The sequence below is a fragment of the Triticum urartu genome, chromosome 3A (genome assembly GCF_056163025.1).
Source record: "Triticum urartu cultivar PI428250 chromosome 3A, HENAU_Tu73, whole genome shotgun sequence".
NCBI classification, from domain to species: Eukaryota; Viridiplantae; Streptophyta; class Magnoliopsida; order Poales; family Poaceae; genus Triticum; species Triticum urartu.
In genome coordinates, this window is record NC_141875.1 from 576,595,114 (window position 1) to 576,665,843 (window position 70,730).

The 70,730-nt window shown below is 44.9% G+C and overlaps 5 protein-coding genes and 1 long non-coding RNA gene across 8 annotated transcripts; 5 read left to right on the forward strand and 1 right to left on the reverse strand.

Annotated features, from left to right (window-relative positions):
• Positions 1-23,663: 23,663 nt before the first annotated feature.
• On the reverse strand, positions 23,664-29,053 carry LOC125545168 (Transmembrane amino acid transporter family protein). Of its 2 annotated transcripts, none has more exons than XM_048709044.2 (5): positions 28,626-29,053; positions 28,394-28,546; positions 24,681-24,884; positions 24,123-24,588; positions 23,664-24,044 (listed from the first exon to the last, which is right to left on the reverse strand). In XM_048709044.2, the coding sequence occupies exons 1-5, from the start codon at positions 29,002-29,004 to the stop codon at positions 23,894-23,896; spliced, it is 1,353 nt and encodes a 450-aa protein (XP_048565001.1). In that variant the 5' UTR covers positions 29,005-29,053; the 3' UTR covers positions 23,664-23,893. The 2 variants fall into 2 exon arrangements, with proteins under 2 accessions (XP_048565001.1, XP_048565000.1); XM_048709043.2 differs by lacking the exons at positions 28,394-28,546; positions 28,626-29,053 and adding exons at positions 25,217-25,366; positions 25,486-25,974.
• Positions 29,054-39,496: 10,443 nt separating this feature from the next.
• Positions 39,497-43,769, forward strand: LOC147980594 (uncharacterized). The gene is made up of 4 exons (XM_087515675.1): positions 39,497-39,641; positions 40,224-40,286; positions 40,382-41,296; positions 41,386-43,769. Exons 1-4 carry the CDS (start codon positions 39,497-39,499, stop codon positions 43,767-43,769), a joined length of 3,507 nt encoding a protein of 1,168 aa, XP_087371801.1.
• A 42-nt stretch (positions 43,770-43,811) lies between these two features.
• Positions 43,812-44,735, forward strand: LOC147980595 (uncharacterized). The gene has a single exon (XM_087516921.1). It carries the CDS (start codon positions 43,812-43,814, stop codon positions 44,733-44,735), a length of 924 nt encoding a protein of 307 aa, XP_087373047.1.
• A 2,412-nt stretch (positions 44,736-47,147) lies between these two features.
• Positions 47,148-49,801, forward strand: LOC147980596 (uncharacterized). Its single transcript, XM_087516922.1, has 11 exons — positions 47,148-47,303; positions 47,383-47,559; positions 47,650-47,775; positions 47,858-47,991; positions 48,224-48,299; positions 48,376-48,680; positions 48,758-48,941; positions 49,013-49,144; positions 49,211-49,452; positions 49,536-49,611; positions 49,688-49,801. Exons 1-11 carry the CDS (start codon positions 47,148-47,150, stop codon positions 49,799-49,801), a joined length of 1,722 nt encoding a protein of 573 aa, XP_087373048.1.
• Positions 49,802-52,996: 3,195 nt separating this feature from the next.
• On the forward strand, positions 52,997-54,448 carry LOC125548769 (replication protein A 70 kDa DNA-binding subunit A-like). Its single transcript, XM_048712314.2, has 7 exons — positions 52,997-53,064; positions 53,139-53,268; positions 53,347-53,614; positions 53,694-53,790; positions 53,899-54,023; positions 54,116-54,187; positions 54,303-54,448. Exons 1-7 carry the CDS (start codon positions 52,997-52,999, stop codon positions 54,446-54,448), a joined length of 906 nt encoding a protein of 301 aa, XP_048568271.1.
• A 1,090-nt stretch (positions 54,449-55,538) lies between these two features.
• On the forward strand, positions 55,539-57,871 carry LOC125545169 (uncharacterized). 2 transcript variants are annotated; one of them, XR_015598557.1, is made up of 5 exons: positions 55,539-55,680; positions 56,030-56,228; positions 56,307-56,404; positions 56,488-56,632; positions 57,392-57,871. It is a non-coding gene; the product is annotated as an uncharacterized LOC125545169 (long non-coding RNA). The 2 variants fall into 2 exon arrangements; XR_007299927.2 differs by lacking the exon at positions 57,392-57,871 and having other exon boundaries at positions 56,488-57,326.
• Positions 57,872-70,730: the final 12,859 nt, after the last annotated feature.

A 70,730-nucleotide genomic window follows, 5' to 3' on the forward strand; every position in this document is an offset into this window, starting at 1 on the left:
GGTCAAAGTCAATAGTCCAGTTAGTAGTTGACTAGGTCAACGTTCACTGGTCAAACTGGCTGGTGGGACCCGGCGGTCATAGAGACAGGGTAAATCAACAATTTAATTAATTTAACAGATTAAGTGGGGGGGCCACATGTCATTGACATAGATATTTTTAAACAGGCTTTTAAATGAAATGGGTCCACATGTCATTTTCAGTTACTCAACTAAACAGTTTTATTAGGTTCTAATTAGGTGGTTAAGGGAATGGTTAATCCGGGCGGGCCCACACGTCAGTGGGTCAACCCACTGCCAGACGTGTGTGCGCGTGTGCGTGCCCGATGGCGAGTTCAGTGAACGGCGGCATCGCGCGGAGCCAGTGGCTCTGGCGACCAAAAGGGGCAGCCCTGGGTGCCAAACGGATAAGCGTGAGGCATCGCGTCGAGGGTGCCTTCGTCTGAAGCTAGGGGCGGCCGAAACAGCGCCGGTGGCAATGGAAGGCGGCGACTACGGCGGAGCTAGCGACAACCGGCACTGGAGGGCACGGGGAGGAGAGGGAAAAGGCCGTGGAGGGCCGGAGGCTCACAGCGGAAGCGGCAGGGTGCTCGATGGAGCCGGAGGATGTTGGGGCCGAGCAGATCGACGACGAGGTTAGCGGCTGCGGCCGACGGTGTCGGAGGAGGGGGCGCCGGTCGACGAGGGGACTCCGGCGAGGGGAGCAAGGCGAGGGAGGCCGGATTCGTGACGGGGCCTCCGGGATCCGTCCCTCTCCGGCGAGGAGGCGGCTTGGGCGAGCGGGACCCGGTGGAGGGGCACCCTGCAGCCACGGCGAACGCCATGGCCACAAGGAGGAGGGCTCTGGTGTGAGCTCCTCTGCTCGTCGCGGGTGCAGGCTTGTTGGCTATTGCGGTCACGCTGGCCGGAAGCTTGACGAGGAGGCTCGGGCGCGCTTGGAGACGAACGGAAGGTGGAGGAGAAGACCAGGGGCGGTGGTTGCCTTGCCGGCGAACAACAGCTGTGACCCGCCAGGGGAGAGGTGCGGGGAAGCGGGGGGGAGAGGAGAGATTGCGAGGGGGGGTATGAGGCGCCTCGCCTCTGGTCTAGGTGTGTGGCGGCGCGAGGGAGATGGAGAGGGATCGAGCGAGAGGAGTGGGGGTCGAGTGGGTAAGGCTGGCTGCGGCTAGGTTAAGGAGGGGAGCCGGGCTGGGCCTAGTTGTTTGTTAGATGGGCCAAGAGCCCAGTAGATTAGTTTAGTTTATTTTTTTTGAAATATATTTACTATTTTCGTTAATCCTATATTGCATTATATTTTAAGTCTAAATGGTCTTTTTTTTAAATGAGAGACTTGTCATAAAAGTACTTTGCAATATTATGGGGTTGTCCGCTAGGCTTGGGGGCAATTGAAAAAAAAATGTCTAGCCTTTTGTTAATTCTCGAAAAAGCCAAAACTAGAGCTATTGGCCCTGTTTTATTTAGGTTAGGAGCATCTACTTACTTCCACAGACTTTTGTTCTTATATGACAATTAGTTAGTGAATTCTTGCAACCATGCGAGCATTTTTGTTTTATCATTTGAAGAAATAATAATTTGACTTCATTTTAAAAATTGAATTTGAATTCGGTTTGGATCAAAGTGAGGTTTAGAAAGTTAATTGCGATGACATGGCACCATTTGTGTGTGGTTACTGTAGCTTAACTACCGGGGTGTTACAACTTCAGTCATTCTGACTGGTTCTGCTGGACCCCACTTAACAGTACGGTGGTTCCTATGACTCAACACAAAAGAAAAAGAACTACGAAAGATCTAAGTCTTCGAGCTCCATAGGCTTCATAACGTGTCTTCTTTTGTCATAGTCTTCAATGTGAATATCTTCATATACCACCTTTGTCTTCAATGTCTTCATACATTTTTAGGGGTCATCTCTGGTAGTAAAACCGAATCAATGAGGGACTTCTACCTGTGTTATCCTGCAATTCCCACAAACACATTAGTCCCTCAACTAGGTTTGTCGTCAATACTCCAAAACCAACTAGGGGTGGCACTAGATGCACTTACAATCTCCCCCTTTTTGGTGATTGATGACAAACTAGTTGAAGTTTTCAACGAGGAATATAGTCTGAAATTGTAAAGGATAAGGAATTGTCTTCATAAGTTGCAAGGGCTCCCCCTGAAGATGTGCATATAAGTTCATTTGCTTTTGGAATGCAAATGCACATGGCAGGTTGTACTTGAGGAGATCCACTTCAGCTTACGATGACAATCCACTATGCATGTGAAAGTATATGAAGATAATGACATGCATAATGGAAAATGGACGTCTGTAGAATGAGATAAGTGCGAAATTTATCTTCGCACATGCGGAATTTATCTTCGCAAACAGGGTGGCAAACAAGTAGCAGACGACCATCGAGTTTTAGTGTTACAACTCAAAGAAACTCAAAGAACCAAATGAAGCAAAAACGAGAGTTGTAAGCACGAAGCAAAATATAGCAAAACATAAAGCACCCGCCCATATGGACCCGTTTGAAGACTATCAACCCATATGCTTCTCCCCCTTTTGTCAGCAAGGATCAAAAAGGTTTGAAGACATAGAGTGTCTACCCGTTCCCAGGAGCAGCAGGGTCGTTGGAGGTGTTTGGCGGTGCAGAGGAGCTTGGAGGTGCTGAAGCAGGTGGCGGTGATGTAGCATCGTCTTCTTCATCAATGATTCTGGCAGTGACTGTGGCAGCAGATGAAGAAAACTCAGAATCTTCAAGTGATGGTGTGTTGCGCATCACAGCCCTTCTAGGAGGTGTGGTGTCAAACTTGAATCGCTCAGTGAAGCCATCCTCTTCAAGTTCAGCTTCAGTACACATCATTGAGAGCCCTTTCCACGTACGACGACAGGTTTCATGAGTGACGAAAGCATTCTTGGTGGCAAGATTTCGAAGACGATTAACATCCACCAAGAGGCTTTTCATCTGACGTTTTAGCCAGTCGTGATGCCTATCTTGTTTTTGATGAAGGGCCACAAGAAGCTCTCGGTCATTGAGAACACGAGCACGCTTCTTGGGTCTTGAAGCAGTTGCACTATCAGTGGCTTCAGTTGAAGCAGGGTGTGGCGCACGTGTAGTGCCAACCAAAGGATACACCCTGGAGATGGCTTCAACACCTTCATCGTTCTGAGTGAAGCTTTGGTGTTCTGCATTCTGAAGACTCAACGGTTGCTTGGCAGGCTCAGGATATATAGCTTCAGCAGAGGTATCCACATCGGGCAAGAAGATCCGATGGTTTCGGGCTGAGGGCTGATACGAGATCGCAGAGTGTAGTTTGATCAGCCTCATCACCCAAGGAGCATAGAACTTCAAACCAAATAAATCTGAGCCTGACGCTGCAAGTTGGTGTATGAAGAAATCTTGTGCGTTGAAGCATTTGCCATGAAGGATATAGAATATGAGAGTCTTCATTGCACTCTCAATCTTGGCATGTGGAGAGTGTCCCTTAATGGGCCAGAGAGTCCGCCGGATGATGTGATATATGGCCCTGGGCAGGTACTCAAGGTCTTCAACGAAGAACTCAGTTGGATAGGGTGCATCATGGGGCAATGGCTTCATCATTGAGAGCATCTGACTCATATTTGGTTTAGGCCTCTGGAATATGCTCTCAATAGCTTCAGCATGTAGTTGACAGCCTTCCTCGAAGAATTCGCCAGGAGTGGGCAGGGCGGTGAGCTCAATGATATCAAATGCATTGGCTTCATGATGGACATTTCCAGTCATCTACTCCAGGACCCAAGTCTTCGGATCTCTGTTGTATCCTTTAATATGGAGGGTGGCATAGAACTGAAGCAGAAACTCTTCATTCTAGTGCTCTTCATCAGTGACAAACTGCAGCAGACCCACTTTCTTAAAGCAATCCAAAGCTTCCTCTAGACAGGGCAGACCAGCAATGGCTTCAACATCAAGGCGCTTGTGCGGGAAGATGCGACCTTGGTTGTATAGGATGCATGAATAGTAGCTGCGCTGAGGATAGCTCCAGAACCTATCTGATGAAATCCTTTCCCTTGAATAGGGGTTCTTGGAGCTGTTGAAGAACGTATTGTCTGCCTTGAAGCTATTGATGTCAAAGGAGCCAGGTGCTGATGCAGGACCTGGGAACCTTGGCAGCCTTGGGACTGGCTTCTGGACATGAGGCCTGTGCTCAACATGGTAATCAAATTGAGGACCTGCAGCAGACTCAGGAACAGAAGTGTCTTGATCAGTAGCTTCGCTGTCTGCTGAAGCTTTTGGTGGGGAGGGCTCCACATTGGCTTCAGTGTTGGTTGTGGCAGCCTCAACATTTGCCGCCACCGCTTGACTAGCTGGAGGGTCAGTCACAAGCACGTTCTCCTGGAGAACTGCTTCTTGGTGGAGCTCTTGTGTTGCTTCTTCTTCGGCTGATGCAGCCGGAATGTCTTCAGTAGAGACTTGAGGCCTTGGACCTCTGCGAAGCCTGTGAAATGCAGACGACGCCTGTGGGGTTGGAGTGGGCTGGGCCTGATTGTCTTCTTCCTCTTGAGGGCGATCCGCCCATGACGCATCTTGTGCAATTGGCGTCAGAGGACGACCAATGCTGATGAGCTCGCTTTGTTCGCACTGAGGAAGGGTTGCATCATCTTGTACATTGTCCTGGTGACCAATGTCTTTAGCAGCGATGGGGTCGGCTGCTGGAATATCTTCAGCTTCAGGAGCCTTTGTGGGAGCAGGCTCATGAACTGTCAGTTGTCGTTCGGCGTTGGGGTGAACCATTGAGATAGGTTCAACTATCAAGGGCTCTGTGGGAGTAGCCCGAGATTTCTTGATCTTGCGCTTGTTCTTGCTGGGGGCAGTAGGAGAGGCTTCAGAGCTTTTTCTCTTCCTGGCTTCAGCCTCAGCAGTTCTTGTCTTCTTGAGCTCTGAAGCTGTTGACCGGCTCTTTGGCTTCGAGCCAGTTGTTGCAGTTGGGAAGACAATTTGAACTGCTTCTTGCCTAGGTGCCTCTGGTTCAGCCATAGCAGGCTTCTTCTTCTTCGCGGCCATCTTGGGGTCGATGCCAGGACGCCCAAGTGACTTGCGCTTCTCGGCCTCATTGTATGCCTGCACACATCGTTCAGCCAAAGACTTCATCCGCTCACGTGAGCCCTGAGCTTCTGCACGCTTTTTCAGAAAATTTTCCTTGAGCTCATGCAACATGGTCTTGAAGCTCTTCACTTCTTGCACGCTGAGCTTGGCCATATTCTTCTTGAACTGAGCATTTTCATGATCAATTTTCTGCTTCAGCTCAACAATGCGCTGAGCAATGGCAAGTTCTGAAGCAATTGCGCCTTGGAAGGCGACGCTGAGGCCAACGGGCAGCTGCAGATCTTCGAAACTTATGTTTGGCGTGGCAAACCATTTGTCAATGAAGTTGTGGATGATGGCAACATCAAAGAGAGGCAAATTGTTGAAGATTTCAGCTTCTTCTTTGCTCTTGATGAGCTGCTCTAGAGCGTCATCTCCAAGATCTTCATCACTTGATAGATCAATGGCTTCGCTGCGTAGAATGGCAGCAGCTGTGAGCTCTTTGTCGGTGTGTGGCTGAGGCACCTTGGTCTTCTGGGGCTTGGAGACGCGGGATACGTCTTCAGACTGCACACTGTCTTCAGGAGGTGCAGTTGCCAATGGCTTCGCCCTTGAGATTTTTGAGGCAGGGGCCGGCTTTGAAGCTTTTGGCTTCTTCGTCTACTTTGGCTTCGGTACAGCAGGAGCTTCATCAGACTCAGAGTCAGCTGGAGGGTCATTCACGGCAGTCCCTTGGACTAAGATGTGGGTGATGAGGCCCTCAAGATTGGCAAACGGACCGATGACATTGGGTTCTGCGTAGCGTGTGCCATCTGCCCTTGGTGCGGAGGGACCAGGGTTGAAGTCTAACCCAAATTTCTTCTTGTTCTGCTTCGCTGATTGTTGGGAAAACTGGAAGTTGCTCTTGAACAGATTGTCGTCATGACACCAGAGTAGTGACAACGGATGTGCATCATCAGGCTGTGGTCCTCGGACCATGCATGGGTAGAAGCCTTGAGCAATGGCTTCATCTCTAGTTCTAGGTACGATATTCTTGTAAAGGACGTCCCCCCATGGTCTCTTGATGGCACTTTTCTCAGCATACTCCTGGGTGACGAAGCGGTATTTGAACCATTGTTCTGCCCAATAGCGTAGAATCCATTGGATTCGGGTCTTGCGCTGCCCATAACTCTCTTCTGGATCTGTTTTATACATTTCTGCCAGGTCTTCAGGCAGATCTTTGGAAGTTCCTTCGCGTCGCTGTCTGCCCCCTTTCCTTGCTGCTGCTTCTGAAGCCATAAACTTTAACTTGAAAGGCTTCAAAGGCTTTCTTTTGCTGGACCAACAGGAACTGGCTTCAGGAGAGTTTATGTGTTGCTGTAGGAATTCTGCAAATGAATGCAGACTATGAGAACCGAAGGATTCTCCCACGGACATGTACCTGTGACAGCATTAAGGTGCGAGGGAAGGGGAAGAGGTCATATGCATTCTCAGAAGGTTTTGAAGATTAATCAGTTTAGAAGACATTGACCTCATCGTGCGAAGACATTCACTCATAGATAAGAAGTTGGTTCCAGATTTGTACGAACCCACAGATCAGTACAAGTGAGGAATCTAACTACTTCATGAAGCACAAGTGAATATACTAGGCATGTTATGAGATGCAGATTGAAAGATCTAACTCGTGTGAAGATAAATTTCTTATGGTAGAAAGTGACAGAACCATGAGATCAAAGGGGCTGTAAAAAGAAGTTTTATCTACCACACTTAGAACTGCTAGACGGAAGTGAGAGATGATACCGAGAAGTTCAGTCCTCTGTGCCCTAACTTGGCGATGGAAGACACCTACGGCGACGGCGGAGAGAACGATGTCCGCGGTCGGTGTGAGGACGGCGTCGGAAAGGTTGCGGCAGCGAAGCGCTTCGTCGCCGGCGTCGTCGAGTGCTAGCGGTGGCGCTAGGGTTCTTGCGAGGGTGGAAGAAGGAGATAATGACCGCGGTAAGTGTGAATTTATAGGCTCAGGGGCGGCACTGTGCTATTACACAGGTGCCCCTGACGATTCGCATCTGAGGAACGCGTGGCCAGTTTGCGGAAGTTTTGGGTCTGTTCCACGTCCCACGCACGCCTGGATTGTCAGGCGGTCGTTCCTGCTTCTCCAGATTTTATGTGGAGGAATGGGCATTTAAAGCGGACTTTATGGTTGTCTCTATATCTTCAGCTGACAAGGACGCAGTGAAGACATTCGACAGTTTCAATAGAATGCATATGACTTGGAGAGATAGACTTTGAGATAGAAAGCATAGAGAGATTAGGGTCCGATCACATTCACTTAGTTCAAAAGATTCAACTAAGAAGACATAGCTATAAGTGAATGCTGTAGAGGACAGAACATTAGCATATATATATATATATATCTGTAGTCAACATAGTGAAGATAATCATGAAAATGTGTTGAGTTTCGAAGCCAAATCAACTGTGAAGACATTGCAAGGTAACGCCATGAGTGAAACACTTTAAAATAGAACGTTTGGTGGTGGCGTTACCCACCGTATAGGAAGTATTAGACCCAGACACGGCGCACAATTATCGTGGCGCTCCGAAGTCAAATTCCACATTAATGTATTCACACTTAGAATGTATGTCTTCATTGATTTGAAGATATACTTCACTTCGTGTGTTGCACATCTAAGTCATCAATATGCATAAGGGTTAGGATGTGTGCCTGATCACAGGACATTTGAGGATTCCAGGATATTTAGCTCACACCGTAACTTGCAAAACCTCTTCTCATCCAAGGGCTTGGTGAAGATATCTGCCAATTGCTCTTCAGTGTTGACGTGTATGATATCAATGTCTTCCTTCACAACATGATCTCTGAGAAAGTGATGACGAATTTCAATGTGCTTTGTCTTCGAGTGCTGAACTGGGTTGTTCGCAATCTTGATGGCGCTTCCGTTGTCGTAGTAAAGTGGCACTTGCTTCAGATGAATACCATAGTCCTTGAGTGTTTGCTTCATCCACAGAAGCTGAGCGCAGCAAGATCCAGCAGCAATGTATTCAGATTCAGCAGTGGAGAGAGATACACAGTTCTGCTTCTTTGAAGACCAACATACAAGTGATCGTCCCAGAAAGTGACATGTGCCTGATGTAGACTTGCGATCAACTTTGTCACCAGCATAATCAGCATCCGAAAATCCAACCAAATCAAACTCTGAGCCCTTTGGATACCATAATCCTAGAGTTGGGGTGTGAGCCAAATATCGAAGAATTCGCTTCACAGCTAAGTGATGCGACTCCTTTGGTGCCGCTTGAAATCGAGCACACATGCAAACACTAAGCATAATATCTGGCCTAGATGCACATAAATAAAGCAAAGAACCAATCATGGAGCGGTATACCTTTTGATCGAACTCTTTACCATTGTCGTCAGGACCTAGATGATGTTTGGCTGGCATTGGTGTTGTGAAGCCTTTGCAGTTTTGCATACCGAACTTCTTCAGGCAATCTTTGAGATACTTCTCTTGAGATATGAAGATGCCATTGCGTTGTTGTCGTATTTGAAGACCAAGGAAGAACTTCAGCTCCCCCATCATGGACATCTGATATTGCTCTTGCATCATATATCCAAACTCTTCACTGTACTTCTGATTGGTGCAGCCGAAGATAATGTCATCCACATATATTTGGCACACAAATAGTTCCCCATCATATGTCTTCGTGAAAAGAGTGGGATCCAGGGAACCAGGTATGAAGCCTTTGCTCTTCAGGAAGTATTTGAGTGTGTCATACCATGCCCTAGGAGCTTGTTTGAGGCCATACAGTGCCTTGTTGAGCTTGTATACCATGTCAGGATGTTTTGGATTTTCAAAGCCAGGCGGTTGTGCAACATACACTTCTTCAATCTTGCCATTGAGAAAGGCACTTTTCACATCCATTTGATATAGAAGTATGTTATGATGATTTGCATAGGCCAGCAGTATGCGTATGGCTTCAAGCCTAGCCACAGGAGAAACTGTTTCATCGAAGTCAATGCCCTCCACTTGAGTATATCCTTTAGCAACGAGACGAGCTTTGTTTCTAACAACTTGACCATGCTCATCTTGCTTGTTGCGGTATATCCATTTGGTGCCTATTATGTTGTGCTTCCGTGGATCAGGACGCTTGACCAGTTCCCATACATTATTCAGTTCAAATTGTTGAAGCTCTTCTTGCATAGCTTGAATCCATTCAGGTTCCATGAAGGCTTCTTCAACTTTCTTGGGTTCTGATATTGATACGAATGCGAAGTGCCCACAGAAATTTGCTAGCTGAGTTGCCCTTGAACGAGTGGGTGGACCAGGTGCATTGATGCTGTCAATTATTCTGTCAATCTGCACTTCATTGACAACACGAGGATGTACAGGGTGAATACTTTGCTCTTGCTGATCTTTGTTGTTGTTGAGAGGAATGTCTTCAGGCTGAGCATTGTCTTCATGTTGATCAGGTGCTGAGATGATAAGTTCTTCTTCAGGATGAGCTTCAGAAGGTATAATCTCTCCAGTTCCCATTAGCTTGATTGATTCACTAGCTGGAATCTCATCTAGCACATTTGGCAGTTGCTCTCTTTGTGAACCATTTGTCTCATCGAACCGCACATCCACTGTTTCAACCACTTTGTAATGAAAGAGATTGAAGACTCTGTAGGAGTGCGAATCCTTTCCATATCCAAGCATAAAGCCCTCATGTGCTTTTGGTGCAAACTTTGAGGTGTGGTGTGGGTCCTTGATCCAGCACCTTGCGCCAAATACTCTGAAGTAACTGACATTTGGCTTCTTGCCAGTTAGGAGTTCATAAGATGTGTTGTTCAGAAGCTTGTGAAGATAGACACGATTGATTGTATGGCATGCAGTGTCAATGGCTTCAGTCCAGAATTTTCTTGGAGTCTTGTATTCATCTAGCATTGTTCTGGCCATCTCAATGAGTGTTCTGTTCTTGCGTTCGACGACGCCATTCTGCTGTGGCGTGTACGGAGCTGAGAATTCATGTGTGATGCCCAAGGTATCAAGATATGTATCAAGGCCAGTGTTCTTGAATTCAGTGCCATTGTCACTTCTGATGTGTTTTATCTTGGCGCCAAAATTGTTCATAGCACGATTGGCGGAGCGTCTGAAGACATCCTGCACTTCAGTCTTGTAAAGGATTATGTGCACCCAAGTATATCTAGAGTAATCATCAACAATGACGAAGCCATAGAGGCAAGTAGTAGTAGTAAAAGTTGAGTAGTGAGTGCGGCCGAAAAGATCCATGTGGAGCAGTTCGAAGGGTTGAGTAGTAGTCATGATTGTCTTCGAAGGATGTTTTGCCCTTGTCATCTTCCCTGCTTCACAGGCACCGCATAAGTGATCTTTCTTGAACTTGACGCCCTTGATGCCTATGACATGCTTCTTCTTCGCAAGGGTGTGGAGGTTCCTCATGCCAGCATGCCCAAGCCTCCGATGCCAAAGCCAGCATTCTGAAGCTTTTGCAAGAAGACATACTGCAAGTTGTGGCCCTGCTAAGAAATCTACCATGTACAGATCATCTTTTCGATACCCTTCAAACACTAGAGACTTGTCAGATTCCATTAGTACTAGGCAACGATATTTTCCAAACATTATGATCATGTTCAAATCGCAAAGCATTGAGACAGACATTAAGTTGAAGCCAAGGGATTCAACAAGCATGACTTTATCCATGTGTTGATCCTTTGAGATTGCAACTCTACCTAGACCCAATACCTTACTTTTACCAGTGTCAGCAAATGTGATGTGGCTCTTGTCGGATGGTCGTAAGGTTGAGTCCATAAGAAGGCTTCTTTTGCCAGTCATGTGATTTGTACACCCACTGTCAATAATCCATTTTGAAGACTTTGAAGACGCTGGTGTCGTACCCTACAGTGCAGTTAGGGGGATAGGCTTCACGAAGAGAATTGTGAAGCAAAAACATTTGACGAACCAGTGGGTTATGAAAACTTAGATCCAGATTAGGACTAATAGGGAGAGTAGCATGCGATTCAGGAACGAAGTACATAATGATGCCATTCGGGCATTTTATCTTGCACCCTACAAGATTTTTAAGGTCCCCAGCAATAGCGTCAGAAGATTTTGTTTTTCTGCTGGAGACCTTTCCCTGCAAAAGAGAGTTAATCTTTCTTAACCACCCACATCTTCAAGGGTGGCTTAGAAGCAATAAGTCTAAGTGCAGCATCTGAGAATTTTGGCTTTGAAGCCTTAGCAAACAGTCTTGCAGGCGGACAATAATACTCATAGGGATAAGCAGAATAATTTTTGGTCATATGAACATGATGGTTCGATGAACCGCTCTCATATTCATATGCCTGAGTATGGTTCCCCTGCAAAACATTTGCGTTAGTGCGACTCAGGTGAGTCCTTTGTCTGTATGAAGCCTTTGGACCGTATGATGCCTTTGGTCTGAGGTTTGTCTTCTTCATGTGAGGTGTCATGAAGACATTCACAGGAAGAATTTCCAGACACGTTTCGGAACCCAGATCTTCTTCATAGGCGGTCCATTCCTGCAGTTAGTACCAATGTACCTAGCAAACACTTCACCATTCTGATTCTTAAACAGTTTATAGTTTGCATCAAAGGATTCATCAATAATAATGGGGTTAGCACATGTGAAGCCAGATAAATTGGATGGATCTGCTGAAGGTTCCTTTGAGGCAACCCATGTGGTTTTGGGGTACTGCTCAGGTTTCCAGTAAGAGCCATCTGCATTTATTTTCCTTACGAACCCAACACCCTCTTTCCTAGGGTTTCGGTTCAGAATCTGCTTCTTGAGGACATCACATAATGTCTGATGTCCTTTAAGACTTTTGTACATCCCTGTTTCAAGCAATGTCTTCAACCTAGCATTCTCATCAGCAATAGCAGTGGTATCCTCAGCAGAGGGGTTAGTTACCACATCAACAGTTGAAGATATTGCAACAGCAGTAGCAGTGGAACATTCAGCAACAGAAGTAGCATTATCACGCTCAATGCATTTAAGACATGGTGGTTCAAACCCTTCCTGAGCGGAACTGATCTGTTCGGCGCGAAGTGACTCGTTTTCCTTTTGAAGATCTTCATGAGCCGCTCTCAATTTCTCAAGTTCTTGCTTCCTTTGAAGATAATCATAGGAAAGCTTTTCATGAGTTGTTGAGAGAGTATCAAGACGATCTTCAAGTTCCTGATACTTAACGTGAAGATTTTTTATGTCTTCAATTAAGGATTCAGATCGAGTCATTTCAGCACCCAACAGATCATCGCTTCTGTCTAACAGTTTTTGAATATGTTCCATAGCTTTCTGTTGTTCAGTTGCAATTTTAGCAAGTGTTTTGTAGCTGGGTTTTGAATCACACTCAGAGTCATCATCACTAGATGTTTGATAGCAAGTAGTGCGTGTGTTTACCTTGGCACCGCGTGCCATGAAGCAGTAGGTAGGAGTGGAGTCGTTCTTGTCATTTGCATCAGTGTTGGTGATGAAGTCATTGTCTTCAGTGTTGAAGATGGACTTGGCGACGTATGCTGTAGCCAGACTCGCAATGCCAGAATCAGACTCCTCCTCAGATTCCACCTCTGCCTCCTCAGAAGCGGACTCCTCCTCTGAATCCATTTCCTTGCCAACAAACGCACGTGCCTTGCCAGATGAGCTCTTCTTGTGTGATGAAGACGTTGGGGAAGACTTGGAAGAAGACTTTGAGTATTTCTTCTTCTTCTTGTCGTCAGAATCATATTCCTTGCTCTTCTTCTTCCTTCTGTTCTCATTGTCCCACTGTGGACACTCAGAGATGAAGTGTCCAGTTTTCTTGCACTTGTGACATGTTTTCTTCTTGTAGTCATGAGCAGAAACTTCATCATTCCTTGAGCTTGATCGTGAAGATTTTCTGAAGCCTTTCTTCTTGGTGAATTTTTGGAACTTCTTCACTAGCATTGCAAGTTCCCTTCCAATGTCTTCAGGATCATCAGAACTGCTGTCAGATTCTTCTTCAGATGAGGAAACAGCTTTTGCCTTCAAGGCACGAGTTCGCCCATAGTTTGGACCGTAGATATCTCTTTTCTCAGAAAGCTGAAACTCATGTGTGTTGAGCCTCTCAAGTATGTCAGACGGATCGAGTGTCTTGAAATCAGGACGTTCTTGAATCATCAGGGCTAGGATGTCAAACGAATTATCAAGTGATCTCAGCAGCGTCTTGACGATTTCATGTTTGGTGATCTCAGTGGCGCCGAGGGCTTGAAGCTCATTTGTGATGTCAGTGAGCCGGTCAAATGTGTGTTGGACATTCTCATTGTCATTTCGCTTGAAGCGGTTGAAGAGGTTGCGAAGAACACTGATTCTCTGATCTCTCTGGGTTGAGATGCCTTCATTGACCTTGGAGAGCCAGTCCCAGACTAGCTTGGATGTCTTCAAGGCACTCACACGGCCATACTATCCTTTTGTCAGATGACCACAGATGATATTTTTGGCAGTAGAGTCCAGTTGAGTGAACTTCTTGACATCAGCAGCAGTGACACCTTCTCCAGCCTTGGGAACGCCGTTCTCGACGACATACCATAGGTCGACGTCAATGGCTTCAAGATGCATGTGCATCTTATTCTTTCAGTAGGGATATTCAGTTCCATCGAAGACGGGGCACGCAGCGGAGACTTTGATTATCCCTGCAGTCGACATAGCTAAAACTCCAGGTGGTTAAACCGAGTCACACAGAATAAGGGAGCACCTTGCTCTGATACCAATTGAAAGTGCGTTATATCGACTAGAGGGGGGGTGAATAGGCAATTTTTATGAAAGTCTTCAAAACGTGGGAGTTATGAAGACAAACAGTAGAGATTTTGCCTATTACTATGCAGCGGAAGTTAGATTACACTAGGCAAGCCAAGGTCAAGTATTCAATAGAGTGAAAGCACAAAGACAGACAGCTGCAGTGTAATAAGGATCAGGTAGGAAGAAGTTATGAAGCCAAACAGATCATACATTCACGTTGTGAAGACAAAAGATAGAGCAAGCATGCAATGGCTTCACAATGAGTAACAGTAAGAAAGAGGAAGTGAAGATGAAACCGGTGACTCGTTGAAGACAATGATGTGTTTGACCAGTTCCAGTTGCTGTGACAACTGTACGTCTCGTTGGAGCGGCTAGGTATTTAAACCTTAGGACACACAGTCCCGGACACCCAGTCCTGAACACGCAGCTCAGGACACCAAGTCCTCACCAAATTCTCCTTGAGCTAAGGTCACATAGTCCTCGCCCAATCACTCTGGTAAGTCTTCAAGGTAGACTCCCAAACCTTCACAGACTTCGTTCACTGGCAATCCACAATGTCTCTTGGATGCTCTGAACGCGACGCCTAACCGTCTGGAGGATTCACGGTCCTCAAGTGTAATAAGTCTTCAGATCACACAGACAAGAAGACTTAAGTGATGCCCAATGTTCTCTGGCTCTGGGTGGTTAGGGCTTTTCTCCTCGCTAGAAATTTTCTCTCAAAGGCTTCGAGGTGGGTTGCTCTCAAACAACAAAAGCCGTGCACTGAAATCTGAGCAGCCAACCGTTTATGGTTGTAGGGGGTGGGCTATTTATAGCCACTTGGCAACCCGACCTGATTTGTCCGAAATGACCCTGGGTCACTAAGGAACTGACACGTGTCTCAACGGTCAGATTTCAAACTCTCATGGCAACTTTACTTGGGCTACAAGCAAAGCTGACTTGTCCGGCTCTGGACAAGATTCGCTCTCATTGTCTTCACTCGAAGACATAGGTTTTTGGTTTAGGCATCACTTCTGTGACGCCCCCATTTTGACCGTACACTAATCATACACGCAAACGTGTACGATCAAGATCAGGGACTCACGGGAAGATATCACAACACAACTCTACAAATAAAATAAGTCATACAAGCATCATATTACAAGCCAGGGGCCTCAAGGGCTCGAATACAAGAACTCGATCCTAGACGAGTCAGCGGAAGCAACAATATCTGAGTACAGACATAAGTTAAACAAGCTTGCCTTAAGAAGGCTAGCACAAACTGGGATACAGATCGAAAGAGGCGCAGGCCTCCTGCCTGGGATCCTTCTAACTACTCCTTGTCGCCGTCAGCGGGCTGCACGTAGAAGTAGGCACCTCCCGAGTAGTAGTAGTCGTCGACGGTGGCGTCTGGCTCCTGGACTCCAGCATCTGGTTGCGACAACCAGAAAGAAAGGAAAGGGGGAAAAAGGGGGAGAAAGCAACCGTGAGTACTCATCCAAAGTACTCGCAAGCAAGGAGCTACACTACATATGCATGGGTATCAAATGGGATAAGGGTATCATATGTGGACTGAACTGCAGAATGCCAGAATAAGAGGGGGATAACTAATCCTGTCGAAGACAACGCTTCTGGCCACCTCCATCTTGCAGCATGTAGAAGAGAGTAGACTGAAGTCCTCCAAGTAGCATCGCATAGCATAACCCTAACCGATGATCCTCCCCTCGTCGCCCTGTGAGAGAGCGATCACCGGTTGTATCTGGCACTTGGAAGGGTGTGTTTTATTAAGTATCCGGTTCTAGTTGTCATAAGGCCAAAGTACAACTCCAAGTCGTCCTGTTACCGAAGATCACGGCTATTCGAATAGATTAACTTCCCTGCAGGGGTGCACCACATACCCCAACACGCTTGATCCCATTTGGCCGGACACACTTTCCTGGGTCATGCCCGGCCTCGGAAGATCAACACGTCGCAGCCCCACCTAGGCACAACAGAGAGGTCAGCACGCCGGTCTAAACCTAAGCGCACAGGGGTCTGGGCCCATCGCCCTTAGCACACCTGCACGTTGCGAACGCGGCCGGAAGCAGAACTAGCCCCCTTAATACAAGAGCAGGCTTACGTTCCAATCCGGCGCGCGCCACTCAGTCGCTGACGTCACGAAGGCTTCGGCTGATACCACGACGCCGGGATACCCATAACTACTCCCGCGTAGATGGTTAGTGCGTATAGACCAAATGGCCAAACTCAGATCAAATACCCAGATCTCGTTAAGCGTGTTAAGTATCCGCGAACGCCGACCAGGGCCAGGCCCACCTCTCTCCTAGGTGGTCGGAACCTGCCCTGTCGCTCCGCCTCAAAGATCCACTCGCGGGTGCTCCTACGAGCCGACCCGTCTTTAATCACCACATGTATCATGTATAAAGTAAATAGTATATACCCGTGATCACCTCCCGAGTGATCACGACCCGATAGTATAGCACAGCAGACGGACAAGAATGTAGGGCCACAGATGGAAATACTAGCATCCTATACTAAGCAAGTAGGATTGCAGGTAAAGGTATCAACAGTAGTAGCAAGGACAGGCTATGCATCAGGATAGGAATAATGAAAGCAGTAACATGTTACACTACTCTAATGCAAGCAGTATAGAGGAGAGTAGGCGATATCTGGTGATCAAGGGGGGGCTTGCCTGGTTGCTCTGGCAAGAGAGAGGTCATCTTCGATGTAGTCGAACACACGGACATCGGCAACGGTCTCAGAGTCTACTGGAAAGGAGTAACGGAGGGGGAACACAATAAATAACAGAGCAATCAAATGCAACACAAAGCAAGACGCGACAATACGTTGTGCTAGGGGTGACCTAACATAGGGATAGGCGATACCGGCGAAGGAGGGAAACATCCGGGAAAGTATTCCCGGTGTTTCGCGTTTTCGGACAGATTAACCGGAGGGGGAAAGTTGCGTGTTTGCTATGCTAGGGATGTGTGGTGGACGAACGGGCTGCGTATCCGGATTCGTCTCGTCGTTCTGAGCAACTTTCATGTACAAAGTTTTTCCATACAAGCTATGATTTATTTTATATTAATTTTCAAAGGTTTATTCAATTTATGGATTTATTTATATTCCAAATTTAACTAGTAATACTTTTGCCACATAATGCAGTGCTAGCCACAGTGTATGACGGGTGGGGTCAGGGTCAAAGTCAATAGTCCAGTTAGCAGTTGACTAGGTCAACGTTGACTGGTCAAACTGGCTGGTGGGACCCGGCGGTCATAGAGACAGGGTAAATCAACAATTTAATTAATTTAACAGATTAAGTGGGGGGGCCACATGTCATTGACATAGATATTTTTTAAACAGGCTTTTAAATGAAATGGGTCCACATGTCATTTTCAGTTACTCAACTAAACAGTTTTATTAGGTTCTAATTAGGTGGTTAAGGGAATGGTTAATCCGGGCGGGCCCACACGTCAGTGGGTCAACCCACTGCCAGACGTGTGTGCGCGTGTGCGTGCCCGACGGCGAGTTCAGTGAACGGCGGCGCCGTGTGAAGCCAGTGGCTCTGGCGACCAAAAGGGGCAGCCCCGGGTGCCAAACGGATAAGCGTGAGGCGTCGCGTCGAGGGTGCCTTCGTCTGAAGCTAGGGGCGGCCGAAACAGCGCCGGTGGCAATGGAAGGCGGCGACTACGGCGGAGCTAGCGACAACCGGCACTGGAGGGCACGGGGAGGAGAGGGAAAAGGCCATGGAGGGCCGGAGGCTCACAGCGGAAGCGGCAGGGTGCTCGATGGAGCCGGAGGATGTTGGGGCCGAGCGGATCGACGACGAGGTTAGCGGCTGCGGCCGACGGTGTCGGAGGAGGGGGCGCCGGTCGACGAGGGGACTCCGGCGAGGGGAGCAAGGCGAGGGAGGCCTGATCCTTGACGGGGCCTCCGGGATCCGTCCCTCTTCGGCGAGGAGGCAGCTTGGGCGAGCGGGACCCGGTGGAGGGGCGCCCTACAGCCACGGCGAACGCCATGGCCACAAGGAGGAGGGCTCTGGTGTGAGCTCCTCTGCTCGTCGCGGGTGCAGGCTTGTTGGCTATTGCGGTCACGCTGGCCGGAAGCTTGACGAGGAGGCTCGGGCGCGCTTGGAGACGAACGGAAGGTGGAGGAGAAGACCAGGGGCGGTGGTTGCCTTGCCGGCGAACAACAGCTGTGACCCGCCAGGGGAGAGGTGCGGGGAAGCGGGGGGGGGGGAGAGGAGAGATTGCGAGGGGGGGTATGAGGCGCCTCGCCTCTGGTCTAGGTGTGTGGCGGCGCGAGGGAGATGGAGAGGGATCGAGCGAGAGGAGTGGGGGTCGAGTGGGTAAGGCTGGCTGCGGCTAGGTTAAGGAGCGGAGCCGGGCTGGGCCTAGTTGTTTGTTAGATGGGCCAAGAGCCCAGTAGATTAGTTTAGTTTAGTTTTTTTTTGAAATATATTTACTATTTTCGTTAATCCTATATTGCATTATATTTTAAGTCTAAATGGTCTTTTTTTTAAATGAGAGACTTGTCATAAAAGTACTTTGCAATATTATGGGGTTGTCCGCTAGGCTTGGGGGCAATTGAAAAAAAAATGTCTAGCCTTTTGTTAATTCTCGAAAAAGCCAAAACTAGAGCTATTGGCCCTGTTTTATTTAGGTTAGGAGCATCTACTTACTTCCACAGACTTTTGTTCTTATATGACAATTAGTTAGTGAATTCTAGCAACCCTGCGAGCATTTTTGTTTTATCATTTGAAGAAATAATAATTTGACTTCATTTTAAAAATTGAATTTGAATTCGGTTTGGATCAAAGTGAGGTTTAGAAAGTTAATCGCGATGACATGGCACCATTTGTGTGTGGTTACTGTAGCTTAACTACCGGGGTGTTACAACTTCAGTCATTCTGACTGGTTCTCCTGGACCCCACTTAACAGTACGGTGGTTCCTATGACTCAACACAAAAGAAAAAGAACTATGAAAGATCTAAGTCTTCGAGCTGCATAGGCTTCATAACGTGTCTTCTTTTATCATAGTCTTCAATGTGAATATCTTCATATACCACCTTTGTCTTCAATGTCTTCATACATTTTTAGGGGTCATCTCTGGTAGTAAAACCGAATCAATGAGGGACTTCTACCTGTGTTATCCTGCAATTCTCACAAACACATTAGTCTCTCAACTAGGTTTGTCGTCAATACTCCAAAACCAACTAGGGGTGGCACTAGATGCACTTACAGCCTTGTATAACAATTCAAGACACCATGCTAAATTGTTTGGATTTTTGACAAGTTTTGGATTTTCTGGAGTTTTCTCCATTTAAAAAGGTTGATAAATGACCGAACATGTCGCAACTTGCATACATGGTCGAAAGTCGTCCAAACCAATCATGGGTGCCTACTATGGGCATTGCCTACCATCTTGCAAAGTTGGGCTCATTTTAAGGATGTCAAAATATAGACAATGGTCAACGAAGGGTGTTTGGTTAGGCCAAAAGGATTTGTTTGAAAGCTCATTGTTTTCCGACATCCGTCAAATGGCCCCAAGGCATCATGCCAAGTAGTTTAGATATTTTTTTACAAGTTTTGCATTTTTTGAAGTTTTCTCGACGATGAAAAATGATAAATAAATGGCCAAACGTGTTGCAACATGTAAACAGTGTCCGAACTCGTTCAAATTTCGCATGGATGCCTCGTATGTCCGTGCCAGACCATTATAGAAGTTTGGGTCATTTATTCATAGTTCAAAAAACACCAGTTAAGAGGAGTGTGCCAGACTATGCCAGACAGGTGCATCTTCGAGCATATAGTTTTTCCTAATTTGAATGCTTCTGTTATTTGCAATTTCCATCATTATATATCAATATGAACACTTTTTTGTCCTAATCATTATTTTTTTCAACAATTCCGGAATTTCAAATTTTGTATGGAAATTATACAAACTTGAACACTTTTTCCAAAGTTAACAAATTGCCAACAATTGATGAAAATATTGAAAAAAACTGCAAACCATGTACCTTTTGAAATTTATCAACCTTTTCTGAAACACAGACATATCTTAAATTTGTGGGCAGAAAAATAAAAAATGGGAACATTTTATGAAATTCCAGAACATTTTTTTCAAATTGTAAACAATAGTTGAAAATAAGAACATTTTCTGGTACTCCAAACATTTTCTCAAATATTTGAACGGGTTTCAAAAAGAATAATAAAGTTTTAAAAGTAGAAACTGAATTGAGTAAAATGAATTATAAGTCCTAAAACTATTGGAGGTGTGTCAGTTTAGTCCTACAACTTCGAAACTGCAGTTTTAGGTCCTAAAACTATTGGAGTTGTGTCATTGTAGTCCTATAACTTCGAAACTGCAGTTTTAGGTTCTAAACCTGTTGGAAGTGTGTCAGTTTAGTCCTATAACTTCGAAACGCGGGCCATTAGAGGCATAATGGCTTGAGCTCCAACAAGGAGAGTAGACCGGTCATCTCAGCCTCACCCCACAGTGGCAGAACGACACATCACACAATGTTCAATTGCTACCCACCTGTGGCTGCTGCTGGGGCTATGTCACTCTCACCGACCTTTGCGCCAGCTTCGCAAATTCTGCACACTCCTCCGCGCCGTCTGATAGCAACGACAATTCCCCACTCGTGGCCATACTCGTGCCTAAACAACAACCTGCACGACAAGTTCTACGACAAGGGTGTCGGGGCAACGAAGATGTCATGAGAGAGAGAGAGAGGAGGGATGGCGTCCTCCATCCCGATTAGCTCGGGGTATCCCCGGTGGACGCGCCGAGAGAGAGGGATGCCGTCCTCCATCCCGATTAGCTCGGCGTCTCCCCGACAAACGTGCTGAGAGAGAGGGATGTCGTCCTCCATGCTGACTGGCTCGGGATCTCCCCGGCGGCCGCGCCAAACCTCTCGGCGAGGCTGTCCTGCACCTCATGGCCACGTAGGTGGTGGTCGTGCAGGTTGCAACACACATTGCGATGTGGAAGCGTATGGAGGGCCATGCAAGCTTAGGACCTTAAAAAATGGCTCATTTGAATTTTTTTTCACCAAAATAGATTTTGGCCATGCAAGCTTAGGACCCGAGATGAACAAACTTACATTGTTTTGGGACCTAAAATTGCAGTTTCGAAGTTATAGGACTAAACTGACACACCTTCAATGGTTTTAGAACTTATGATACATTTTACTGAAAAAAGAAGAAAAACAAAAAAAATAGAAAAGGAAAAAAAATACTAAAGCCCTAATAAATAATAATGTTTATAAATTTGACAAAAATGTTTTGTTTTCAAATAATGCTCGCAAATTTGAAAAAGTGTTTGTATTTTCAAAAAAATGTTTGCAAATTTTATGAATTGTTCATGTTTTCAAGAAAATGTTTGCAAATTTGAAAAAAAATCATATTTTTGAAAAAATGTTCACACTTCCATAAAAATGTTCAGAATTCTGAAAAATTGTTCAAAAAAAATTTATTTGTATTTCCCATAAAAAAAGGTTTGCATATTTGAAAAAAACCGTGTTTCCAAAAGAAGTTAATATTTTGAAAAACATTTTGTATTTTTGAAAAACATTCGTTCTTTCAAAAACTAAAAAACACATTAGCTACAATACCCCCTTGATCGGTTCGCTACGGTGTCCGGCCCGGTTGTATAGTGCTGGTTTGAACTGCTACAGTACATCCATTTTAGTTGATAAGAAACCGCGCTACGTATATAGTACATCACCAAAGCTGGTTGGTTCTAATGGTTATCAACGCGCTCACAACCGCGGTAGGTCTCGAGTTTGATGCCACAGCTCTCTAATTTTAGAGCGTGGGCGATTATTGATGTGGACCGGCTACATACAAGTCGATTGATTTAGTATTTTGGGTCAGTCAATTTTCCCCCCTCTGGCAACGCTATGCCTGGCTTTTTTTTAGAAGCACTTGTAACATTATTCATGCTTATAACAATTGTAGATAAACCGATTTGGACCTAAGATTAAAAAAAGACAAAGTAACTCCTATGACTAAGAATATAATGAAATATCTTGAAATCACCTTCTTCGCGATATTAATCTCTGCTCGAAGAAATACTCCATAGACTTTGGTAAATAAGCTGCAATTGGACTGGAGCAACGGCGTTGTCACTCTTTTACCCACACGAACATTACCAATAATGGTTTTTGAAAGCGCCTTGAATCGCCTATCCAAAAAGATGGAAAGCCTTAATCGATGAACGTATTTGGGTCGGGGATGATCACCTAAAAGTGCAGGCCGTCGAATCACTATATCTTCACCATGGTGTCGATTCAAGATTTCGCCTCCACAAAGAATCAGACCAGCAAAAACTTATCTTGACACAGCAACATAAGCTCATCAAACTCGAATAATCGAATCTGCGAAAACAAAAAACTCTCAAACCTCATGGCACCGTCAAAAGGACGGGAGAAAATTTATTCTCGCAAAACTATGATGATCACTAGACTTGATGAAGAAGATAAATATCTTGAAGATCCGATGTCCCCCCACCTCTCAACGCCAACATGGCAGCGGGAGGCGAGGTACATGCATGCTTGCGTGCATGCAATTGTTGGGCTTGGGCATGACATGCATGGATAATGGATGGGTCACACGTACATCACATTAACAGTTCGACTTTTTAGGGATGATGGATATGAGTACGTATATGTCTTTAGTGATGGTATAGAAATAAAAAAAAAATTCTAGGAAAAATGTATGTGTGCCCTCAGTATTGACTTTTAACAATTTACACATTAATTGCTCTTTTTTAGTGTATGTAAGAATACACTGATAATAGTGAAATTTACATAAAAAAGAAGTTTTTAAACAAGGAATGAATTAGGGGCATTGGTATTAACGTTAAAAAAGAAAAAGAAATAAAAACTAAGACATAATAAAAAGTGAAATGTTTCTAGCAAAAAAAATGAATTAGTGACATTGGTATTACTCTTAAGAAGAAATGAAATTAAAAGAACTTGCACACAACTTTGAGTGAAATTGCACTTTTTGTAATATGCGGTGAATACACGTAAAATAATGCAACTTCCACAATCTAGTATAATTTGCAGACATATTATATAGTACTTGTGTGCATACATATAAAAAATATTAATTGAAAAGTATTTTTAAAGAATGAATTAGTAAAATTTAGCAGAAAAAATAGCATTGGTATTACCCTTAAAAAAGAAAGAAAATACAAAATTTCCAGAAAATCAGCACAAAAAATGCACTTCTTATAATATATAGAATAAACATATAAGAGTGATATTTCCGTACTCTAATGTAATTTGTACATGTAGTACTTGCATGTATACTTTTACACACACTCAACATCTGAAAATAAACGTAAAGTGAGAAAAAAAACTCAACTGAAAAATTAAAAATAGAAACCAAAAGCAAACATGCGCAGAAAATAAAAGCAAACACAAGGACAAAAAAAGCATGCACACACTAATATTGGGATGCATTTCATCAATGCATGTGCATGCAAGAGCCACGAACTGTAGACATGCATGCATGCATGAAGGCGCATCGTGCTCTGACCAAGGATAGGCAAAAAAAAAAATCAACTGAACAAGTAACAGAGTTTGTCGGTCTCCTACACATGTACTTATCACAAAGCATTTTGAATCGACAGCCACAAATTTGACTGACCGAAAATAATAATTCAGTCGCCTGACATGTAGCTAACGTGTTATTGATGTGTTTAGGACGTTGTACCGAAGCAGAAATGATTATATATTTTTCAGAAATCGAGAGTGGGATTTGAAGCTGTATACACTACCGTACGGTGGCCATCATCAGCTGCAGTTGGACGGCACTAATCCCCCGTTCGATTCGAGCGTCAGACATGAAACATCGTATCCACAGCAAATTCGTCTGACAAAAAGCATTTTTTCTCTTCGCCTGATATTTATACACGGTAAATGTATGGCAACTGTTTTATACAACAACGGCCGACTGCCATTTGCTAGTTCTTACAGACAACATACACAATGCCTCGTATGACATTTGCCACGATCAAAACCTAAAGCGGAGGAACTCTTTTTTTTTTCGGGTGAAAGAATTTTGATTTATATTATAGCTATATAAATAATGAAACTGTACATGCTAGCTAGCTCCGGCATTAACACCTTTCACTTCGCCCTTGATGGAGCTCATGACGTTGGAAGCAATGGCGATGCTGCTCGTGATCACCGCTAGAGTGATCATCATCGCTGCCAATGCCTTGTCTTTCCTCTTCGCTATTCCGTGAACATCCCTGGAAAAGTTTCAAGGTGTCGGATTAGGCCAGGAAACGTTAAGTTTTATGTGTACAAGCAAGTGATCAATGGCGCACCTGAGAACAATGGCGCCAGGGAAGATGAGCGAAATGCAGACGGCGAACGTGGAGCCCGAGTACTGGAAGAGCGTCCAGATGCTGGGGATGGCGATGGCGAGCACGTAGAGCACCGCCATGAGCACGGCCGTGAGCGCCACGAAGCGGCGCGTGTCGGTGGCCAGCGGGCGGCGGCCTGGGAAGAGGAGCTCGTCGACGTTGACGCGGAGCGAGTAGTGGAGGAGCGGGAAGACGAGCACGAGGTGCAGCGCGTAACTGAGGCGCGCGGCGTCGTTGAGCGCCTGCGGGACGCCGGAGCCGGAGCTGCGGTCGAAGTTGGCGAGCACGTCGGGCATGGTGGCGTCCCCGAAGAGGAGGAAGCCGAAGAAGCCCACCGCGGCGTAGATGGCGGCGCAGAGCACCAGCGAGATGCGCACCGCCGACTTCATGTCCGACGTCTTGCTCAGCTCCGCGCGGATGGGGTGCACTGCCAAGCCAGAACCGGTGAGCTGTGCTGTACAGCCTCGAATATTTGAAGAAAGCTACTGTGAAGCATATGGCGCGGTCGCTGTGGGGTACCGTTGAAGTGGAAGGTGAAGGCGACGACGATGACCGGGACGGCGGTGAAGAGCTCGAACGGGGACGCGAGGGTGGAGAAGTCCGGCAGCATCCGCGGCATCTTCGCGGTGCCGGTGAAGACAGTGTACACCGCGATCCCCATCGTGATGAGCATGAACACCGCCGCCAGAAGGATGGACACGGCCGACGTGTACCTCAGCGAATCTGCAAATTTTACAGTAACCATTTTATCTTGTTTTGTCATTGCAACCCTACTGGTAGTAGTGGCACATTCCCCTCTGTCGGCACTTGAATGGAAATCAATCATTGGCTAGTACAATCAAAGATGCAGCACGAGGGTGCACAGCGACAGTGCACTGAGCAATCGCCGGGCCACGACGCCACGTCGCCACGTGCTCATCCTCGACATGGCTGGCCTCACGATCTACCCGTAGCTTGGTTTTTTAGACAAAAATTTTTGCTACGTCAACAGGCCGAGTGCCCGATTCGGTCGCGCACCAGATAGCTGTGCCCGATTCGAGCGGCGGGGTACGTACCTACATGCTTCTGGAGCACAAGAGGCAGGAGAATCACCGCGGCCGCCACCAGCACCGCATCCCGGCCGGTCCACCAGTGCGGGCCGAACCACTCCGGCAGCACCCCGGCGTGCGCCTCCCCGCTGCCCACGGGGCCGGACATCACGTCCCCTGCACCAAAACTCTCCCAACACTCAGGATCTCTCACCACACCAGACGCAAGCATGTGCGCGCCACGCTCGGCACTGCACTGCGCGCCAGAGCCTGTGGGGTTTCCCGGGATTGATTACCGATGATTATGAGGTAGACGGTGAGGGTCCCGACGCAGTTGAAGGCGATGAAGACGTTGAGCAGCTTTGCGCCGGCGCGGCCGAAGGAGCCGCCCATCAGCGCCGCGTACGACGGCGTGCCCCGGGTGTACCGGAGCATGAAGTCCACGGCGACGTTGGCGAGGAGCGCGACGCCCACGATGAGCGCCAGGGCCGGGGCCACGCCGAGCACCCGCATGGCCGCCGGGATCGACATGATCCCGGCGCCCACCACGCTCGTCGACACGTTGAACACCGCGCCGAGGACGGACGCGTTGCCCGGAGCCGCTCCCGCCGGGTCCCCGACTTCGTGCTCAGGCAGCAGGAGCGCCCCCTCCGCCTCGCTGCCGCCGGTGGCCATGCCGGGACCGCGCGAGCTCTTGGACACCATGGTTGACTTGATAAGCAAGAGGGAGAGGGAGAGAGCAGCGCGGTGGGTGCGAATTTGTAATCGGCGGCTCGAGAGCGTGAAAGAAGGAGTGGTGAGACAAGGACGGGGTGACTGTGCCGAGGGATAAGAGCTGAGTCACACGGACATGGGCGATCGAGTGGAGCTCCACGGCTTGATTACTGCCGCTGCGGTGGTGGTGGACCTGTCTGGTAGAGAAGGCAGATGGCGACCGTACGTTCGTGCTTCCCACGAGCTCCAGCGGAGTGGCGCTACAGACGACTAGACCCTGGCCTACTTTCCTGTTGAAAACCATTCTTTAGCTGCCCCTGCTGGAATGTGTTTCGCGTGCAGTATATTTTCTTCTGCCGTGCAAGTGCAAGTGACCTGCAGACCATTAGCATCACTAAACTATTGGAGTGAAAGTGACTGAGTGACGTGCAGATCATGATACTCGCTCCGTCCGTACATCCCTTTTATTCATTTTGATGAAAATATTTCCGAACGGAGAGAGTATGATTTTTTTTTGCTCTAATCCTTCTATGATTTTTTTTCTACCGTGGAGGGAGGTACATTGGGCGTGGGGGGACAAAACCCTAGTATTTACACGGCCGCCCTACCAGTGGCGGAGCCAGGAAATATGTATTAGGGAGGCCAAGTACTGCTAAAACAAGTTAGGGAGGGCCAAGCTAAAGCAAAATAGATTTTCAGCAGCAATAGATTACTAATTATGTCACTGTTCATAGCAGATTAGCAGCAAAATCCAGATGTTAGGGGGAGGCCAGGGCCCCTGCTGGTCCCCCCTGTCTCCGCCACTGCGCCCTACTCCTCTCACCCCTCTCCTCATCTCCTTCTAAGGCGGCTGCTGGTGAGGGGGCGGCAGGGCTCTTCCTTGTTGTGAAGGAAACCAAACAACACTTTGGAGGGGATGGTGGTTTACCGTGTTGTGAGGGGCGGCGGTTGCATCCGACCATCGATGGCTGCCTTGGGCAGTGTGCACGAGGATCTCACGGAATCTAGCCTATGCTGATGGGCACGACAACAATCGGCGAGAAGATGGTGTGGCGTCAACTGGAAGTAATGTGATGGTGTCTCCTCTTTCGTTGAATTCTCATTCAGCCAACTTGTGTGAGCAGGCTAGAATAGAGGTGGATGACGACACTAGCAATTGACATCAAGATTTTATTCTCTCGATGTGAAAACCAATGATTTATCATTTTGGGTTGGCGTCTTTTCATATTTGAAGGTGTTGACTCCTAGTTATGCTTTGAGGGCGATAGCTCCAGGTTCTACTTGTGGTTGGATCAGTCATCGGCATGCCAGCGACAGTTCCTTCTCAAAGATGTTGCGTCAGGATCTTACGCCTTTTGTTAGGTTGCAAAATTGCTTCACCGGCGAATATAGTCAATAGTCATACGGTTTGGATAAGATTGTAAAGAAGATGCCGCGAGGTAGGCCTTATACGGATGGTTTTGGATTTTGTAAACCTGATTTGTTCGATATCAATGGATGACGCTGGTTGTCATTGTTTTCGATACCAATCAATATAGAGATTTGAGAATTATCCTATTTTCCAAAATAGAATTACTTACATGACATAATCCAACTGGTTGTTGCTGTTTAGACTTGCCCATAAATGGTGTGATATGGCATGTCGTGCAAATTTAAGGTGGTAAGTGTCGTCCGTGTAGCAGTGCTCTTTTCAAAATAAAAAGAGCGAGGCACAAATATGCCTCCTTTTTCGCCTAAAGTAATTATGCGTTGTGAACGCTACAAAACCCAATGAAAAATTTACTTTTGAATAAACCTTTTTCATTCTATGCAAGTCCGCTCTGCCATTTCCTCAAATTGGGCTTTTGCTCGCAGTTTTATCTATGCATGTCCCCGAAAACAAGCACAAAACACCCAAGATACATTCGAGCTTAAGCATTACTCATTTTTCTGTCCAAAAACTATGCTAAATCGCTCAAGTCAAACTCACAGGTCACAACTAATCACTAAATTGTACTCTTCAATAATAGATACATCTGTTTAGTTCTAAAAAAAGGCATTTGTTTAAGCGTCAATTAACATGAGATGAAGGGAGTACTCCCTCCGTTTCTCCTAAATATACAAGACCTTTTATAGAGATTCTAATATGAAGTACATATGGATGCACATATAAACATATTTTAAAATCTAGATTTATTTATTTTGCTCCGTCCGTAGTTCATATTAGAATCTTCTTTTATTTAGGAACGGAGGGAGTCCTAGCTCATTCGATCAGATCCCAGTCTGACTGCCCCACCCCACATGCATGTATGGGAAGATCATGTCACAATCAGAACTGATCGCCAACTCACTAATCTGGCTATCAGTTTTTTCTAAGAAAGCTACGATCTGGCTGTCACATGGTCTCCAGGAAGCCACCTAGCTAGTAGTATTGCCAAAAATGAAAGGCAATCGAACTACTGTAACTAAGATAAACAAAGGTGCAGTGCATTGAATTGAACGCGAACTCACCGACGCGGCGGAGGAGCACCAGCGGCAGCAGAACGACGAAGGCCGTGGCCAGTATCACAAACTCCCTGCCGGTCCACCACTGCGGGCCGAACAGCTCCTGCAGCACCCCGGCGTGCTCGCCTCCCCCCTCCACGCTCCCGGACAGCACATCCCCTGCGACCTCGACGCCATTAGGCGCGCGCCACGGTTGACACCCAAGAATACCACCAATCGGAGCGGCTCAGACTCGTACCTATGATGATGAGGTAGACGACGAGTGTGCCGGCGGTGGTGAAGGCTATGAAGACGTTGAGCGCGGCGGCGCCGGCGCGGCGGCCGAACGCGTCGCCCATGATCCCCGCGTACGAGGGCGGGCCGCTGGCCCAGGCCGTGTACCGGAGCATGAACTCCACGGAGACGTCGGAGAGGAGGGCGACGGCCGCGATGAGGGCGAGCGCGGGGACGACCCCGAGCACGCGCATTGCCGCCGGGATCGACATGATGCCGGCGCCGATGATGCTCGTGGACAGGTTGAACACCGCGCCGGAGACCGACGCCCCGCCGCCGTGCCCACCCGAGAACTCCGGGAGCAGCGGCTCGTCCACGCCGGCGGCGCCAGCTCCCTTGCCCATGCTCGCCGGCGGCCTCGTGTTCGAAGTGCTCTGGGGCGTGTGGACGGCGTTCGTCGTGAGTACTCAAACTGGCAGAAGACTATGTAGGTATATCTATAATGAGAAGAAAATTACTCTTATACCCTGATGCGGTGGGCTTGACTACGGCAGAAGCAGCAGCTGATTGGGGGGGGGGGGGGGGGGGGGGGGGGGTAATTCCTTGCGTGAGTGCATACAACGGGACAGGCGAGGGAGAATGATTGGAGTTCGAGAGGCTGGACAGGGGGGCCGTTGCACTTGGACGCCTATGCGCCCCGGTTCGTTTTTGGCGATGACACGGTGGACTGAACCTAGTTAGCAGCCGCACGTGCTCGCTACATCGATCTGTTTCATTAACGAACAGCTCAGGGATAGATCGTGAGTCATGACGTCCCAGGTAATATTTCTCGATTTCTTTAGATCATAATAATTGATTGGCAATTTTTGAGGTAACATGGCTGTCCTTTCGAAACCGTTGGATGATTTGGATCCGGATCGACGTGTACGGTTTGGCTAATGCAGCTTCAAATGTGCACAGGCTCCTATTCCGCCTTGCACGTACGATGTGAACATGTACGAAATGAATGCCTTTTTTTTTCTAGAAAGAAGAAGTTGGGATCAAATTCTAGACTTGCTAGTCCGAGTTTCAATCTTGAATCCTTAAGCATGGTCCATGAATTATTTTGATGGGAAACATATGTATGGAACTTGCTTTTTTTTGCAGGTAAATACTGATAGTATTACTCAGGGGCTATATCTCCTTACAAAGAGCAACAGCTTCTGCTGGTTCGGAACCCAGCCAGAGTACGGTTCTGCCCTTCGATCTTGCAAACTTTGCTAAGTAATCACTAACTACATTCTGATCACGCTTGGCATGAGTAATACGAGTTCTACGAAGAGACAATAAATGTTTGATTTCTACCACCAGTGACGCATAGATAGACCTATCTATGTCTTCCCATTTTCACCAAGTTGACAGCGGGAAGTGAGTCTATCTCAAGGCAAACTGGAAGTTACAGTCCCTGAATAGCGATAGAAAGCCCCTCCATGCCATGCACTTAGCTCAGCCTCGAGTGCATCCCAACATGAGAAGAGTACCCTGCAGGACGAGAAGATGATGTTACCTAGGTTATCTCTTAGTACCATTCCAGCTCCGGCCTTTTTTTTGTGCCTGCCTACAAACCAGATTGATCCTCACATCTGCAAAACTTTATGAAGATTCTGCAAATAATTATCAAGAGAAGTCTAAAAAATTGAAGAAATCGCCCATAAACACCTCCACTATTTGTTTAACAAATATAACTATATATGCATCTTTGAAAAGTAGCTGGTGCATCATAGGCTACCCCTTCGTTCGTAATAGCCTCGCTGCTCGTACGCAAAGGGCATCTAGCCGCTAGGTTTCTTGTGCCCCACCGGCGCCGGCACCAGCGCATGTCGGCCACGTCTTTGTGGCCTTAGGGCCATGTAGGCAAGGTGGATCCTAGCCCTTGCTGGCGGGAGGACTCTATTTTTTTGGTATTTGTTTGAGTTTTGATAGAGTTTCTGTTCTATTTAAAGAGACGAGACAGTGGCGGTTCTTTGAAGATGGATTTTTTTTGTTCATGTACGAAATATTCAGTGCCTTGGTAGACGAGGATGAGAATTTTGTTGTTCCTAAAGCAATGAGTGGTGGAAGCATGTAAGTGTTTTTTGGTCGCCATCAACGGCAGTATGAACTTTGGCCCTTTTGTTTTCATAAGGCATTTTTCTATTGGATTGTTCGTTGGAGTGTGTTTGTGGTGATGGTTCTAAGTGAAGGAAATATGCCCTAGAGGCAATAATAAAGTTATTATTTATATTTTCTTATATCATGATAAATGTTTATTATTCATGCTAGAATTGTATTAACCGGAAACTTGATACATGTGTGGATACATAGACAAAACACCGTGTCCCTAGTAAATCTCTACTAGACTAACCCCTTAATCAAAGATGGTTAAGTTTCCTAACCATAGACACGTGTTATCATTTGATGAACGGGATCACATCATTAGGAGAATGATGTGATGGACAAGACCCATCTGTTAGCTTAGCATATTGATCGTTCGGTTTTATTGTTATTGCTTTCTTCATGTCATATACATATTCCTTTGACTATGAGATTATGCAACTGCTGGATACCGGAGAAATACCTTGTGTGCTATCAAACGTCACAACGTAACTGGGTGATTATAAACATTCTCTACAGGTATCTCCGAAGGTGTTTGTTGGGTTGGCATAGATCGAGATTAGGATTTGTCAATCCGAGTATCGAAGAGGTATCTCCGGGCCCTCTCGGTAATGCACATCATAATAAGCCTTGCAAGCAATGTGACTAATAAGTTAGTTGCGGGATGATGTATTACAGAGCGAGTAAAGAGACTTGCCGGTAACGAGATTGAACTAGGTATGAAGATACCGACGATCGGATCTCGGGCAAGTATCATACCGATGACAAAGGGAATAACGTATGTTGTCATTACGGTACGACCGATAAAGATCTTCGTAGAATATGTGGGAACCAATATGAGCATCCAGGTTCCGTTGTTGGTTATTGATCGGAGAGATGTCTCGGTCATGTCTACATAGTTCTTGAACCCGTAGGGTCCGCACGCTTAACGTTCGGTGATGATTTTGTATTATATGAGTTATGTGATTTGGTGACCGAATGTTGTTCGGAGTCCCGGATGAGATCACATACATGACGAGGAGTCTCGAAATGGTCGAGAGGTAAAGATTCATATATATATATATATATATATGTATATATGACAATGATATTCGGACACCGAAAGTGTTTTAGGGATACCGGATACATATCGAGTCACTGGAAGGGGTTCCAGACATCCCCCGGCAACTACATGGGCCTAATGGGCCAAGAAGGGGACAAACCAGCCCCTAGGGAGCTGGTGCGCCCCATGTAGGCCACAATAAAGGAGGAAGGAAAGAGGGGGAGAGAGAAAGGAAAGGGAGCAATTCAGCCTCCCCCTTCCTTCTCTCCTCCCTCCTCCTTCCTTCCCTCTCCGGATGAATATGAAAGGGGAAGGCCGAATTGGAACAACATTCGGCCGCACTATTCGTCACCCAGGGTGTATTCTTCACCCCACCCATCATGTACGCACCAGGACAACCCCACGCTTGTAAAATTACGGACCTGAAGCAACCAACCAGGCCCCTTGTGCCACACAGCCAATGTAAGAAATAAATCAACCTGAGGTAAATTTATGGTTTCGAGGAGACCTATCGGGACAACGCCCACCGCAGTCAAACACAAAAGCGTTGAGGTAAATTTACATTGCACGTTTACGTCCATGGGTCAACATGCTTGCTTTGACTATGATCGATGTGCCTCCGGTCGTTGGAGGTAGCCAGGTAGGGTTACGCTAACAGAAATCTATTGATTACAAATCAATGTTAACCTTTTACATAGTAACAGAGCTAGCTTGGAGTTACAAAGCTAGAAAGGTAGTCTAGGTCTATGGGTGAGGAAGGAAATCGTAGGAAAAAATTGATACGCTAATATTGGTATTTCAAGTCTGCCCAATACATAGTGTTACTGATATTTTGAATATTTTAAATCTCTAGTAAACACGCCAGGCCTCTCGCAATCTACGAGTCTTCCCTCGTTCTGGGTTGTTCAACAAGAGGTGTTGCTTCAACATGCAGTTTCCCAGTCAAAGCTCTCTTCCTCCGATTGCCCTTGGCAGGGGCAAGAATTTGTTGAGAGATGAGTAAATACTATAGTACTAGTAAATAGGACAAAATCGTAGTTAATCCCAACAAGTTTCTTGCCAGAATTTTACATAACAAAATGGGAAATGCATGTTATGCGGTTACAGCGGCAGCATACATAATAAGAGTGACTCCATTCTCAAAGTTAGCATACATTCAGTTGATTAGCATCTGCCCGGAATGGGGGCAAGATGTGAAGTTACATCAATATACTTGGAAACAGGCTTTGTATTTTTGCTATCGGCCAGAGTTTCATCTCCGCTTCTTAAGTTAATATTCACATCTTTTGCGTAATAGTGCAGTTATGCCCAACTTCTGCGATCACATCACACAAGGATCATGGACTGATTACAGGCCACGATTACAACATGAGCACGACAGCAAGCATGCACATGTTGAAAGATAGAACATCCGGTGACTAAATGACCTGCAGGGAAAACATTAGCACTGCACTATGACCCTAAAATCTATGTACCAAAATATAGAAAAAATCCTGACAATTAGATTATAGTATAATAAAACAAAATGGCAAAGACACTGCAGTATATAATAACAATGAAAGTTAGTTATCAACAAAACTTAACTAAGTAAGTTAAATGGGCAAATGGATTTGATTTTGTTAACCAGTTAGAACAAGGTAATAGTGGCTCACGTGCTTGAGGCCGGTGCGAGGCATGCAGCATCTGGTGAAGAACTGGAGCCATCAGTGCACTTTATGTGGCAATCTCCATCTGCAAGGGAGAACGGCAAAACTGTCATCGAAGAAGCATTAGAGCAACAAAAGTCCTCCTAAACCTTCGTTTCTGAGGAGGGCAGGTAAATGTAAAATATATCAATTCATAAGCATGGTAAAACAACAAAAGGAAACATAAAAATAGTTTTGGTGATTTTGAACAAGATAGATGTAACAACAGGGAGGAAACAAAGGCAGTTTGGGCTCACAAGAATAGAAGTGACACAATAAGCTGTTGTACTATGTAATAAAAAAATTACAAACAAAAAAACTATTCCAAGTCAGAGAAGTATACTTGTATTGGGCTGCAAAGTCTGTTCCAGGAAAGTGAAACCAATTTTAATCATAAGGAACAAACCAAGTATAATTTAGAAGAAATAGCAGTAAATTCATACGTACAAAATGCAGAAAGTTAGAGGAATTCTTATACTTCACCCTACCCATCTCGCGAACCAGACAAATCACCCTGGGTGAAGAAACCTGGGTGAGGAATTCTTAATCCTCACCCAGGACCGACTATTCAAAAACCAATTAAAACGATATATTTGTTCATCCAGCTTATGGTGAGTTATGTCAATGTGTTTTACCGATGAGTACAACGTACACAGACCTATGGATGAGAGAAAACCTACAGGTCTATCCCTCAGCGTCTCAGCAAACCTATGCACGGTGCCATGTTTTATTTGCACAACCACAACTTCGATAATTGCTCTTCATCTTCAAGTCTCTTACAAACACCTTCACCACCTCGCTTTCGTGGCAGAGTTCCCATTCCTCATTTTCCTGGCAAATCAGAAAACAAAGAGCAAGTGTGAACTAAACTTGCCAATTAGAAAGAAAAAAAAATCAATTTTCCCTACCAAAAATATCAGATTCTTCACACTTGGTGAAAACTTCTTTAGTTGCACAACCAGACTGATTCTCCAAAAATACAAATATACCCCAAGATGTAGTGGCCCTTATGGCCTAGCACCCAGCAATGTCACACGACAAGTTGTACTATTCTAGTATCTTTGTGTTATATTCTTAGTAGCATTACCGCATCGAATCTTATCCTAAAGGATAATGTGAATTCAATCATATTTGATCAACGTAAATTAACTCTTACTCAAAAACTGAGAGACTAAAATCTAGGATCAGCCAATAATTAAACAATAGTAAGAAATCATAGCACGTATAGAAAGACGCCCGCTATATACCTAAAAAGATTCTAGATCATGGTTAATCAAGCAACTGCAGCTTCTAGTGCATGCTAAATAATTATATTACATACTACTAAATTTATTTATTCTATGAGGTGTGCTTCATTACACCCTCCTTTGGAAAGTTCACAATTTTTGAGAAAGATATATGGTTTAGATTAAAACTTACCCCTCACTTAAAAAGGTATTCCCTCCGTCCGAAAAAGCTTGTCCCAAGCTTGTCCCTCAAATGGATGTATTTAGCACTAACTTGGTGCTAGATACATCCATTTGAGGGACAAGCTTTTTCGAACGGAGGGAGTATTAGCAGTATGGACAATTTGTGTGTTAAAAAATTAGAGGCCAACCAACTGCGCAGCCCGGCCGAGGCCCTCGACCTGTATCCTAGCCCGCAGGCCGTAGACTAGTGAGACCATGGGAGTACAACACGTGGGCGCACGTCTTTTTCGCCGCCCTCCCCGTCGACTCCATCCCAGAAATCCGACAGCACTGCGGCCATTGCTTGGCTGTTGGGCGTGCTGGGAGTGAACGCCACAACCTTCTAGCGCAAGTCATTGGACAACCAATTCACACTCATCTAGGATCTAGCTGCATGGGTGAGCTCATCGGCACCATTGCTCAAGGTCGCGCTCATATTCAAATTCAAGTCTGGACTTCTCTTGAATACCTAATTCAAGTCTGGACTTCTCATTGTTTAGAAATTCCACCAAAAGAATTGTAAGTCACAATTTTCAGTTAGAAACATTAAATTGCAGCTTAATATAAGGTTTATAGACCGACTAAAAAATAAAGCATCATGCTAAAAATGTTAATGCACACGCTCCATCATTTTCCATTCAGATACTCTATTTACCATTGACCAGAACTGTATGCATAGATTTTTTTTTCTTGGCAAAGGTGCTAACAGGTACACACAAATGTAACCTGCATGCTCTATTTTAGCACTTATTAATTATTTTTCAACACAAATTACCTATCTCCACACATCCATGGTGAAGATATTCTTCTATATGTAGTAAATAATACCATTATTTTACACAAGGAACCTACACAAGTAGGTAGCACAATGGACCATGAGAATTGGCAGAACCTAATATGAAATAGCTAGGGAGAAAAGGGAGCATAAGGCAAAGAAGACTGTTTTATCAATAGTATGTAAAATCAATATCTACATCTATAAATGATTAAATGAGCATCATCTTCAGCATCACAAAACATGAAGTGCATGCACCTCTAATTGATGCCCCCCGGTTCATGATTTGAACATATCGAGGCCAAGAATCATGGCAAAAAAAAAGAATCATTGCATGATGGCAAGCAAGCAAAAATGAACTTCTGATCATCCACCACCAAGAATTTCAGTGGTTTCACTCAAACCAGAGCTATAACAAATTTTAAAATCACAACATAAAGAGAAGGTTGTTGTTTCGGATGGCATTGAAATCAGATCAGTCAACTAAATTCAGCTAGAAACAGTATACCTATAACATTTTGTAAATCACAACATAAAGAGAAGGTTGTTGCTTTTGCATGACATGGAAAGAAGATCAGTCTATGATCAAATTCAGCTAACAACAGTATACCTAAGCTCTGAGAAAAAAGCATCACCGAACCAACAAAAATAAAGGAAGAAATTGAATTTGGATAGACAGCCAAGCACAAATGCAGATGTATATGTCGAGCCTATGAGAAACATTACATGGCATTTGAAAAATGGAAACATCTAGGTTTGCAACAAAACAACAACTTTTGTTTGACCATTCTCAAATTATGTCATAAATTAAATGATTAATATAGGATTTCTAAAATACATTTAAGATTCAGAATGAGAGAAATGCTACGGTGGTACGGTAGCTGATTCCTGATTAGGAATAAACTTATACACAGGCGAAAGCCAAATCATAAACCTAACTAGTAAAAAAAGATCTAAGTCAGATAGGATGTAAATTGACTCCTGATCTTTATACTCTTCCTGCACAATACTCGTCCTGCATATGCGCGCACACACATACAAAGGGACAAAAGGAAAGAGGTAAAGAGAGAAACCTGAATGTCTTAGCAGCTAGGACAAAAAGGCCATGGAAGCTCGTCCAACTGGTTGAAGAATTCGGGGCGTTGAATAGATGTTGCTGCTGCGAAGGCCATTGATCTTACGCGGGGTCAGCTTTCGCTGGTTGTAGGAAGGGGGCGGGGACAACCAACATAGGCCGGGCCACAGCCAGCGCGACAAAGGGAGCGGAGGGTGGAGGCGGGTCGTGGCGCGGCCGCCGGCCGACGAGGCTGCCACCCGCCGGGAAGCCTCTCGAAACGCAGCTCGCCTCCATGCTGGAACCAGCCAACGAAGGCACCCCCAGCGTCGCACACATCCGAATCCACCTGCAGCTGCCGTCGGCTCGCCGCCGAAACCTACCGCCGCTCACCTCCGAACCGCACGCCTCTTCTGCTCCCAATAGATCCAGAAATTGCGGTAGTGGGGGCAACTCCTAAGCGGCTATACCCTATCGTAAGAAAACAGTTGATAAGGAATAAATTACCTCGGCTCGACTGGAAAGTGGTGCATGCGGGTGCGATGCAATGGAGCCAAGTCGGCCTGCCGGCTGGCTGGGTCGTCCGACCGGGGTGAAGAATTGTTTATTTTTAACCCAGGGTCTTGAATAGACTTTATATATATATATATATATATATAACAACATCTCTACTATTAAAGGGGGATCGAACGTCGTGATGGTTCGACCTCGATCGATCCCCCCTCCCTTCATCGCCCGAACTCCCACACGCACGCAGCAGCCCACCAACTCAGCCCACGTACGAAAAATCACCAACTCAGCGCCTGCAAACAAAACAAATTCACCAACTCAGCCCACGTACGAGGTCCACAGTTCTACACACAAACGACAAGTCCATGGAACCCCACGATCGCGCCCAGTCAATAAAAAAACAGCTCCGCAACCCACGAACGAGGACGAGGTCCATCAACCAAAAATCAAACTTCTTTGACCCGCCAACGAACGCCAGTTCTTCCTGGCCGACCTCCATCGAGACGCCAGTTCTTCCTGGCGTACGAGCTCGCCGCCAAAATAGAAACGCGAGCTGTGGGAGCTGCAGCCTCTGCTGATCGCCTCGCTCGACGGCTCTTGCTGCCTCATCTCCTGAGCCCGCCTACCGTCTTCTTCCTCTCCAACGGCAAAAGGACGGATATCCGCCCTAGGTTTGCCATCCTAGACTCCTGTTCAAAACTTCATAATGTTAGTACTCAGATTGCATCTTTAACTTTTACTCAGACTTCTGTTCGCACAGTTCCGTAATGCAAAAAGACTGCAGGTTCATTTTAGTAAGAAGAACATGTGTTGAAATTGCAGTATAAGATTAGGTAACCTCAGACCATGTTTATTTTTACATCATGGGAACAAACATGCCTCGCGACAGGAATAGTGATAGAAGGAAATACTTTCATTTAAGCTCACCTCCAGAATCCTTTATATTCCAGATTGTTTTAACGCGACATAATACAGAATCCTGTATAGTCTTTTTCGCACCACGTGGAGACAGACATCTTTCTCTCCACTCCTTCCCCTCCATCTTCATTCTTGTCGCCATGTCTGAGCCCTCTTTTTAAAAAGTTGAACTTCTACAAAATCTTGCACTTTATAAACTGAAATATACAAACTTCAGTCGTCAACACATAATAGCACAATCATTTTACTTTGGAAGAAAACCATATGCGAAGAACATGTCTATGAAAATGAACAAGTGAGACCTAAAAGCCTGTTAAATGAGTCACCAGAGGTCATATCATTTTTGTAATTCAATTCATATCATTTTTTAATGGAAAAAGACTGCAGGTTTATTTAAGCTTCTATAGGACAGAAAGATGTCACAGGACAGAGAGCATCTCTATGATAAAGGAAAACAAGGTATGTGTATGCCAATCACATGTCTGCACATAAGGTACTCAATAAGCTTCACAACTTAACTTACATTAATCTTATCAGTTGTCGAATATGAGAGGACACCCAGATCACAACTCACCAATACACACCGACCACCATCTGGTTTTTTCATACGCGAACAAACAGGCACTACTAACTACAGTGTTTCGTCTTCCGATGATGATGACAATGTGCCCACGCAACTGCCTATGATGATTCCTATAGCCGGCAATCTCAAGGCCTTTCAGCCAGTGCCGCATGTGGAAACATCAATCGGTATCGCCCTTACACATGACTTTTTTTCAGTTTGCATTTATACATTTGTTAAACAAAATGGTTCTTCAGGAAATCATTCTCGTGAAGGCACTTACTATGATCACCATGCATCACTTCGAGGAACAGACAGAAGCATTGATCATAATATTGGTTCAGACATAGCACTTGGACTCGACACTGAAGACACTGTCCCCGAGCACATTGCTTCAAATGATATCATTAAATCAGATAGAAAACAGAAAAGGCGAGACCAATATATGGCATGGTGAAATAGATTAACACCTGAACAGATGGAGGAAATCAATGCACGTCGCAGAGAAGCTAGGAAAAAAACAGAGGAGGAGAGGACTGCCCGTCAAAGAGAAGCCAGGCAACGAATGACACCAGAGGAGAAGCAACAGAGTAACACCCTTAGAAGAGCGGCCTACCAAAATATGTCAGTCCATGACAACCAAGAGACAAACACCCGCCGAAGAACACGTCTGCAAAACAAATCACCTAAGGAGAAGCAGAACATGCTAGCTCAGCGCAAGAAGAGACTCGCGGCTAGGCGCAACACCCCTTGCGCTGAATCCATCGCAATGCCGCACCCTGATGCAGGTACCTTAGCTACACCCAACCTGATGTCGAGCACTCATGCGTTGGCATTCAGAGAATCCGAAGCTTCAGCTCCTGCCCCTGCCCCCCGGTTTGCGAGTAAGGCTGGGAACAACTTTGAATCAGACGGTAATCCTTCCATCTTTACTCTACTTGTTCTGTACATGTGCATTGAACCAGTATTTAACGGCTCCACAACGATGCAGGCGAGTACCTTAGTCGTACCCTGGATGATAATGATGCCCCCAGCGAACTCATAAATCCCTCGCGGCAAACCAATGATCACCAAATAGACGACCAGCAGAATCAAGCCCGGGAGCAGAGGCAGGAGAGCAGAGCACAGCGTAGGGCTCGGGAGCGAGCTCACAAACAAAGTATTACAGCAAAGAACATTCAAGGGAGTGCCTTAAAACGAACAGCGCGCGGGAAAAGCATACCAGAAGGTGAGAAGTCAGCTTTGCTAGATCGTCGTAATGCAAGCTTTCAAAAAAAGCGGAGGCCTCCAGGCCCAGATGCAAGTACCTTAGATGTGAACAGAGCAGCAACAAGCTCAGAAGCACCGCCCATAGGAGTTGCTTCACCGGCTTCCTCCCCTTCATCAAGCATGCCATCATACACCATCGGAACCAATGGTAACCCTCTCATGTTTACTCCCCTCCTGGTGTGCACTCACAATAAAAACCATTACTTACCGGCTCAACAATGTTACAGCTGACATGGATGCCTTCCTTAGCGGCATCATGGATGATGAGTACTACCTATTTGCCGGTGAAGGTACTCCGAGGCGCCTTTCGCTGCTCATCCCTCTATATTATTGGTTTATGATGTGCATCCCATCGTGACTTGTTATATCTCCACAATGCTTGCAGCATCCGACACTGATAGCACGGACCTCGATGAGCCCGTAGAATCCTCCAACACAGGATCTATCGACCTAGATCCTTTCGACTATGTCTACTCGAACATCCCAGACAACACACACATCCTGAAGCACGCTGCAAACTGCGAGCATTGCAAGGCCAAGAAGTTCCAATATGAGACTGATGGCTTCTGCTGTCGGAACGGGGAGATTGAGCTAGATGAACCCGAGCCTATCCCAGAGCTGATGAGGTTATGGTCTAGCGCGGATGCAGACTCTCGGCATTTCCGGGAGAGCATTCGGTTCTTCAACGGGCACTTTGCCTTCACTACCCTTGGCGTCAGCCTAGACAACAACTACACAAACATGAAGTCCGGGGTGTACACGTTTCGGGCACATGGCACTATGTACCACAGGTTGCACTCGTTCGGTCCAAGATCTCGCCCTGAACATCTGCAGTTGTACTTCTACGATGACGATCCCAGCTTAAGCCATCGAAAGGAGGCCACCAAGCAATTGGACCAGCACGTTGTGAGCAAGTTAGTGGACGTCCTCAGGGAAAACCCCTACTCCCAACAGTTTAGGAGTTTGGGTGCCCACAAGGAAAACCTCGAGGAGTACCGGATAGACCTCAACATTGACCAGAAGCTAGACCAACGAAGATATAATAGACCCGTGTCATCCGAGGTGGCTGCGATTTGGGTCGAGGGAAGCGATCTAGCAAACAGGTTCAACCGCAGCATTACACTCTATGGGGACAACAACGAGAAGTATAGTATACATGCCACAGATGGCTGTTATGACCCGCTCTCGTATCCCCTCTTTTTTCCAAGGGGGGAGCTTGGTTGGCATCCAAATATCCCTAAGCACAATGTCCCTTGGGAGGTTGCACAACAACCAAGAGGAAACCGTGATAACGATTCAGGTGCGCCTGGTTGGTATGCTTATATGCCAGAAAAAGTTCTCTATCCTTCCATATGGTACCTAACCTTCTTCTTTCACGTCTTTCCACAGAGGGGAACAACCGGTTGTGTGTCTCTGTCAGGGACTACTACTGTTACCGGCTACAGACGCGCCCTGCGATATTCAACCCCATACTACACGGAGCACGCCTGTTTCAGCAGTGGGGTGTCGACATGTTCATCAAGATTGAGGGATGTAGGCTGAAGTGGATCAGGGACCACCAGAGAGAGATACGTGCCGATCTATACCAAGGCCTTGTGGATAGCATCGCGGTTGGGGAGATGCGAGCGAGCGCTGTTGGGAAGAGGATCGTGCTGCCAGGGACGCATCAAGGAAGCAACCGAGACATGAAGCAGAGGCAGATGGACGCCATGGCACTGGTGCAGACATATGGGAAGCCTGACATCTTTTTGACTATGACATGCAATCCTAGCTGGGAGGAGATACTGAATGAGCTGCTTCCTGGCCAGACACCCCAGGACCGACCAGATCTTGTCGCACGCGTGTTCAGGGCCAAGCTGGAGACCATGAAAGAGATGTTGTTCAAAAAGCACATCCTTGGTGTTGTGGTAGCGCATGTGTATGTCGTCGAGTTCCAGAAGAGGGGCCTCCCCCATGCACACTTCCTGCTGATCATGAATTCAAATTATAAACTCGTGGTGCCAGAGCAGTATGACCGCGTCATATCTGCAGAGCTCCCGGACAGGCATAAGTATCCAGAGCTCTATGCCATGGTCGTGAAGCATATGATGCACGGCCCATGTGGCAATCTTAATCCCAAAAATGTGTGCATGCAAGACTTGAAGTGCAAGAGCAAGTACCCACGACCGTTCAACCAGAACACCTTACAGGGGAAGGATTCATACCCGGTTTATCGACGGCGGGACGATGGTCGTCAGGCTAAGGTCCGCCGTCAAATGCTGGATAACAGATGGGTCGTGCCTTACAACCCTTATCTGTTGCGGTTGTTCAACTGCCACATAAATGTCGAGGTGTGCTCCAACATCAAGGCCGTCAAGTACCTTTACAAATATGTATACAAGGGTCACGATCGAGCTTCATTCAGCATTGACCAGCCTGACAACAACGGGGTTGTAGACGAGATTAAAAGGTACGTTGATGCGAGATGGGTTACTCCACCGGAGGCGATGTGGAGGATATTCGGCTTCAACCTTTCTGAGAGTTTCCCGTCGGTCCTACAGTTGCCGCTTCATCTCCCTAATATGAATAGTGTCACATTCAAAGCAGGAGAGGACCTGACCGATGTCGTCGCCCGTGATACTGCATCTAAGTCAATGCTGACAGAGTATTTCCTCGCTAATCAGCAGCACGTGTGGGCTCGGGATATCATGTACAAGGACTTTCCGGGAAGTTTCACATGGCAGAGACAGAAATACTGGAAGCGGAGAGAAAAGCAGCACCAAGTAGGTCGAATCGTGTCAGCCCATCCAGCCGAGGGGGAGCGGTACTTTCTGCGAGTGCTGCTTAACCACGTACCAGGCAAGACATCCTTCGAGGACCTGCGGACCGTGGACAGAGTGCTATGTGATAGCTTCCGTGAGGCTGCCGAGAGATTGGGCCTCATTGAGGCCGACAACACACTTGACGAGTGTCTTACAGAGTCAACACAGTTTGCAATGCCAGCCTCACTCAGGAGGCTCTTTGCAACTATCTTGGTATTCCGCGAGCCAGGTGACGTGCGCGGTCTATGGGATAGGCACCTAGACGCGATGTCTGATGACTACCGTCGAACACACGCGTGCTCAAAAGCAGTGGAGCAGATGGTGTTGCTTGACATCAGGGGCATGCTACAGTCCATGGCCAAAGACATAGCGTTGTTCCCTCTTCCGGACATCGACGAGACCTATGACACTACTGGAGGTGAGGCCAGAGAAGTCACCGAGGAGTCCGCCATCGAGGTTGACGCGAACGACGCTGATTTGGCGTCCTCGCTAAACCCTGAGCAGAGGCTTGCATACGATGAGATACTGGCAGCAGTTGATGCTGGTGATGGTGGTGTATTCTTTGTCGATGGCCCGGGAGGCACCGGGAAGACCTTCCTATACAGGTCACTTCTCGCAAAGGTTCGAGGCGAGGGCAAGATCGCGCTAGCTACAGCGACGCCAGGCGTTGCGGCTTCCATCATGCCTGGAGGAAGGACAGCCCACTCGAGGTTCAAGATCCCACTCAACATTGAAGATGGGGGGTCGTGCAGCTTCACGAAGCAAAGTGGGACGGCCAAGCTCCTGCACATGGCTTCACTCATCCTATGGGACGAGGCCACCATGACGAAGCGGCAAGCGGTTGAGGCACTAGACAATAGCATGCAGGACATCATGGGACGACGGGACCGACCATTCGGGGGAAAGATAGTCGTGTTCGTTGGGGACTTCAGGCAGGTGCTTCCGGTCGTCAGGAAGGGGTCACGGGGTTAGATAATTGATGCGACCCTGCGGAGTTCGTACCTTTGGAACGGCATGCGCCAGCTAAGGCTCGTCACCAACATGAGGGCGCATAACGACCCGTGGTTCGCAGATTACTTGCTACGGGTAGGTAACGGGACCGAGGAAACTGACGAGGAAGGCAACATAAGGCTCCCCGAAGATATTTGTGTGCCGCCAACAGGAGACGGCGCTGACCTAGAGAAGCTAATCGACCATGTATTTCCTGCTCTGGACGACAACATGGCTGATCCAAATTACATGACATCTCGAGCGATCCTCTCCACCAAGAACGACAACGTTGATAAGATAAATACGCGCATGATAGAGTGCTTCCAGGGCGAAGAGAAGATCTACCACAATTTTGATAGTGCAGAGGATGATCCACACGGCTACTATGCCCCCGAATTCCTTAATAACCTGACTCCCAACGGGCTGCCTCCGCATGCACTCAAACTAAAGATAAATTGCCCTGTTATACTGTTGAGAAACATTGATCCAGCTAATGGGTTGTGTAACGGCACAAGGCTTGTGGTCCGGGGTTTTCAGAGGAACGCCATTGATGCAGAAATCGTGCTAGGACAACATGCTGGTAGGAGGGTGTTCCTTCCTCGGATACCTCTCTGCCCATCCGATGACGATATATTCCCTTTCAAGTTCAAGAGGAAGCAGTTCCCTATTAGGCTCAGCTTTGCCATGACAATCAACAAGGCGCAAGGGCAGACCATCCCAATTGTCGGGGTGTACCTACCGGACCCGGTTTTCTCTCACGGTCAGCTCTTCGTCGCATTGTCTAGAGCCACAGTGAAGAGGAACATTAAGATTCTCGCCATCAAGGACAATGGCAAGGGTAAGGGCAAGGGTAAGGAAGAAAGCAAGAATTCAAAGAAGCGAAAAAGATTTGAGCCCTTATTAACGACCATGAAGAACATAGTGTACAAGGAAGTCCTTAGCACATGAAGTCACCGGATCAAATTATAGCAAGTCAAGGTAAAGTATGTTCATTTCTGCATTACAACCACATAACTATTGTAGATTTTATTAATGCACACTAACCTGAGTTTGTTGCTGTGTAGTAGTCAGGCATAGTCAGTCTTCAGAAACCATGAGTATTCCTTTTGCGACATCTACCCGTCCTGTACCTGTTTAAGCTAGAAATAACAAGAGACAACGTGAAATTTCAAACAGATGCAGGAGGAAGATGTTTCGATAGTGACTTGCTAAAGAAGAATAAAAATACTAAGGTGTCGTATTTCTTTCTAATGCATATGTTCTTTAATATGATCAAAACCTGTGGCATCTAATCTCATATATAGCAATATAAAAACTGACTTAAACTTCAATTGCATAGAATCTCTTGTTAGAAATACATGGACAAGGAACTATGTATCTGATAATTAATGAAGAACCCAAGCTGAGTGAAGCCATCAGTGATCTCCTCATATCTCTACTATCTCAACTATTAAAGGATGAGTTTTTCTAGGCGACAGATACTTCGATATGAAGACTAGGAACATAATCCGTTGATCTGCTTTTTTCTATACCTCTGTGATAAGATTTAGCACGCAATTGTCCTTAATTTCTAACACATTCTTAAACATCAATTTCAGGCCTCAAAATTCAATGAAGAAGGTGATTCCAAAGTACCATGTACAGGATTAGAAACATCAACCTTAAGCTATTTGCCAAAAGATGCAGACCAAGCTTTGCATTCGATTTTTACAAATGGTACATTAGTATGACTGTCACCATTGTAGAGTACTGACTTTTATGTCAGGTTACCTTGCATAAATCTGTATGATTCTGACATTGTGTTTGGCTTTGTTTAAATGCATTGTGGGTCTGTACAATTCGAAATTTGGTCAGGATTGGCAGATCGAATCTCCAGGAAGAGGAAGCTAGCATCCTTGACCACAGTTCTTTGCCTGTTCTACTAAAACCAAGTTTTACTAATTATGTTCCTAAAAAAACTATAATTTTGGGTACGCTAACAAATTTCATGTGGTTAGCCCTTTAAACGAGTTTATGGGAAACAGAATTGGCAAAAAGTCCGTATCCAATCCAAACAACCCCAAGAAAGGTTTAATCCTCATCTCACTAAATAAACAACCTTATCCTAACCGTATACCGATACTACACATCTAGCTAGCCTTATATATATAGGAGAGATTCAATCTACCTCCAGTTTTTTGCTTCACCGGCGGTGCCAATCCAACAGACCTACCAATGCAGAACGCGGAGGGAGAGAGGGGAGTCGACCGTGACAAGGTAAGATTCGTGAGCACCTTCATCCTGATGCACAGGGAGGGGAGCAGAGCTCGATGGCGAAGAGAAGCCGTCGACGTCGTGGTGCACCACGGAATCCACTCCTGCTCGTACTCCGCCCATCCGGGCGAGCACGGCTTGCTCAGGGTCTCCTTGGGCTGCACGGCGCGCGCCGGTCGCCGGGCGTTGCCAGCAGAAGATTCCGACCGGCGTGTCGCCGTCGGGGGGGGGGGGGGGGGCAGGGGGCGCTGCGCGGTGGATGCCGCCGCCCAGACTGCGCGCCCGTCCGCGAGAGCCCTGCCCGGCGGATCTCGCCGGACACCAGGGAGTGATGGGAGTGGGTGTGGGATGCTCGCGAGGGCGCAGCCAGGCCGTAAGAATGGTTCGGAGGCGGGGGGATGGGAGGTTGGGCCAGGGATTGGTGCCTCGCACCGTCGCGCGCCGTGCGGATGCGCCCCATGACGCGCCGGCGGCTGCACAGGGGAGCTGGGTAGGTGGTAGCTGAAGGGAAAAGGGCTAAGCGGTGAGGAGAAAGTGAGAGCGGTGAGGAGAGAGTGAGACTGTGAGTCACAGCTACACTTCCTTCGTTCCTAAATATGAAGTATAATTTTTTATAGAGATTTTAATAAAAGACTACATACAGATGTATAAGACATACTTTAGAGTGTAGAATCACTCATTTCGCTTCGTATGTAGTCGATGTTTGAACCGAGGTATTTAAGAACGGAAGGAGTAGAACTAAGGTATTTAGACAGTCTGTCACTGCTATCAAATTTCTTAGATGTCTGTCTTTTTAATCTTTTATTTTGCATGTTGCATATGAATTATTATACTATTCCTAAAAATAATATGGCAGAACTATATTTAATTCATATATTTCACTATGCAGAATGTGTCGCTAACAGATATGGATATTGTTAACCATGAAAAAGAACCTATCAACAAGATCGATGTGCAAATAGAAATAATAGCAAATTCGCGTCATAACAAACCAAGAAGAGAAAATACAAATATTACACCACAAGGTATTTACTTTCACAGTGATTATCAGCCTTATCATTTCATTGACCTTTTTTATATGTAACTAATTTGGCTTCATGTTGTCCCATGACAGATTATATTTGCACAGCGGACGATATTTCCATTATTAAATCAATCATGTCCTTACATGAAAAAACGAAATTGGTGCACATCAATGATGCATTATTAACGAACGCTGAGATGAGATGCCTTACGCATGATGATGTGTTTTTGCATGATGATGTAAGTCAAACCACACAAACTCTCGTAATTAAACATCAGTGTCTCAAAATTTAAATGTATTATATCTTTGAAATTATAGGTAATAAATGCATACATATACTGCATAAGTGCCCAGGAGCATCTGCAAAATAGAGCGGATGGAAAGGTACACATAGCAAGCACGTTTGTGTCTTCCCTGTTTAAGAAAGATAAGATAGACCCGGCAACACATCGCCACATTGTAAAACGAGTGAATACTTTTCTGGAGCATGACATGGTCAGTCTTAACTCACTACACTTATAATATAATGAAGCACATCTTTTTACCTGAAAGTGGTTATGTGATATATAATATTTATTACTTCAGGTATTCCTTCCAGTTAACATCAGAAAATGCCACTGGTATCTATCAGTAATCAATGCGAAGAAACGAGAGATACAGGTACTGGACTCGCTTGGAGTTGGAATGGGCCGCAGTGACCTCACTATGACGGTAAATGTCTGCTTCTTGTGTTTTCCTCTATACATTACATTCTCTTTGCTCTAATATGTAGTGACAATTTTCCATTTAATAGTTACAAGGACTTGACAAGCATTTAAAAATCGCATGTGATATGCCGGAGTTTAAGAGAGGTGATAGGTGGCAGGACCTCGATATTATGAATTGGACAGTCGTAGACAAGTTCCAAGAGCCAATCCAAACAGATAGGTATGATGAACACATCTCATAATCTGAACTGAATTATAGAGAAATTTATGATAGAATAGTCTTGTGAAAACATTATTGATGCAAAAATATGGTCTTATTTGTTAGCCAAAACATTGAGGTAATAGATATACATTGGACAATAAATGGAGACATGTACAATGAACATTATTACTTGTTTAAATACTTTATTTATATTGAGATGAAAGCCTAAGGAAATATTTTGATATTGTAGCGCGTCATGTGGATTGTTTATGTTAAATTGTATGGAGTATTGGACTGGAGATATTTTGTCTGATAATTTCACTCAGGTATCTCTTTTTTCATAATAGCAGATTTCATCTCAATGGTGCTTTTTAACAAATTATTTTTAATTACTATATGTAGAAGGACATGAAAGAATTTCGACGAAAATTAGCTGTCATATTGTTGGAGACAGAACTTAATAAGTTAAAAGGAAGTCCAATATATTATCGGGCTGACAATGAAGAAAATGTATCTGACAATGAAGAAAATGTATCTGATTCTGATGTTGAGTTTTTGGAGGACCGAAAGCGTAAGCGGCAAGATTCACATGATGGAGCCGAAGACAAAAGCCCCCTTCGGAACCCCATCATGGCCGCGGACCCGCAAGATTTAGTTGATGAACTATGCCACCACATCATGTCAATTAATGATGCTACTTCCTTGGAGTAAGGAGCATGTCTAAGAAGTATAAAGTTTCAATATACACTATTACAATGTTACAATTATTAACTTTTATCTACAGGAAGTGGATGCGAAGTTCTAAACCCCATCCGATAGGATTAAGTCTTAGAAGGATCCAAGGTATACTCCGCAGGGACCAGCTGTTGGACATTGATTGTTTCAACATGGCTATACGTATACTTGCAAATGATGAGGCCTTACTGACAAGAGATCCTCCTGTGCGCTTTATGGACCTACAATTTTGTGTAAGTTACTGCACATCACAAATTATTATTATCATTGTCACCATCATGTTCCTTAACCATTTTTTACCCAGACGACCGTGATTGAAGCTGCCCTCGCTTCCGCACGAGATTTAGATTCGCGGGTACAGCCAGATATTCAGGCGCTAGCATCATTGCTTCGTAGCTCGACTGAGATAGACCACACCATCTCATCATGTAATTGGGTAAGTTTGGTCTATTTTATATGGTAGTCGTGATTAACATTTATTCTAAATGAGTGTTGCTTGTAGATATTGCTTCCTCATGCATTCCTCGGCCACTTCATCTTGTTCGCAATCAACAAACATGCCCGTCAAGTATCTATTTTGGACCCACTTATTCCGTCCTTATCTTCAGAGAGATATGCATTAAAATTTCAGAGGGTTGCATTCTACCTGAATGATGCACTCGAATTAGCACAACCGGGTTGGAAGTCTGATACATTTTTCTGGCCACGTAAATCACCAATTGATGTTCCGACGAGCGTAGACCGGTAAGTTACTCTGAAAATCAATATGCACATTTTATATTTATTGTCATAACCTCCCAAGATAATGATAGTGTATTCATCTACAGGAATGAATCTGGTTATTTTGTTTTCAATTTTATGCTCTCATGGCATGGTAACAAATTTGTTCGTCCAATTTGCACGGTGGGTATTCTATATTACACGTCCATAAAAAGTTTGAAGCGAAATTGCATGCTAACATCATACATTGCACATGCAGGATGGTTATGAGTTGAGAAAGAATTTGTTGATACACTTGCTCGAGTATCATGCGAATGAAGCTGAAGACAACATCCCGTATGATGTACGAGAAATTCTCAAGTGCCTCAAGTAGGAAGTTAATAAGAGATAATAAACTGGACTTGATCTCTACGCATCGGTAGTCAGACTATAGTTTTTTTTATCAGAATTTATTTGTTCATCTCCATGGATTTGTTTTCCGTATTTGCCATATGTTGTGGCTATTTATTTATAAGCTTTTGCGATGCAATATGTATTGGAGGGGGAAAAAGTTAAGCTTCGTCTGAAGACAGATGCACTCATTATCTTATTTTCAATTTTATGCTCTCTGGGATGGTAACAAATATATGCAAAGGCATGTAATTTTTTCCCCTCTGTTATAAAACTCTCCGACACAATATTTACTCTTTGAAAAAAAAGTCTTGGGGAATATATGCACTTAGCCTACGAATCGCCCGCAAAATGCAAAGGAAAAACGAAACAGCTTCACGCATGATACTTGTGCCCGACCTGTGCACGACAAGCAAATCCAGTTACTACTGCTGTTCTCAGTCGTGTAAGCATGTGCGGTTGGATTCCATCGTCGTCCAGCTATCGTGTAATTTTTGTCGTGTGTAGCACCTCTCAAGGAAAAAAAGGCTCGGCCTGCGAACCGATTAAAAAAAGCCCGTCCACCGGACGAGAGACCAAGCCCGTCCGCCGCCGCATGGCGATACGCGTCCCGGTCTGCTTCCCCGTCCGCCGCCGCAGGCCGATCTGCTTCCCCTCCGCCGCAGCACCTCTTTCCCCGCCCACCCCCTCTACCCCCCTCCCCCCCGATTTCCTCCATGGCAACTGACGGTCAGCTCGAAACTGGCAACCGCCGGTCAGCGTTGTTATGTGATCGTGGAGATCGTCGATGGTGGAGCTATGGCAGTTATCTCCCCACCCCGCATGATAAAAAGGTGCAAACCTCCCTTGTCTTGAGTTCTCCCTCATTCTCTCTTCCTTTTTACTCATCGGGCCACCGCTGCCGTCTTCACCTCGCGCCGACATCAGCGGCGGCAGTGGAGCGGACGACGGCTTCGTGCCTGCCCTCGGTGCGTGGTGAAGGGGCGGTGGCGGTCGACGTGATTCGGCTGGGTGCGCGCTACACCGCGTGTGGCGGAAAGAAGTCCACATAACCCCCTTAAATTTCACAAATCGGCCACTTAACCCCCTCAACTCTAAAACCGGGTATTTAACCCCCTGATATTTAGAAAACCAGACAAAACACCCCCACACATTGTTATAAGCGGTTTCACTAGGCAGTTTTGCAATGTGGCACGAGTTAACATAACTACAGAAGGAAAAAGCTAAGGTGCACATTGGGCCTAACTGTTCACGACGCGACTCGTACTGCCTGATGGTGCTGCTCCTGCTGCAGTGCTGCTTCTTCTGTCGTTGGCAGCATGGACGAGTAGTGGTTGGAGTTGTTCATGGCGAGAACGCGAAGGCTTGTCCGAAACTGGCACTGCTTGTGGCGATCCGATCATTTTGAGTGATACGTACGTTGCTACTAGGAGTAGTACTGAATCGGACAAAGCAAAGATTGATAAGAACCTTGTGTACGCGTGTGTGTGTGTTGCCTTCCGGCCGGCTGCATGATCAATCAGCCGGGTCTATTGTGCATGCATATGTTAATTGATTGGGATAGATAAAGCTAGCCACATAGCAGAGTCGTAGCAAGGATTGAGCGAAACCGTCAGCATGCTTCGTTGACGTCGTCCCATGTCGCCGGAGAGTGCTTGGCTGCATGGAGCTAGAGCTGAGCCTGCAATGTGAAAACGGATATGGCACCAGCAGCCGCATACAGCATGTGCGTGTGGTGGCATGGAGGCGGCCAACTGTAACTGGTCTCGTGTGGAGATATAAATCAACGTTGAGATGCCAGTGAGGGCAAGTAGCAGCATCTAGTGGCAAAGTAGATACTGATGGCAAGGAAGCACGGCCGAAACGATGGCATGAGTGTCGATCGTCATTCCACGAGAAATCATGTGGTTACATGCCTGGTGGATAAAACCACTCTCAAAACCACCTCCAAAGCTATCAGGGGGTGTTATGTCTGGTTTTCTAAACTTCAGGGGGGCAAATGCCCGGTTTTAAAGTTGAGGGGGTTAAGTGACCGATTTCTAAAATCTGAGGGGGTTATGTGGACTTCTTTCCGTGTGGCGCTGCTCCGACTCGGCGGCGCGTGGACCAGGGCAGACTCGCCGCATTCCGGTCACGACGCGCATCCAGCTCTGCTGCAACTGCCGCTTTTTATCATCCACGGTCACCTGCGACATTCCACATACAGGCCAGGTCTGAACAGAGAAGTTACCTGCCACACAACAAGGTAACATACATTCCCGCCAATCAGTTTCTTTGGATGTAATGGAAACAAATAATGCATGAGAGAGATATGGAGCTCAGCTCCTTCCTTTAGCAATCTATGCTTCTCCCAGTAAATCCTTGCATCTTAGAGGCTTGAACCAACGTTGCTTCATTTCTTGATAGCAGTTTTCTTTTAAATATTATACTACCTGAATGCCCGTGGTTCAGTCGTTATATTCATACTATGCATACATAAATTCAGCCATTAAAAAAATTAATCTGAGAGCCAGCATGTGCATACCTTAACAATTATTCATTGATTCTTCCTGCTAAGCTTTATTAGCTGCAAGTGAAATGGTGGGAGAGCACTCGTCGCCATGGCCGAATCTAGCGACAAAAGAACAATTTTCACTTCTCAAAGAGCAATTTTCACTTCTCAAAGATGTTCTTTTACTTTGGCAGCTGCAGGCCACATATATATTAGTAGTCCTGTTGTACAACTTTGATGAATTTTCCTTTTCCAAGTTATTGTTGGTCCAGTTATTGGCCTCTCTAAAAACATTTGTTTTCACATGTCCTTTGCTCCCAGGAAATCTGGTTCAAGCTCTACTGTTGTTTTATAGAAGAAAGTTGGAGGCGGCATTCGAAAATCCAGCAGGTTCTTCTTCTGGGTATGAAAAAAAAATGACTATAGATTTCGTGGTCTGCCATTGCTTTTCTATTTCTTTGTGTTCTTGTTGTATCGGATGGCATGATTGGCATCTATTTCAAAAAGTCCATATACTTCAGCAATTGACAGATTTTGCTATCATACAAGTCAATAACAATAGGCATCAATTGCAAACTTTAGAGGTACTATGCATGTGTGTTAGAATTTTATTGATTTGTATCTATCCTTATTGCCACTCTGTTGCTTCCAAATTTAAATGTGACATATTTTGTTAAACTGTATTAGATGGCGCCAATTAACCTTAGACGTCAGCGGACATTTGCAAACTTCACAAAAAAACCAGTTGAGCCTAGGTAAGTTTAACATGCTTTCTCATATATGAAAGAAAAGAAAAACCCTGTTAGCTAATTTAAGCTATTTGTTATAGATTCATAGACTTCGACGACATCGAATATTCTGATACATTCAGGACTTGTAGCATCTGCGTGAGGGTAGATGTCAAATTCCCGGTTAATCCGAGTGGTGATAAGCTTCACTTCATTCTTATGGACAAAACTGTAAGTCTCAAGCATGTTAGATTGCTAAAATAGACATTTGTTTTATCATCATCTAACATTTCCTAAAACAATTCTAAGGGTGCCAAAATCGAGGCTATAGTTGCCGGAAAAGATTTAGTGAATAGATTCAATATTACATTGCACATGGGTCGTAAGTACATCATTCATGGTGTTACTACGTGGCCTAACTTTGAAGAACTGGAGTGTAGATACATTCAACACACATATGAGTGTTCCTTCAGCGCAAGGACATTTGTTGAGTCTCTCTCACTTCAATTTCCAACATATCCCAAGCATTTGATGCCGTTCCAAGAAGTTCAGAGGTGTCCAAGAAACACTTTCGTAGGTATGCATTCAAGCATATAATACTTACTAACATAGTGATAATCTTGGTATATAATTTTGACTAATGATAATTGACACAGACATAATTGGCATAGTCGTTCATTATGATGGACATGAACGCATTGGGGGATACCCAGGTGCTGAAATATATAGAGAGGTCACCTTCATGGATATGTGGTATGTGTACTTGGTACATAATAGTTCCAACTCTTTTATACCGAATAATCGAAATTAGTTCAAAAAGTCCTTGACATGGTTACCATTTTAAAAAATTCCACATTGTAGGGGCAAACTTATAGTTGTTGGGATTTGGGGTGGCAACTTGATTCAGAACTCATATAGGTGGTCAACAACTGAAGGCAGTAAATCTATTGTCCTTGCCACTATGCTTCGTAAGGATTGCAAATACGGTAATTGAAGCATCTATACCAATACATGTATTGCATATTCTAAGGAAGTGTATTGTTATGTCAACCTAAATATTTTTTTATCTTGGCAATAGGAAATCTGGAAACTTCAAATTACACCACCCTTGCATTCAACCCGGATCATACTGCAGCACGCGCACTTGATGGTGAGTAGTTATGACTTTTATTAACTAAAAATCAATTACTTACGATTGTTATTAACATATGTAGACAAATTTTAAATATTATTAAATGCAACATTTATAATATATATTTTTGCAGATATTCGCCAGAAAATAATAGGTGGGTTGATTGATATGAAGTTTGTTCAGCAATTTATTGAGTGGAGGTGGGCTTTCCTAGCAAGCGAGTTGTCTACAAAGGATCCCCGACACAGGATGTATACAAAGAAAGCTCGGCGCATGTAGTAGAGATAGTAGACATTGGTTATGCCTATTACGCATGATTGTGTGTTTCAATTTATAAGTGTAGTTATCACGTACTTGGTTTGTATGTACTATGTAGGTGACTGTTTCGTCATATTTATTTGTGTCTATGGTGTTTTAAGGGATGTGCTAATTTCACGGATGATTTAGTTATTATCTACATTTAAATACAAGTTTGTCCATGTTCATAGATTTTGAATTACCTATGACATTGTTTTTTTATCAAAATATATTCTATAAAAAGCACTCATTTAAAATATCCAAGTCCATGCTATCACTTTGTCGAGTAATCTTTTCACATCATATACTTCATATTTTGTGTGTCCGTGGCAACGCACCGGCATTCAACTAGTTATTCTAATCCTAGGATTAGAATAGTTATTTGGATCACATCGCCTTATATAGGGCTCGATGGGGTTGTTCCTGAGATCCCTTAACAGACAAAAAACTGGCCCATTATGCACCTCCCGAACGGCCCGTTCCACACCCACGGCCTTCTCCCCGTCACGATGCCTCCACGATCCCTGGATCCCCGCCGACCAAGCCACCGCGCCCCCCACCCCGCCGGCCCTGCGCCTCACCTTCCGGCCAGCCCCGCGCCAACGACCCCGCGCCTCCCCTCCCCGCCGGTCCCGCTTGCCTCCTGGATCGTGTCGCCACCGGACACCCACGCCGCCGTCCTCTGCCCCAACCACTTCTGCCACTTACATCTGCCCCGACCACTTCAGCCGCCGTCGTCCTCCCGCCGACCACCTCCACTACCGCTCTCCGCCCCGACCACCTCTGTCGCCGCCCTCAACCCCACCCACCTCCGTCCCCGCCCTGCGTCCCAGCCACCTCCGCCGCGCCTGCCCCAACCACCTCCTCCATGGCCGCCCTCCGTCCCGACCACCCCCGCCACCAACCTCCCTGCGGCGCGACCTTCCCTCTGCTCCATCGCGACCTTCCCTCTGCTCTAGCGCGGCTTGCCCTCTTCTCCGGCGCGTCCTCCACAACCTTCCTTCTCTCTCCACTGCGACGGCAACACAGGGAGCCATAGCTCGTCACCGCCCGATTTGTTTTGGTTGTTGCTATTTTGTTTAATTTCTTTCGGCTTCTTGCAAGATCTGTGTGTTGGGGCAATGAACTTTGCAAAAATTGTAGTTCACGTCATGCTTTTGCTTGAACCCGTGCACCACTACTTCCGAAATCAGCTCTACTCGTTCAAGCTACAGGTTTGATGTTTGTTTCTCCAATATTGTTTGCAAATTCATTATTGTTGGTATGGATGCTTCTCTGCTGTTCATCTTAGTATGTTAAAAAAGAAGCATGAACGATTGGGTCTGTATCTCCATAAAAAGAGAGCCCCTTTCTGAGTATTGATTTGACAATTCATTTCATATGCTGTTAAAAAAATTAACCATGTAGAATGTGAGGAACTGAGATCTACGTGCTAATGCGTGTGTTCATGCACTAGTGTGCGTGCGTCCGAGGATCCTTCTGAACTTCTTTACGTCTACAAACAGAGGACCATTCAGAAATCCTAATGTGCAGTTATTCTTGTGTGTGTGTTTTGTCCTTCAGAGCATTTTCTTCAGGGGAATGGAGAGCACCCTCACCCTGACCCGATCTGCAGCGCCGCCCCGAGTCCTCCCAACGCAGCCCCAAGCCGTTCAACTACGCAGCCCCGGGCTGTTCAACGACGGAGCCGCCGGCCGTTCATGAACGCAACACAACCCTGGATCCTGCTGCTCAACGTCCAGTTCAACTTCTGCTGAATCCGGTAAAGGGAGACTTCTTGTGAGAGCAATTCCCTCTTAATTTTTTTTCGTTCAAAGTTCTAATTTGCTAGCTACTTCAGCTTCAGCTAGCCTGTGTATGTGGCTACCAAGGTGGCATGCATTTAGTGCTACTTTGTTTTCGTATCCACATGTCGCCAACGGCACTACGAAGAGGAAGGTCAGCATCTGGCCCTCTAGAAGTTCAGTTTGTTGATTTTCTGAAGTTTTTAAAGTGGACTACAATCGTGTATATTTTTGCAGGGCCTTGTGAAGTTCAGTTTGTTTCACTTTCTAAAGTTCGGTTTCTTGATTTTCCGAAGTTCAGTTTGTTGATTTTCTGAAGAAAAAGGTTGCTTCACTTGCACTCCTCTATCTGGTCCTGTGTGGTGATCTCCTCGACTCCTAGGTTAGGCACAAACTGAGAATTGTAGGCATCTTTTGAGTTTAAAATGCTTGAATCTACAGTACAGGATTAGATAACTTCCAGAAGGTCTATAGTTCATACCCCGCTGTCATAGCAGCGAGCAGTCGTAGGTCGTCTGGCGTGCTCTTGGCTTGTTCTGTTGAGAAAAGTTCAGAAAACTAACTGAACTCTTGGCACGGTCTGGCGGTGTTTGGCTGCATCGGCCACCAGACTGCCAACCTCCACCACCTGACGGCAAGGAGCCAAGGTGGTGAGCTGTTGACGCTGGCACAACACCCCGACGCAAGCGAGTCAATTGTAGCCAACGCAAGGAGAGATTAGTATAGTGGTTTGTAGTGTTCAAATCCATACATGGCGTTTTCTGGTGGAATTGGTTAACATGAAGGAGCTACAGGTTAATACTACAAGCGCTTCACTTAAATAGTCCTAGTTGTCCACCAACTTTTAGTCATTCGCTTTTGCAAGAAGTGCTCATCTTTTTCCTATTGCATGACTAGCTTTCAATGGTGATGGCTCTGATTTTTTTGGGAGATGTATGAGAACAAAGGTGCATGTGTGGTAGAAAAAAGATTTCTTTGTACATATATACTATGGTCATTTTGTTCTTTGGACTATGGATGTTTATGACATTGGATTGCTCTGGTTTTATTGAACATATAAAAAAATATTGACACTAGATTGCTATGGTTTTATACACATTTCTTTGCGTTTATCCTCTGAAAAAATTGGCCATTGTTGCAGGCCGGCTTCGCCAGATTCTTGAGTTCAGCCCTAAAAATAGGAGCATTATGTGTTGTTGTCTAGTTTGCTCACTTGTTGGAATGAAAAAAAAAAGACTGAAGGTCAATAGAAATTGATCCTAAAGGTCAATAGAAATTGACCCTGAAGGTCAATAGAAAGTGTTCCAGAAGGTCTGTAGTTGTAGGCATCTCCTAGGTTCATCCCACTCAATCATTCCATGCTTGCTCCTTATATCTCCTTGATGAAGAAGTACAACTACAGTATGGGATTCAAATCAGCACCGGGCGTCAAAAGAACAATGGAGATGTTGTGGTGGCGTTTGTGCATACGATGGTTATGTGTGTGTGTGTGTGTGCTTTGTGTGTGTCTTCGTGGAAATGGGTTAAAAAAATTCATGTTTTGTCTATAAAAAGGAGGAGGTTCAAAAATAAGAAACGTAAGAGTTCAAAATACGCAACAACAAAAATTCATGTAAGAGAAATTCATGTGCGAGAAAAACATGTAAATTCACAAATAAAAAAATATAAGTCATGTTTATGACTACGACTAGTGTGTGTTTAGCCATATTGTTTAATTTGTTGTTGAAGCCTCTAGGAGTTCAAATGCAACAAGCTAAACAAAAAGTTCTTAGACGATTTTTTTAGAAGAAAAGAAAAAAACATGTAATTTCTTTGGATACACTAGAAGTTCGCATAGTAAAACTACAGAAAATCTTATTGCACCGAAAATTGTAAGAAGTTCATAAATATCAAATCAAGAAGTACAAATTAAAATAACGGAGCAATTTAATGTTTATACAATAGCAATCACATTTTCTAAGAAGATAAAACAAAGAAGTTTAGATTGAAAAAAGATTAGTTTGATGTGTTTTTAAACCATTTTTTCTGTGCTCTATTGTAAAGCATGGCATACATTTTGGAAGCGCCGCCGCAGCCACCTCCCATTGGCCCCAACTCCTCACCCGTCGCCGACACCCCCCACCCCCCCTCGCGCGTCACCGACAACCGCCACCCTGTTACGGCGCACCTCCCGGCCTCGCCTCCTTAGGGCACGCTGCCATGCCCGCCACCCTGAAGACTATTATGTCGTATCGTGTCGCATCGCACCAAGTCTTGTTACAAACCCAAAGAAGGTCATTAAAAAAACCATCTCAAACAATTTTACAAAAAAGATTTTCTTTATTAAAATAAAGATAGAAGTTTAAATTTAAAAACGAAGCGGCTCAATGTCTATAAAAAAGTAGGATTTTTTCCGTTACTAAAAGAAATAAAATCAGGAAGTCCATATTAAAAAGATGAAGAAGTTCGATGATTATAGAAATTCAGATTTTCCTCGTTATTAAAGAATGGAAACAAGAAATTCAAAAATAAAATAACAAGAAGTTTAACTTTTAAAAATAGAGCGCTTCAAAATTTCATAAAATGGATTAAGAACTAAAACCAGGAAGTCCATATTAAAAAGATGAAGAAGTTCGATGAATATAGAAAACTCAGATTTTCCTCGTTATTAAAGAATGGAAATAAGAAGTTCAAAAATAAAATAACAAGAAGTTCAACTTTTAAAAATAGAGCGCTTCAAAATTTTATAAAAAATGATTAAGAAATTCAGATAAATATTTATAAAAAACTCAGATATTTTCACGTAACGAGAGAAGTTCGATTGATAACTGCCAGAAGTTCACGTACTACACAGTGTGCATTTTGTATTAAAAAGAATAAAAAAGCAAAGACTAAAAGTTTTGTTGTTATAAGTGCAACTCCTCGGTCGAAGAAAGTTAAAAAAATTATTGTGAGAGGGGTTTGTACAAAAAGAGTATCATTTGTGTAACACTAACGAATGGATGAGAAAATTACAAACAAAAATACGTCACAGAAGTTCAACGTAAAAACAGCATGAAGTTCAACTACTACGCTGAATGAATTTCAGATGAAAAACTTTTAAAATCATCGCGGGTATGAAAAAATGATCAACACGGGAAAGTTAAGTGCTTACAGCAGCTTTCCACCGGTATATCACTTGCTCAATTCCGGTGAGTGGATGGAGAGTTACGAGCAGTGGATGGAGACCTACGAGCAAAAAATCACGTGAAAAACAGAGTGAAGTTCAGGTACACACGCCAAGAAGTTCAGGTTCTTCACGCGGTGCATTTTCGAAGAATCTGTTTCGCGATAGAGGCAGAACGAATGATCCCGCCGTTTTTGAAATTACTTGAAAACGGCTAGGAATTAGAGAAAACCATCAACATGAAAAAGTTTCGCATTTTCCATAGCTTTTCAACGGTATATTATTTGCCCAATTCCGATAAAGTTTGTAGAAATTACGACGAAAATACGTTTTTCGCCATTTTCGAAACTGACTTAAAACCATAAGGAATTAGGAGAAACAATATATACAAAAAAGTTTCGCATTTGTTCAAGCTTTCCAACGCCATATCATTTGCTGCATTCGGACATACGGTTAAAAAATTAGTTCGAAAATATGAACTCGGTGGAACTTGGACCATTTTCTAAATTACTCTTAAACCGTTCAAAATTAGAAAAAACTTTTAACATGAAAAAGTAGCACATTTTCATAAGCTTTCCAAGCCATATTATTTGCCTCCATTGGATTAGCCGTTTAGAAATGACATCGAAAATACAAACTCGGGTGTTTGGTTTACGAAATTTTATGATTTTCCGAATTACTCTTTAACCGTAGGGAATTAGAGAAAACTTTCAACATATGGAAGGAGAAGCTTTCGGCAGCTTTCCAACTCCATATTATATGTCTCATTCCGATAAACGGTTTAGAAATGCGATCGAAAATACGGTTCACGTTTTTTGTGCAAAGAAAAAAACGGTTTTCAAAACTGCTCTTAAACCGCTTATATTTTGCTAAAAATTTAAGTTGGGTCATGATATTGGTGTCCATAGCTTTCCAACGGTGTATCGCAAGCCCCATTTGGGCAATGTTGGCGGAAGTTCAACCTAGTTCACAGGGAAGTTCAACGTACTACTAGCGGGGCAGGTCAGGTTGTGATCAGAATATTATTCTGATCCCGTGATCAGAATAGTGTTTATGTGTATATATATATCATTGATTCCTAGCCATGTGCGGCGTCCCTCTCCACAGTTTATGCCTCCGGTCATATCCACGTAGTGCTTAGGCGAAGCCCTATGCGGATTACTTCACCATCACCGCCACCGTGCCGGAGGCTGACGCCCCGCTGCCGTGACCGCCCGAGAGCTCCGGGAGCAGTGGCTCGTCCACGCCGGCGGCTCCAGCTCCCTTGCCCATGCTTGCCGGCGGCCTTGTACGTGTTTGGCGCACTCTGGGGTGTGTGGTCGGCGTTCGACGGGGTGCTTAAACTGGCACAAGACTTATGTAGGTAAATCTAATGAGAAGGAAATTACTCTTATACCCTGATGTGGTGGGCATGACTACGGTAGGAGCAGCAGCTGGTAGGGGGTGTAGCATGGTCATTTCGTGCGTGAGTGCATACAATGGGACATGCGAGGGAGAATGATTGGAGTTCCAGAGGCTGGACAGGGGGGATGTTGCACTTAGACGCCTATGCATCCAGGTTCGTTTTTGGCGATGACACGACGAAGTGAACCTGGTTAGCAGCAGCACGTGCTCGCAATATTGACCGGAAAACAACTGGATGATATTTTTTCTCGTTATGCCGTCTCCACAGCAACCCACGTGCCCCTGTGGACTCCTGCCCATCGCTCTCCTCCTCACCTTATCTCTTTGTTCAGAGCTATTTGTTCCACATGTTTCTCCCTCTCCCTTCTGTCTTTCTTCACGCGCAGGCAGAGGCGAGGCCCCCATAAGCACGAGATACAATTTTTTCAATCTCTATGTGTTTTGTCCTTGCCTGAAACACTGGGTTTGCAGACAAATATGTTGCTCCCAAATTATCACACCATAAGCACGAGATACGATTTTTCTTAACCCCCAACTCATCAAGGAGTGACTCAACCCAAATGATTTCAGCAGTTGCATTTGCCAAGGATATGTATTCTACTTCTGTGCTTGAATGTGAGACAGTGGCTTGCTTTTTAGCACTCCAGGAGATAAGGTTGGATCCAAAGAACACTACAAAACCTCCAGTTGATCTTCTATCATCACTACATCCTGCCCAGTCAGCATCAGAGAATGCACTAATAAGAGAGGAATTAGACCGTTCGAAATGAAGTCCTATTCCCATAGTATGCTTCACATATCTCACAATTCTCTTAACAGCCACCCAATGTGCAGAGGTAGGTGCATGTAGGTATTGACAAACCTTGTTGGCAGCAAATGAAATATCTGGACGTGTGAGAGTTAGATATTGCAATGCTCCCACAGTACTCCTATACCTTGTGCTCTCCTCCTCTTGAAGTGGCTCACCTTCATATGCAGAGTTTTTTTGAGGAAGATAAAGGTGTAGGCACTGGCTTACAATTCTTCATTCCCATGCGAGACAGAAGCTTATTGACATATTTTTCCCGATTTAACATAATGCCATCTTGAGTTTTCTTGACTTCAATGACTAGGAAGAAATGCAAATCACCTAAATGCTTCAAGGCAAACTCTGAGCTCAAATCATGTAAAAGAGCATGAGTAGCATTTTGTGAAGAACTTGAAACCATGATATCATCCACATATATGAGTACAAAAATGACCACCCCTGCATTGTTATAAACAAACAAGGACATGTCAGCCTTGTAAGCAATAAAGCCAAGATATTTCAACTGTAAGCCCGGTCTGGAATACCATGCTCTGGGTGCTTGCTTTAAACCATAGAGTGCTTTATCAAGCTTGCAAACATAATGTGGTAATTTCTTACTCTCATACCCACATGCAAGATAGAAAAGCGAATAATTACTATCGAGCAATTGATAGAAAAGCGAATAATTATGAGAATATCTAGGCATGATCATGTATATAGGCATCACGTCCGCGACAAGTAGACCGAAACGATTCTGCATCTACTACTATTACTCCACACATCAACCGCTATCCAACATGCATCTAGAGTATTAAGTTCATAAGAACAGAGTAACGCCTTAAGCAAGATGACATGATGTAGAGGGATAAACTCATGCAATATGATATAAACCCCATCTTTTTATCCTCGATGGCAACAATACAATATGTGTCATTTCCCTTTCTGTCACTGGGGTCGAGCACCGCAAGATTGAACGCAAAGCTAAGCACTCCTCCCATTGCAAGAAAGATCAATCTAGTAGGCCAAACCAAACTGATAATTTGAAGAGACTTGCAAAGATATACCAATCATACATAAAAGAATTCAGAGAAGATTCAAATATTGTTCATAGATAAACTTGATCATAAACCCACAATTCATCGGATCTTGACAAACACACCGCAAAAGAAGATTACATCGAATATATCTCCAAGAGAATCGAGGAGAACCTTGTATTGAGATCCAAAGAGAGAGAAGAAGCCATCTAGCTACTAGCTATGGACCCGAAGGTCTGAAGTAAACTACTCACACATCATCGGAGAGGCCATGGAGTTAATGTAGAGGCCCTCCGTGATCAATGCCCCCTCCGGCGGAGCTCCGGAAAAGGCCCCAAGATGGGATCTCTTGGGTACAGAAGGTTGCGGCGGTGGAATTAGGTTTTCATGCTGCTCCTGGATGTTTGGGGGTACGTGGATATATATAGGAGGAAGAAGTACGTCGGTGGAGCAACGAGTGAAGGAAATATGTCCTAGAGGCAATAAGAAAGTTATTATTTATTTCCTTATATCATGATAAATGTTTATTATTCATGCTAGAATTGTATTAACCGGAAACATGATACATGTGTGAATACATAGACAAACAGAGTGTCACTAGTATGCCTCTACTTGACTAGCTCGTTGATCAAAGATGGTTATGTTTCCTAGCCATAGACAAAGAGTTGTCATTTGATTAACGAGATCACATCATTAGGAGAATGATGTGATTGACTTGACCCATTCCGTTAGCATAGCACTTGATCGTTTAGTTTGTTGCGCTTTCTTCATGACTTATACATGTTCCTGTGACTATGAGATTATGCAACTCCCATTTACCGGAGGAACACTTTGTGTGATACCAAATGTCACAACGTAACTGGGTGACTATAAAGGTGCTCTACAGGTGTCTCCAACGGTACTTGTTGGGTTGGCGTATTTCAAGATTAGGATTTGTCACTTCGATTGTCGGAGAGGTATCTCTGGGCCCACTCGGTAATACACATCACTTAAGCGTTGCAAGCATTGCAACTAATGAGTTAGTTGCGGGATGATGTATTACGGAATGAGTAAAGAGACTTGCCAGTAACGAGATTGAACTAGGTATTGAGATACCGACGATTGAATCTCGGGCAAGTAACATACCGATGACAAAGGGAACAACGTATGTTGTTATGCAGTTTGACCGATAAAGATATTCATAGAATATGTAGGAGCCAATACGAGCATCCAGGTTCCGCTATTGGTTATTGACTAGAGACGTGTCTCGGTCATGTCTACATAGTTCTCGAACCCGTAGGGTCCGCACACTTAAAGTTCGATGACGAATATATTATGAGTTTAAGTGTTTTGATGTACCGAAGGTAGTTCAAAGTCCCGGATGTGATCACGGACATGACGAGGAGTCTCGAAATGGTCGAGACATGAAGATTGATATATTGGACGACTATATTCGGACACCGGAATGGTCCGGGGGTTATCAGATATATACCAGAGTACCGGGGGGGTTAGCGGAACCCCTCGGAGGTTATTGGGCCTCATGGGCCCAATTGGTGGAAGAGGAGAGGCGGCCAAGGGGCAGCCGCGCGCCCCTCCCCTCCCATGTCCGACTTGGACAAGGAAGGGGGGCGGCGCCCCCCTTTCCTTTCTTCCTCTTTCTCCTTCCCTCTCCTCTCCTACTCCAACATGGAAGGGGGGAGTCCTACTCCCGGTGGGAGTAGGACTCCTCATAGGGCGCGCCAAGGGTGGCCGCCCCCCTCCCCCTCCTCCACTCCTTTATATACAGAGAGGGAGGCACCCCTAGAGACACAACAATTGATCCCTTGGATCTCTTAGCCGTGTGCGGTGCCCCCCTCCACCATAATATACCTCGGTCATATCGTAGTGGTGCTTAGGCGAAGCCCTGCGTCGGTAGAACATCATCATTGTCACCACGCCGTTGTGCTACAGAACTCTCCCTCAAAGCTCGGCTGGATTGGAGTTCGAGGGACGTCATCGAGTTGAACATGTGCAGAACTCGGAGGTGTCGTATGTTCGGTACTTGATCGATCGGATCGTGAAGACGTACGACTACATCAACTGCGTTGTGCTAATGCTTCTGCAATCGGTCTATGAGGGTACGTGGACACACTCTCCCCTCTCATTGCTATGCATCACCAAGATCTTGCGTGTGCGTAGGAATGTTTTTGAAATTACTACGTTCCCCAACAGTGGCATCCGAGCCAGGTTTTATGCGTTGATGTTATATGCACGAGTAGAACACAAGTGAGTTGCGGGCGATACAAGTCATACTTCTTACCAGCATGTCATACTTTGGTTCGGCGGTATTATTGGATGAAGCGACCCGGACCGACATTACGCGTACACTTACGCGAGACTGGTTCTACCAACGTGCTTTGCACACAGGTGGCTGGCGGGTGTCAGTTTCTCCAACTTCAGTTGAATCGAGTGTGGCTACGCCCGGTCCTTGAGAAAGTTAAAACAGCACTAACTTGACGAACTATCGTTGTGGTTTTGATGCGTAGGTAAGAACGGTTCTTGCTCAGCCCGTAGCAGCCACATAAAACTTGCAACAACAAAGTAGAGGACGTCTAACTTGTTTTTGCAGGGCATGTTGTGATGTGATATGGTCAAGACATGATGTTATATTTTATTGTATGAGATGATCATGTTTTGTAACCGAGTTATCGGCAACTGGCAGGAGCCATATAGTTGTCGCTTTATTGTATGCAATGCAATCGTCCTGTAATTGCTTTACTTTATCACTAAGCGGTAGCGATAGTCGTAGAAGCAATAGTTGGCGAGACGACAACGATGCTACGATGGAGATCAAGGTGTCGCGCCGGTGATGATGGTGATCATGACGGTGCTTCGGAGATGGAGATCACAAGCACAAGATGATGATGTCCATATCATATCACTTATATTGGTTGCATGTGATGTTTATCTTTTATGCATCTTATTTTGCTTTGATTGACGGTAGCATTATAAGATGATCTCTCACTAAATTTCAAGATAAAAGTGTTCTCCCGGAGTATGCACCATTGCCAAAGTTCATCGTGCCCAAACACCACGTGATGATCGGGTGTGATAAGCTCTACGTCCATCTACAACGGGTGCAAGCCAGTTTTGCACACACAGAATACTCAGGTTAAACTTGATGAGCCTAGCATATGCAGATATGGCCTCGGAATACTGAGATCGAAAGGTCGAGCATGAATCATATTGTAGATATGATCAACATAGTGATGTTCACCATTGAAAACTACTCCATTTCACGTGATGATCGGTTATGGTTTAGTTGATTTGGATCACGTGATCACTTAGATGATTATAGGGATGTCTATCTAAGTGGGAGTTCTTAAGTAATATGATTAATTACTTAAATTTATCATGAACTTAGTACCTGATAGTATTTTGCATGTCTATTTTTGTTGTAGATAGATGGCTCGTGCTGTTGTTCCGTTGAATTTTAATGCGTTCCTTGAGAAAGCAAAGTTGAAAGATGATGGTAGCAATTACACGGACTGGGTCCGTAACTTGAGGATTATCCTCATTGCCGCACAGAAGAATTACGTCCTGGAAGCACCGCTAAGTGCCAAACCTGCTGCAGGAGCAACACCAGATGTTATGAACACTTGGCAGAGCAAAGCTGATGACTACTCGATAGTTTAGTGTGCCATGCTTTACGGCTTAGAACCGAGACTTCAACGATGTTTTGAACGTCATGGAGCATATGAGATGTTCCAGGAGTTGAAGTTAATATTTCAAGCAAATGCCCGGATTGAGAGATATGAAGTCTCCAATAAGTTCTATAGCTACAAGATGGAGGAGAATAGTTCTGTCAGTGAGCATATACTCAAAATGTATGGGTATCATAATCACTTGACTCAACTGGGAGTTAATCTTCCTATTGATAGTGTCATTGACAGAGTTCTTCAATCACTGTCACGAAGCTATAATAGCTTCGTGATGAACTATAATATGCAAGGGATGGATAAGATGATTCCCGAGCTCTTCGCCATGCTAAAGGCTGCGGAGGTAGAAATCAAGAAGGAGCATCAAGTGTTGATGGTTAATAAGACCACCAGTTTCAAGAAAAAGGGCAAAGGGAAGAAGAAGGGGAACTTCAAAAAGAACAGCAAACAAGTTGCTTCTGAAGAGAAGAAACCCAAGTCTGGACCTAAGCCTGAGACTGAGTGCTTCTACTGCAAACAGACTAGTCACTGGAAGCGGAACTGCCCCAAGTATTTGGCGGATAAGAAGGATGGTAAGGTGAACAAAGGTATATGTGATATACATGTTATTGATGTGTACCTTACAAGAGCTTGCAGTAGCACCTGGGTATTTGATAGTGGTTCTATTGCTAATATTTGCAACTCAAAACAGGGACTACAGATTAAGCGAACACTGGCAAAGGACGAGGTGACGATGCGCGTGGGAAATGGTACCAAAGTCGATGTGATCGCCGTCGGCACGCTACCTCTACATCTACCTTCGGGGTTAGTTTTAGACCTAAATAATTGTTATTTGGTGCCAGCGTTGAGCATGAACATTATATCTGGATCTTGTTTAATGCGAGACGGTTATTCATTTAAATCTGAGAATAATGGTTGTTCTATTTATATGAGTAATATCTTTTATGGTCATGCACCCTTAAAGAGTGGTCTGTTTTTGATGAATCTCGATAGTAGTGATACACATATTCATAATGTTGAAGCCAAAAGATGCAGAGTTGATAATGATAGTGCAACTTATTTGTGGCACTGCCGTTTGGGTCATATTAGTATAAAGCGCATGAAGAAACTCCATACTGATGGACTTTTGGAATCACTTGATTATGAATCACTTGGTACTTGCGAACCATGCCTCATAGGCAAGATGACTAAAACGCCGTTCTCCGGAACTATGGAGCAAGCAACTGATTTGTTAGAGATCATACATACTGATGTATGTGGTCCAATGAATGTTGAGGCTCGCGGCGGGTATCGTTATTTTCTCACCTTCACAGATGATTTAAGCAGATATGGGTATATCTACTTAATGAAACATAAGTCTGAAACATTTGAAAAGTTCAAAGAATTTCAGAGTGAAGTTGAAAATCATTGTAACAAGAAAATAAAATTTCTACGATCTGATCATGGAGGAGAATATTTGAGTTACGAGTTTGGTCTACATTTGAAACAATGCGGAATAGTTTCGCAACTCACGCCACCCGGAACACCATAGCGTAATGGTGTGTCCGAACGCCATAATCGTACTTTACTAGATATGGTGCGATCTATGATGTCTCTTACTGATTTACCGCTATCATTTTGGGGTTATGCTTTAGAGACGGCCGCATTCATGTTAAATAGGGCACCATCAAAATCTATTGAGACGACACCTTATGAGCTATGGTTTGGCAAGAAACCAAAGTTGTCATTTCTTAAAGTTTGAGGCTGCGATGCTTATGTGAAAAAGCTTCAACCTGATAAGCTCGAACCCAAATTAGAGAAATGTGTCATCATAGGATACCCAAAGGAAACTGTTGGGTACACCTTCTATCACAGATCCGTAGGCAAGACATTCGTTGCTAAGAATGGATCCTTTCTAGAGAAGGAGTTTATCTCGAAATAAGTGAGTGGGAGGAAAGTAGAACTTGATGAGGTAATAGTACCTGCTCCCTTGTTGGAAAGTAGTTCATCACAGAAACTGGTTCCTGTGACATCTACACCAATTAGTGAGGAAGTTAATGATGATGATCATGAAACTTCAGATAAAGTTATTACTAAACCTCGTAGGTCAACCAGAGTAAGATCCGCACCAGAGTGGTACGGTAATCCTGTTCTGTAGGTTATGTTGCTAGACCATGACGAACCTACGAACTATGAAGAAGCGATGATGAGCCCAGATTCCAAAAAATGGCTTGAAGCCATGAAATCTGAGATGGGATCCATGTATGAGAACAAAGTGTGGACTTTGGTTGACTTGCCTGTTGATCGGCAAGCCATTGAGAATAAATGGATCTTCGAGAAGAAGACTGACGCTGATGGTAATGTTACTGTCTATAAAGCTCGACTTGTTGCAAAAGGTTTTCGACAAGTTCAAGGGATTGACTACGATGAGACCTTCTCACCCATAGCGATGCTTAAGTCTATCCGAATCATGTTAGCAATTGCCGCATTTTATGATTATGAAATTTGGCAAATGGATGCCAAAACCGCATTCCTGAATGGATTTCTGGAAGAAGAGTTGTATATGATGCAACCAGAAGGTTTTGTCGATCCAAAGGGAGCTAACAAAGTGTGCAAGCTCCAGCGATCCATTTATGGACTGGTGCAAGCCTCTTGGAGTTGGAATAAACGTTTTGATAGTGTGATCAAAGCATATGGTTTTATACAGACTTTTGGAGAAGCCTGTATTTACAAGAAAGTGAGTGGGAGCTCTGTAGCATTTCTGATATTATATGTGGATGACATATTGTTGATTGGAAATGATATAGAATTTCTGGATAGCATAAAAGGATATTTGAATAAGAGTTTTTCAATGAAGGACCTCGGTGAAGCTGCTTATATATTGGGCATCAAGATCTATAGAGATAGATCGAGACGCTTAATTGGACTTTCACGAAGCACATACCTTGACAAAGTTTTGAAGAAGTTCAAAATGGATCAAGCAAAGAAAGGGTTCTTGCCTGTTTTACAAGGTGTGAAGTTGAGTAAGACTCAGTGCCCGACCACTGTAGAAGATAGAGAGAAAATGAAAGATGTTCCCTATGCTTCAGCCATAGGCTCTATCATGTATGCAATGCTGTGTACCAGACCTGATGTGTGCCTTGCTATTAGTTTAGCAGGGAGGTACCAAAGTAATCCAGGAGTGGATCACTAGATAGTGGTCAAGAACATCCTGAAATACCTGAAAAGGACAAAGGATATGTTTCTCGTTTATGGAGGTGACAAAGAGCTCGTCGTTAATGGTTACGTCGATGCAAGTTTTGACACTGATCCGGATGATTCTAAATCGCAAACCAGATACATGTTTTTATTAAACGGTGGAGCTGCCAGTTGGTGCAGTTCTAAACAAAGCGTCGTAGCGGGATCAACATGTGAAGCGGAATACATAGCTGCTTTAGAAGCAGCAAATGAAGGAGTCTGGATGAAGGACTTCATATCCAATCTAGGTGTCATACCTAGTGCATCGGGTCCAATGAAAATCTTTTGTGACAATACTGGTGCAATTGCTTTGGCAAAGGAATCCAAATTTCACAAGAGAACCAAGCACATCAAGTGACGCTTCAACTCCATCCGAGATCAAGTCCAGGTGGGAGACATAGAGATTTGCAAGATACATACGGATCTGAATGTTGGAGACCCATTGACTAAGCCTCTTCCACGAGCAAAACATGATGAGCACCAAGGCTCCATGGGAGTTAGAATCATTACTGTGTAAACTAGATTATTGACTCTAGTGCAAGTGGAAGACTGAAGGAAATATGCCCTAGAGGCAATAAAAAGTTATTATTTATTTCCTTATATCATGATAAATGTTTATTATTCATGCTAGAATTGTATTAACCGGAAACATGATACATGTGTGAATACATAGACAAATAAAGTGTCACTAGTATGCCTCTACTTGACTAGCTCGTTGATCAAAGATGGTTATGTTTCCTAGCCATAGACAAAGAGTTGTCATTTGATTAACGGGATCACATCATTAGGAAAATGATGTGATTGACTTGACCCATTCCGTTAGCTTAGCACTTGATCGTTTAGTTTGTTGCTACTGCTTTCTTCATGACTTATACATGTTCCTGTGACTATGAGATTATGCAACTCCCATTTACCGGAGGAACACTTTGTGTGCTACCAAACGTCACAACGTAACTGGGTGATTATAAAGGTGCTCTACAGGTGTCTCCGAAGGTACTTGTTGGGTTGGCGTATTTCAAGATTAGGATTTGTCACTCTGATTGTCGGAGAGGTATCTCTGGGCCCACTCGGTAATACACATCACTAAAGCCTTGCAAGCATTCAACTAATGAGTTAGTTGCGGGATGATGTATTATGAAACGAGTAAAGAGACTTGCTGGTAACGAGATTGAACTAGGTATTGAGATACCGACGATCGAATCTCGGGCAAGTAACAT

What these genes read in the sequence shown, in the direction of transcription:
- LOC125545168 (XM_048709043.2), bottom strand. Translation starts at nt 25,894, where the DNA reads ATGGTGTCCAAGAGCTCGCGCGGTCCCGGCATGGCCACCGGCGGCAGC. An exon ending in CGTCTACCTCATAATCATCG is followed by an intron (nt 25,367 to 25,485) that starts GTAATCAATCCC and finishes GTTTTGGTGCAG; the next exon opens with GGGACGTGATGTCCGGCCCC. An exon ending in CCTGGCGCCATTGTTCTCAG is followed by an intron (nt 24,045 to 24,122) that starts GTGCGCCATTGA and finishes AAACTTTTCCAG; the next exon opens with GGATGTTCACGGAATAGCGA.
- LOC147980594 (XM_087515675.1), top strand. Translation starts at nt 39,497, where the DNA reads ATGCCGCACCCTGATGCAGGTACCTTAGCTACACCCAACCTGATGTCG. An exon ending in CTACCTATTTGCCGGTGAAG is followed by an intron (nt 40,287 to 40,381) that starts GTACTCCGAGGC and finishes CAATGCTTGCAG; the next exon opens with CATCCGACACTGATAGCACG. An exon ending in AAACCGTGATAACGATTCAG is followed by an intron (nt 41,297 to 41,385) that starts GTGCGCCTGGTT and finishes GTCTTTCCACAG; the next exon opens with AGGGGAACAACCGGTTGTGT.
- LOC147980595 (XM_087516921.1), top strand. Translation starts at nt 43,812, where the DNA reads ATGCGCCAGCTAAGGCTCGTCACCAACATGAGGGCGCATAACGACCCG.
- LOC147980596 (XM_087516922.1), top strand. Translation starts at nt 47,148, where the DNA reads ATGACAGATTATATTTGCACAGCGGACGATATTTCCATTATTAAATCA. An exon ending in ATGTGTTTTTGCATGATGAT is followed by an intron (nt 47,304 to 47,382) that starts GTAAGTCAAACC and finishes TTGAAATTATAG; the next exon opens with GTAATAAATGCATACATATA. An exon ending in GAGCCAATCCAAACAGATAG is followed by an intron (nt 47,992 to 48,223) that starts GTATGATGAACA and finishes TTGATATTGTAG; the next exon opens with CGCGTCATGTGGATTGTTTA.
- LOC125548769 (XM_048712314.2), top strand. Translation starts at nt 52,997, where the DNA reads ATGGCGCCAATTAACCTTAGACGTCAGCGGACATTTGCAAACTTCACA. An exon ending in TCGTAAGGATTGCAAATACG is followed by an intron (nt 54,024 to 54,115) that starts GTAATTGAAGCA and finishes TCTTGGCAATAG; the next exon opens with GAAATCTGGAAACTTCAAAT. An exon ending in TGCAGCACGCGCACTTGATG is followed by an intron (nt 54,188 to 54,302) that starts GTGAGTAGTTAT and finishes ATATTTTTGCAG; the next exon opens with ATATTCGCCAGAAAATAATA.